Source organism: Heloderma suspectum, chromosome 1 (assembly GCF_057233095.1).
Source record: "Heloderma suspectum isolate Gila_16-S chromosome 1, 16-S_ref, whole genome shotgun sequence".
NCBI lineage: Eukaryota > Metazoa > Chordata > Lepidosauria > Squamata > Helodermatidae > Heloderma > Heloderma suspectum.
The window spans coordinates 255,883,198-255,955,286 of record NC_139458.1 but is presented as its reverse complement, the minus strand read 5'-3'; the positions used below and the strand labels follow the sequence as shown (position 1 = coordinate 255,955,286).

Genomic DNA, 72,089 nt, shown 5'->3' with positions numbered 1-72,089 from the left:
CTATTGTTAAAAGAGCTATGCCTCCCCTTCTATTCTTGTGTTGTGCTGTAGACTAGGTTTTTAAAGGCTAGGAACACAGGAAGCTGCTTTATGGTAGATTAGGCTATCTGTCCAACTCATGCAGCATTGTCTACTTGGGTCCTCCCAATGTTTTGGACAACAACTCCTAGTATTTCTGACCATTGGCCATGTTGGCTGAAGTTACTGGGAGCTGAAGTCCAAAGGATCAGGAGAGCACCAGGTTGTGGAAGGCTGGACTACTCTGATTGACACTTTGACAGTGGGGTGGTACTAGAGGCCTTTCATAGCACCTGCTACCTGATCTCTTTCTCTTTCTTTAAGCTAAAGATGTCAGGAATTGAACCTGGGACTTTCTGCATGCAAAGCAAGTGCTCTGGCATTGAACCATGATCCCTTCTTACTGTTGATCTGTGGAGGGCTAAGAGACAGATGGTCCTTCCTAACAGCAGTGGGCTGGATAGCCTTTTTGTCCCTTTCAGCTGATGAACGTACCTATAGATTTGGAATAAGAATATAAGAAGAGCCAAGCTGGATCAGACCAAGGGTCCATCTAGTCCAGCATTCTGTTCACACAGTGGCCAACCAGCTGTCAACCAGGAACTCACAAGCAGGGCATGAGCACAACAGCACCCTCCCACCCATGTTCCCCAGCAACTGGTGTACATAGGCTCACTGCCTCTCGTACTGGAGGTAGCACATAGCCATCAGGACTAGTAGCCATTGATAGCCTTCCCCTCCAGAAATGTGTCCAATCCTCTTTTAAAGCCATCCAAATTGGTGGCCATCACTACATCTTGTGGAAGTGAATTCCATAGTTTAACTATGCGCTGTGTGAAGAAGTACTTCCCTTTATCTCTCACAAATCTCCCACTAATCAGCTTCATGGGATGACCCCAGGTTCTAGTATTATGAGAGAGGGAGAAAAATGTCTCCTTGTCCACATTCTTCACACCATGCATAATTTTGTACACCTCTGTCATATCTCCCTTTCCTCGCCTTTTCTCCAAGTTAAAAACAATCCCAGCTGTTGTAACCTTCCTTCATAGGGGAGTTCCTCCAGCCCCTTGATCATTTTAGTTGCCCTTTTCTGCACTATTTCCAACTCTACAATATCTTTTTTTAGGTGTAGTGACGCAAATTGTACACAGTATTCCAAGTGTGGTTGCACCATAAATTTGTATAAGGGCAGTATGATATTGGCAGCTGTATTCTCAGTTCCTTTTCTAGTTATGCCTAGCATGGAATATTTCACATGATCAGATCACAGGATAACAATTTGAAGTTATTAATGCATATTAGTACCTCTACCTTGATTTAAGGGTCTTCACACACTCACAGCTTTGCTTGAGAAATGTGAATGTCCCTTTATCTTCCCTACCTTCTTGGTTCTGTATCACTGGCCATTTGACTTGGTCAAAAGCTGAGCCTTGATAGGAATCATAGTAACTCAAGTTGTCAATCAAAGCAAAGTGGAGCATCTCTCTGTTCTAGAATGACAGTCTTGATTTTTAATCTTGCTCTTGCAATCATGAATTCTTACAGGCAAAAGTGAGAGCAAATGAATTACCACTTTTGAGTACTGTGCACATGGAAAAGAAAAAGCCCTCAAATCTACCTAATTAATTTAATTTTAAGAATATTTCGATGGCAGTGCTGACCCCAAAAGAATCCTAGGTCAGGAAATCCCACTGAGTCCAATTGGAGCTACTTCCTGGTAAGTGTGTATAGGATTGCAGACTAAATCTCTCATCCACTTACCACTGTATGCTTACTGTTGTCCAAGCATTCAAAGGTAACAACCATTTGCATTTCCTGATCATTCCCTGTGGTCAACGAAGATACTTATCAATAACGAAGAAGAATACAGGGAGTTACTTAGGGTGCGTGTTTAGACAGAACAAAGTCCTACAATTCCCAGCATTCCCTAGTCAGCATGGCTAGGTGAGGAATGCTGGGAATTGTAGGACTTCCTTTTCAATTTTGTTTTCAAAAGCATCTTTGGCATACACTGGACAGATATAAATACAAGAGTTACCATAGCTTAATGGAAGATCATAAACAAAAGCTTAAATAGTGATAAGTCCTTTATAAATCCCCAGATATCCAAAGCAGGCTTGGAAAAGCATTTCAGCGATCCATTTAATGCTGTTTGCTCTCCCCAAATACACCATCCATTATGCTCTGTGCTGAGTACTATGAACCTATGGCCCTCAGTTTCTCTGTATAAAGACATACAGCTGCTAATTAATTCTTTGCCTGTTAAGAAAGTGCCTGTGAAGACTATATCACAACAGAAATATTTAAATATTTAAATGGTGGCTATCTACCTTGGCCAAACCGTTTGATCATATCAGTCAGACAGGGAATTTCCCCAAGGGCTGGAATACAAGCATAGTAATTCTGATTTTTAAGAAAGGGGATCAAAAAATGTCATCAAACTATGGACTCATCAGCCTTATTGACATCACAGCTAAATTATATGCCAGACATTTGTTCAATAAACTGGAAGACTGGGTCACTATAAATAATGTTCTGATTGAAGAACAACCTGGTTTCTGTGCTGGTCAGTCAACACTTGACCAATGTTTTGTATTAGACCATTTGATCAGTAAGGATGCTTTGCAATAGAGGCCAAAACAGTATGTGGCATTTGTTGATTTCCGTGCAGCCTTTCATTCAATTGATGGAAACCAGTTATGGGCGAAACTAGCACTTTGCGGCAAAATTATAAACATCAATCGGCACTTTTTGATTCTGTTACAACTTTTATATGAAAAGTGAGTTTTTCTCCTGCAGGACATATGTCTGTCTGATAATATCTCACTAACTCATGGTGTTAAATAAGGATGTGTCCCCCCTATTTCTTTTTAACCTGTTTGTTAATGAAATCACTTTAGATCTGAGAGGTGATCATTTCTTTCCAGTGAAATTATGTGAAAGGAAATTGTCCTTTCTTCTTCATGTTGACTGTATGGCACCCATTTCCTGCTCTCAGATTGGAGATTACTATCAGCATTGGCTGAGTATTCCTCCCCCCGCCCACCCCAAATCTATGGTCTATCAACCATGGGAAGGCCAATGCTACGGTTTGCAGCCAAAGGATCCTGAAACACAGGTTGAGAATTGATATCCATTTTATCGAGCAAGTCCCTTCTTATCAATATTTAGGTCTATGATTTACAGCATCTGATAGCTGGGCTGGCTACTACAGGTCCCTGAAATTAAAGACAGACAACAACTAAATGGAGTACTGAAGTTTTGGCATACAACAGGTGGCCATGAAGTACAGTCAATTTTACATCTACTAAAATCAAACTTCTACCATATTTCTCCAATGGAGTAGCAATACGGGCTTTGAGAATCCCTTTCAATATGGAATTCTTTCAAAATAAGTTGCCAAGAATGATCCTGGGTGTTCCCAGAAGTCCTTCTACACCACTCCTATGAGCAGAAACTGGCTCAATAGCAGTCAAATCTATTTTTGTCATCAGGATCTTTAATTATTGCCTTAGGGCACAATCCTATGCATGTTTAGACAGAGAAAAGGCCTACAACTCCCAGCATGCCCTAACCCAGCTTAGGATGCAACAAATGGTAACCACCATTTTAATAAAATATCTTACAATTCCATGTGGCAGAACATGTTTCACTGTCTTATTTTTTCTATGGCTGGAATACATTTTTTAGAACCTGCCCTCACAGGCATGCTCACTGGCTTGAATTGGCAAAAATCAATTTTCTGTTTACATCCCATAAAAGGGCAATCTATTTGGCCATGGTGAACTTTGCCCTTTCAATTTCTAAACTTTGAGATAATTTCTCACCCCTGTGTCAGGAGTCCCTAACACAGTACCCCCTGGGACCTCCAACGGTGCCCACAAAGTAGGGATGTACGAATCCCTTACCTGGCTCCGCGCAGGGGCATCTGCGGTGGGGGGGAGGTGCTCCGTCCTTCCCCCCGGAATCCTGCCCAGCCAGCTCCGCTCCGCAGCCAAGCTGCGGAGCCACCGGCCGGCTCCAGCCGTCCGCAGCTGGACATCCAGCTGCTGGGCAGCCCTGCAGGGACACAAATGGCGGCTGTCATAGCTGCTGCCATTTGTGTCCCTGTATTGAGCCATGATAGGCTACGTAAATACTTACGTAGCCTATTACGGCAGGGGGAAAAAAAACCCAGCGTACGCAAATGGCGGTAGCCGCCGCCATTTGCGTACGCCGGGGTTTCCCCCCCCTGCCGCGATAGGCTACGTAAATACTTATGTAGCCTATCACGGCCTCCACAGGGACACAAACGGCGTCCCTGCGTTAGCCGTGATAGGCTACGTAAGTATTTACATAGCCTATCACGGCTATGAAGACGAGGAAGCGAATGGTGGCCGCAGGACAGCCGCCATTCGCAAAGCAGTGCGGACGGGAGTAGGTAAGTGCTCCGTTTCGCACGCCTTTCATGGGGTGGGGGCGGCGGGGACTTCGTCCCGCACACCGTTCGTGGGTTGGGGGGGTGGGGGCTTCGTTCTGCGACAGATTTCAGGGGGCCGAATGCACTGGCATTCGGCCTCATTGAGATCCGTCGTGGAATTCTCTGACATCCCTACCACAAAGCCCTCCACTCCCTGCCCCCTTCAAAAAAGTTTTTAAAATAAAAACCCTGGGAAATGTTAGGGCAGTCTTCTTTCTCTCCCCTTCTAGCCTCTAGCCTCACTATTTCTCCCCCCCACCACCTCTTTAGCTCACTTCTAACTAGCCAGTCCCACAACAGCAGCCATAATGCGACTAACCACATCCTCAGTGGGAGCCATTTTGTGGTGGTGCCCACAGTAATTTCTCAAATTCCCAAATGTGCTCATCGGACCAAAAAAGCTGGGGACCCCTGCCCAATGTGGAATGATAAATAAGTTTTATTGATGATGAATTGTTGTTTTTAATGTTTAATGCATTTTAATGTAGGGCTGTGCAGGGACCCTTGATTTGACTCAGAAACTGCTGCATGGCTTCGGAGCTGGGCCTGATTTGGCTTGGGCTGATTTGGGGGCCCTCCGACCTGATTCGGCGCCAAAGTGGGATTCGGATGCTGAACCCTGCTTTCGGTCCCCCCCCCAATGTCCCTGCGCAACCCCCCAGCTCCTTACCTTGCCGCCACCACTTCCTCCGCTGCCTTCTGCACCTTCTCTGCCACCGCCTTTGCTGCTGCCACTACCATCATTGCTGCTGCCAGCTCCTGAGGCCTGAACACATGCTGACTCTTGTTGCAGGGAGCCACCATTTTTAAAATGGCAGCCACCTGGAAGTTCCTAGAAGTTGCCATTTTAAAAATGGCGACTCCCCGCAAGAAGAGTCGGCACGTGGTGGTGGAGATGGTGGTGACGGAGAAGGTGGTGGCGGCAGAGAAGGCAGTGGCAGCAATGACAGCAGTGGAGGCAGCAGCGATCGAGGTGGCGATGGAGGAGGTGGGTGGCTCAGGGAAGGACCTGGAGGTGCTGGTGTGGCTGGGCCAGGGGTGCCAAGGCTCCAAAGTGCATTGAGCGCTTTGGAGAGCCCCCGACCCACTCCAGGTCACTTTGTGCCTGCTCTGCTTCACCTCGGAAGGGGCTCAAAGTGACCCGAAGCAGCCTGCTTCGACTCAAGGTTCGGGCCTCGGGCCAAAGCAGTGCACAGCCCTATTTTAATGTATTTTATGCTATATCTTTTCACTTCCAGAGTTGCAACAATAACATTATATTCATTCCTTTGCATCCTTTTCTTTGTGGGAGTGTTGCAAGCAATACCTCTTCTTGCTGAGAAGATGGCTAGCAATCACAGTGAAATGATATACTTCAACTTCAAACTAGAGTTGTCTGCATTTTGTGAAATCCGTAGGGATGTCAGAGAATTCCACCACGGATCTCGGTGAGACCAAATGCCAGTGCATTCGGCCCCCCAAAATCCGTGGTGGAACGAAGCCCTCCAACCCCCCACCCCACGAAAGGCATGTGAAACGGAACACTTACCTGCTGCCGTCTGCGCTGACTTGCAAATGGCGGCCGCGTCTGCGGCCACCATTCGCTTCCTCATTATAGCCTTGATAGGCTACGTAAGTATTTACATAGCCTATCACGGCAAAAAAACAAAACAAAAACAGCAGACGCAAATGGCGGCGGCTACAGCGGCCACCATTTGCGTTCCCTTTTTTTTTTTGCCGTTTTAGCCTACGTAAATATTCACGTAGGCTATTATGGGGGGGGGAAGGGAACACGAATGGCGGCCACTACGCCATTTGCGTTCCTTTTTTCTTCATGCCATAACAGCCTACCTAAATATTTACGTAGGCTAAAATGGCGAAAAAAAGGGGACGCAAATAGCAGCCGCTGTAGCCGCTGCCATTTGCGTCCGCTGTTTTGTTTGGGGTTTTTTGCAGTGATATTTACGTAGCCTATCATGGCAAAATAAGGGACGCAAATGGTGGTGGCTATGGCAGCCGCCATTTGCGTCCCTGCAGGCTGCCCAGCGGCCGGATGTCTGGCTGCGGGCAGCCCCAGCTGGCAGCTCTGCGGAATCTCTGCAGAGCGGAGCTGGCCAGACAGAATTTCGGGGGGAGGGGCAGAGTGCCTCCCCCCACCGCGAATGTCACCCTTCGAAAATGTAAGTGACTTTTGTACATCCCTAGAAATCCATCCCACGGGTGTTTCGTGGATTATGCGGTGTTATTCGTTCCGGAATCCGTTCATAGACAGATCCAATTTCTTCTTGGTTTTGCAGAAAAATATTCAAATAATTCCGTAACAAGGTTCACAACAATTAACATAATTTATGTTAGTGCGTAACATTTCACAAATTGTCCCCCATTCCATTCTCACTTTTCCCCACGTATATTTACCAGTTTCAGCAGAAACTTGCATATTTTCCTACAAATAAATGTGTGTAAATTTCAGGAAAGTAAAAAAATATTTTTTTTTTGAGAAAATCCACAGACTCTGAGCAGTTGAGGGGGCCTGTCCACAGCAGATTCTGCAGGTTGGATTCTTAGAAATCCAAGCTCATTTTAGTCCATCTTGAATTTTTCCAGCATCGCTATTTCAAGAGCACCAATGGGCCATTTATTTTGTTGCCTGGCCCTACTGATGAATTCCTTGCCATGAAAATGCACTGCACCCTGCAAAAACAGTGCACATTTACTTAGAAGTAAATCCTACTATGCTCAACGAGAGTTACTCCCAGGTAAATGTATATAGGATTGTTACAGCCTTAGCCATTTTTCTCTCTGACAATTATTCTGTGCAGCGTAATTATCTTTGAAAGCAGATAATGATGTTGGCACAAGGCTAAGGTACTAAAAGGGTCAACATTTATTTCCTAGGAGACTCACTTTGAGTTCCTTTGTATGTTTTCTCTGCCTCCCTCTCCAAGATAAAGGCCAGCTGCCAATATTTACTTCTTGAGATACTTGCCCAGATTTTTATCTACTGTTCAAAAAAGTGGAATATTGACCATGGGTTGCATCTAAACTTAACCACACTTAGAATAGACCCACTGGAATCAATGGGACTTGTTAGTCTTGATTAGACTAAGCCCCATTGATTTTAGTGGGCATACTCTACATGTGATTAAACCTGGATACAATCCATTTTAAAGGCCTATTTAAATACCCAACATAATGAATGGAACAATACTGGTCTAACTGGGAAGTTTCAAAGTTGTAGTTAACTTTTTTCAGGAAACTATACCAAGGAAGTGTGTGTGTGTGTGTGTGTGTGTTTGTGTGTATAGATATAGGGTACAGACTACATGTGTGTGTGTGTGTAAGAGAGAGGGAGAAGGTCTGTTCATTTGTATGCAAATGGAGTAAATGAGAATGAAAATTACACATAATCCGAACATGCTAAATCAGATCCCAGTTGACTTAGAGCACTGGAAAATGGTCATATTTTTCAGAAAATGGACATCACTATTAAAAAATACTGCTAAGTTCCCTAAAGGTTCAGACTATTAGTTCTACATCTGAGAACGTATGTTGATCATATGAGGTTATAATAGCATTATGTACTGGTATAAGGACCAGTACATAATGCTACGCTCCCCCCGCTTCCAAGGGTGCCGTGCTTACCTACAGTGCCCTGTGTTTTTCAGGTGAAGTGTGAATGAGACAAATGCATGTTTGAAAGCACACATCTTAATCAAGGATTGGCAGCTATCTGTGAAATGTATATTCGGTCACAAATCGAGGTTTGCTGCCACATGTGTGAAAAGCTCCTTCATAATGGTTTATTTTGGTGGGCCTGGATTGATAGTCTTCTGAGACAAATCTCATTGGAAAGAACCAATTGTCTACATTTCCCAGGGAGCTGTCAGTCTTGGATCTCTGATTGGTGCACCTGTATGAAATGAAGTCAGATATAGTTACACAAATCCCTGAATTCACTGCTCAGGATATATATGGCTTCTTTTTCAAAATGGATTTCAATTTTAATTTCTAGATAGAATATTCTGGCTCTACTCTGGTTTTATTTTGTTTTGAATGTTTAAAGGTTCTATATTATGTTTTATTATGTATTTTAGGGTTTTAATTTTCGTGAAACACCCAGAGAGCTTTGGCTATTGGATGGTAGTGAAATGTAATAAACGAGTAAAGAAACTTGCACTGAAAGCCTGATTCGGCTGGAATAGCAGAGTATAAATTTGAAAAAGAAATAAATAAGAGCACAATAAGAGCACAATGTCTCACGTTCTTCTTGTTACATTCCTCTTGTATCCACACTTCTGGAGTTGCTGTGACAGTTGGGAGTGCTTACCATGAAATTAAAAGAAATGTATACAGGTCAACGTTTGATGGGATGAGACTATGAATCCCATCCATCAAGAAATCGTCTAGTGGATCAAGGTGAACGAATGTACAAATCAGAAAATGTAGCCACTGAAATCCATCATACTTTCAATTTCAACAGAGCAATATTTCATTTCTGAATTTTAAACAATGGAAAGCTGTTCTTATACTGCATAAAGGTGGTCTTGTTTCACAAATGGAGAAAAATATGTTGTAAGATATGGGGAAAATATACAAAACTGAAGTGGTGGTAAAATACTCACAAAAAAATTAATAATGGGGTGCCCTCAATGAATCCATTGTTGATATATAAAAACATTTCTAGGTTCAGAACATCTTAGGCAGGCAGGCTTAATATTTGCTGAGGTGGACAAGCTGTGTCTGGGCTATACCACTTCAGACTTCAGGCGAGGGCTCACATGACTGAACACTCCCATATCTAGATTACGGGTAGGCAGCCTGTGGCCCTAGGAACCTAGATTCTAGATAGATATTGGGCTTCTCCACATGGGGCTCTTATCCTGCAATGGAAATTTGTTACTCATGGAAGTTTGTGGGTCCTTTACATGATGTTGTCCAGCACCTCTCCAGTGCTTTCCAATATTTCTGTGGCTTTACTTGAAAAGGAGATAATGAGGTAATAAAAAGCAGTTTGAATTTGTCTGTGTAAAGGAGAAATGGCACTATAACAATAGTGCCATCTATTGGCTGTATAATGAAACATATAGAACTTGCAGATAAAGCCAGTCCCCTGGAAAAACAAACAAACAGGAAGTGTGTGTGAAGGAGCCCATCTTAATCCTGCAAAGAATCCGGAAGCAGAAGCCCTGGTAAAGCTGTAGGATAAAAAACCTGATGTGGAGAAGCCCATAGAGCTATAGCTATCTAGAACATTTAATCATGTGGGTCCTCATCTGCATTCTAAAATGGTACAGTACAGCCCAAACACAGGTTGTCAGTGAGAAAGAGGCCACAGTAAGGAGGGTGGGATGAAGTCGGGGGCAAGAAGTCAGATTTACCAGGTCACAGCAGTTGTTGTTTTGGAGTTGTTTAGGAGCAATATTGTTGTAGTGACCCCTCCAGTTCTAAGAATCCCCTTATATATATATAGTACTGTGCAAAAGTCTTAGGCCACCATTAGATTTGTTGTTTTAGCAATGATATAATGACCATATATAATTATTTCTCAGTCTCTTCATTAGAATACAACCAGAAAATATAGGAAATTTGTATGGAGTATTCAACAATAGAAAAAAAAATCAGAAAAAACAGCTTCCATAGGCTAAAGTGGCAAGTATTTAGTGTAACCTTCCCTTACACTAGAGTAATAGCAGGTGCCTGGCCAGGGATGGTCTTCGTGGAAGGGTAGCAGCCAAGAAACCACTTTTGCGGAAGGGGAACAGGGTGAAAAGGCTAAGATATGCTAAAGCTCACAAAGATTGGAATGAGGATCAGTGGAAGAGTATTATGGAGTGATGAATCCAAGTTTGAAATTTTGGGGTCCAATCATCGACAGTATGTGAGAAGAAGAGTTGGAGAGAGATGGACAAATGAGTGCTTGCAGCCTTCAGTGAAACATGGTGGAGGGTCTGTCCTGGTTTGGAGCTGCATTTCTGCCAGTGGTGTTGGCAATCTTGTCTGTATTGATGGGATCACGAATGCTGAAAAGTACAGACAGGTTTTAATTCATCATGCCATTCCCTCTAGAAAGCGCCTGATTGGGAATGGCTTCATTTTTCAGCATGATAACTATCCCACCACACTGCTAATGCAGTGAAATCATATTTAGTGAGGAAAACAGCTGATAAAACACTGACAGTCATGGACTGGCCTCCACAGAGTCCAGACCTGATTATTATAGAGGCAGTATGGGATCACCTGGACAGAGAAAGAAATAAAAGACAACCTACATCTAAAGAAGACCTCTGGGAAGTGCTGAAAGAAGCCTGGTATAATATACCCGAAGATTACTTCAGAAAACTTCAGGATAGTCTCCCCAAAAGAGTTCAAGATGTGCTTGGAGCCAAGGGAGGTCACACTAAATACTGACTTTTGCCTGTACATATTTCCTGTATTTTCTGTTTGTATCTTAATACAGAGACCGAAAAATAATTATGGATGGTCATTAAAGCTTTGCTAAAACAACAAAGCTGGTGGTGGCCTAAGACTTTTGCACAGTACTGTATGTGTGTGTGTATGTATGTATGTATGTTTGTATATGTGTGTGTGTGTGTGTGTGTGTATATATATATATATATATATATATATATATTTAAAAGCATTTTCCAAGGGACACTTCATTTGTAAGCCCCAACTTTGCTGAAAGAGGCATGCAACCTTTCTCTTTTCTGTTATGTTCATAGAACTGTATGCACATAGAATAAGTCCATCTATTTAAAAAACAAGACGTGTGTAGACCACAAATTAGTGCCCATTTTGTCTTCAAGCGAAAAATGAAAGCAAACCTAGAGCCTGGAAGTAGGGGACCAATAGCTAAAATAGTGTAGCAGATAACATATCAGAAAAGGGATGGGGAAATATCTATTAAAAGCATATAGGTGACTAGACATCCTCTTAGAAGTTACTCCTTTTCAAAGCTTATTTTGAGGCTCTCCTTTCAGTTTTACACTTTTCCACTTGATGCCAGGCAGTGCCTCTGAATATATGCCAGTTTCCTCTGAGTGAAAGTGATGTCATGTAATAGACTTAAGAAAGAAGTCAAGATACTCAGTTCAACAGAGGCTTAATAGAAACTGATCTATGGAACTAAGGAGGTCAGCCTTCTGCCTGTGTCAAGTCCAAACTTCTTGTTGTTGTTCAAAAGTATTCATCCCCCATTCTATGTAACAATACAAAGAATAGAAATGAAAGGGAAGAATGATAACTAAAATTAGAACAAAAAGTAGAACACTCATAACAAAAACAGAGATGTTACCCCTTTGGGACATAACTGATGGGATGAAAAGAGGCTTCTAATAATTAAATTAAAATACATCTCTAACAATCTTGGGACTGGAATTATTGAATTTTCAATCAGATACAGCAGAAAACAAGAAGATAACCTTCCCCAACCTGGTGCCCTCCAGATGTTATGGACTTCAACTCCCATTAACAACTGGCAGCATGGCCAATGGCCAGAAATGCTGGGAGTTGTGGTCTAAATCATCTGGAGAGCACCAGACTAGGGAAGGCTGAGATAGATGATAAAAATAAAACAAAAAGGTGGGGAGGGTGGGATACGGTGGGGGCAAGAAGTCAGATTCTGCTGGGCAAGAAGTCAAATTTACCAGGTCACAGCAGTTGCTGTTTGGGGCAATATTGTTGTAGTCAAAGAATTCCAGAACGGCATCCCATATGCCATTACATGTGTGCAAACTGTTCCTTTGCATAGATGTCACTTGCTTGTGAGGCACCAGTTCTATGTGTTATTTATTTCACACATTGATCTTTCTTCCATCATGGAACTCAAGGCAGCATATATGGGGCTTTCAGACAGTCTCCCATCCAGGCACTGACCAAACACAGACCGGCCTAGCTTCAGTAGGGTGTCTGCATCATGTGCCTCGAGGCCATGCCCTAGGACCTTTTACAGTGCAATCCTATGCCTGCCTACTCAGAAACAAGCCTAACTGAGTTCAATGGGACTTGCGCCCAGGTAAGTGTGTATAGGATTGCAGCCTTGGTAGTCCTGTTAGTAAGTCGTCAATGGTGGGTTGGAAAGCAGGATTGTTTTGTAGGTGCTGCAGATCAGTGATGACAAATGCAGTAGGAGTGAACAATACAATGGAGCTCTATTATTAAACAACAACAGTGCCCCTATCAAAAGATCATCAAGCCATTCCTAAGAAGAGTCAATACTGAAACTACAAGATAACAATGGCATACACCCTTGCAAAACACAGCAAATGAAACAACAGAAGTTAAGAAACTGGCATTGAAGTATCAGCAAAAAGCACAGCATGCTTGCCCCACTAGCATTAATAAGAAATAATATTTGAAAGAATAATCCCTAATATCAAAATTAATCTGTTTATTTTACCTACGCTATTTACTTGAGTCTTCTTTCCTTTTCTTTTGCACACAAGCTTCTGATGCGGAGACTACTAAATATTTCTGACATGTATTTATAGCTACAGAATATGTTGATGGACAAAAGCAATTTCATTTTCATCCCATTTTGTTTTTGTTCTCTTGAACTTTGAAAGCCTGAGCCTAGAGAATTTCTTCCCTATTGTTTGGATGAGGGAGTGCATCTGTCTTCACCCAGAACAAAGGGAAAATCAAGAGGAAATGTCCATTTTGAAAATTAACAATATCCTTTTGTGACCCAGTTAATCAGTGTCTGATTAAAGAGGATTCACAGGGTGGCTGAAATATGATTTCTGGAGAAATTTTAAGTCACTTCACTATTGGATCATTCAAGATAAAAACCCATGCAAGTAAGTTTAAAAGTCTTCCTTAAAATTCTGCTTTGTGTGTTTGTGTCTGCCTTGAACTCTTCTGCCCTTTAATTTGGTGTCCATCACTATAATCATCTTTCTTCTAACTATGAACTGGCTCCCCTTTTCCTCTTGAATCTTCTCTTTTCTCTCTCTCACTCATGCACGCACGCACGCACACTCACACATCATTCACTCTGGACATGATCCAGAGCAACTAAAGAAATTCCCTGGATGTTCTCTGGATGTCCAGATATTGACTTCAGATACTGGATTAAGTTCATATCCATGAGGCATGGTTGCTATGTCATATCTTTTGCATGGAGGCTCAGAACTATGCAACAGATATGCATCTTAGGTCACAAATGGATCCTCTGCTCTGCCTTTCTGTCTGCTTCCAGTAAGTAAAGCTTGCTTTACTTAAGGTGGGGGACATCAGGATGAGTCTCACTTGTGTCTTGAAGAGCCAGATCCATTTCAAGTCTGATCCTGGATGGACTGGACTCTGATCCAAAACAGATCAGGGTACAAATACCTGTAAACTAGGGTTTGACACCCATTTCAGAGTTTCCCACTATTGCTCTGTGAAAACACAGGATGCTTCCAGATGAGGTTTGTATTGTGCAATCACCTTGCCTCGTTCTTAGAATTTTACAGTGGGGTGGGCAGATTAATTGTATTATTTATTTATTTAAAAATTTGTATCCTGCCCTATATCATTAAGATCTCAGGGCAGCATACAGATAAAATCAATTTAAACAGTAGAAAACAATGAATAATTTAAACAGCTAAAAACATATTAAAACATTAAACAAGCTAATACCAATTAGAAAACCTAAAACAATAAGTTTAAACAGTGTGCAACTTTAGGGAATTCAATTAGCCCTCAAAGGCTTTGGAGAAAAGCCATGTTTTAACTTGGCACCAAAACAAAACCAACATCTGCACCAATCGGGCCTCCAAGGGGAGGGCATTCCACAACCGGCGTGCCACTGCAGAGAAGGCCCTCTCCCACATCCCACCATAGATGGTATCTTCTATTTGTAATCCTCCCATGTTTTCCACCCCTTCTTCCATCTGCTTTCCTTCCCCCCCACCCCCCAAAAAATCCATTAGAAGATTACCAGAAAAAGAAATCCATTAAGGAGTAAAAGGTGGAACAGCTGCACAATGCCTTTTGATTGCTAGTACCAGGAAGCTTCCACCTGGAAGCACCCATAACACTGAACCTATTTCTTAGCAGATTTAAGAACAACCCCCTTTGGAAGCTTAATCCCAGCTCGGAGAATGATACACTCTGTGGGTTGAGTCTTGTCTAGTGACTTTGCCTTTCTGATTTGATTGTCCCACCTCGGTGTCATGAACTGAATGACAGACTAAAATTAAAGGCATCTCGAAAGAGTCAACATTTCCTGATTGGCTCAGGTTTGCAGCAACATTTCCAGTTCCCTGGTAAAATACACATATTGACATAAAAGCTGTAAAAGAGGGGCCAAAATAGCAGGTGAGTATGGGACAGCAAAAGTCACTGGAAGCTCATTTAATTGGCCAGTTTGAGGGATGCCAGGCAGTGGTGCAGATAGGTAATTTTAGACCCTGGACTTAAGCGTCTTATGGGAGCCCACTTTTCAGATGGGAATGTGCATTATTTTACAGGCCTGTTGCATTTGGGGATCCCCCTGTTCATTCTGCTGAGTGAGGCCCAGGACGTCTGCCCCAATGTCCTGCCCAGGCAGCAGGACTGGCATCAAGAGTTGGCATAGTTGGGCCCCTGCTGAGAGCCCACATCCCAGCAGGGCCCCACTGACAAGAGCCCCCTGGAGTTGCTGCTCCCCTTCACCCATGTAACCTGCTTGCTTACCTGTCTCTCGCTGTCGCCTGGACAACAGCGATGGTGAGGAGGAGCAATAGATGCTCACTGGTTTTCTTCCTGTCAAGAAAGCAAATGGTAGCAATGATGAGAAAGAGGACAAAGAGCCATAGCAGGTGGTGAAAATGGCAGTGAGAAGGTAGAGTCACTGAGGAAGGGGGCCTGTTGAGGGTGTCTTGCCCAAGGGCCCTCCGAAAGCTGGAGCCGGCACTACCAGACAGCATTACTGTTGTCAGGCCCAGCTGGATGACACAATGACCAGAGGAATAATCTATTTGTGTGACAGGGGGAGGGGGGAAGAGAGAGTCGATGAAGTGGGAGGGTGCTTCCCAGCCCGCCCTCCCTACACAAAGCCCCTAATAGGTCCCTATCAGGTACCTGCCAAGGACCTTGCTCAACTTTCCAGAAGCTTCTGTGCAGCAAAGCAGGCCGATCTGAGATATAATTGCACGAATGTGTTTGCAATTGCTCAGGCTGTCATTACTGATCCAAGGCAGATTTTGAATGCAGAATTAATTTCTAGTGTAGTACTTATTGTCTTGTGAAGTGTCATTTAACTAGGGTAATGAGGCAGTGCAGGATGAGAGAATACCTCCATCGGATAGATGGCTTAAATTCATAATACACAATACAGAAAACATCTGTAATCCTGCTCTTTACTCTCTCTGATCCCACGACTACTGTAGTTTAAAACAATGGTTTCTGTAAGTTATGATACACAGAAAAGGTTATTCAGAATTATGCAGGTTCCATTCGTTTTATGAAATCTATCTAGTGCAGCATCATGTATATTTTCTTCAGAACATCTGTACATGAAAGTATTGTATAAATATCCATGCAGGTTTTGTTTTTTTAAATTAATATATGTTGAATAATAATCCCTCCCCTCCCTTGATTATGTACAGAGAAATATGTCCTTTTTTTACTCTGACATTTCTGCCCCCGCCCTTGCCAAATTAATGTAAACCTAGTAAACTTTAGACAAAATTGTAATGTTTTGGTATGTTTGCAGTGTTCCTTTTAGGTTGAGAAGGAATTGGGGCAGAAAATTCTGGCCCTCTCAAAGGAGGAAGAAATATTCCTGGATTTTGAAAACGAATCCAGAGCTTGTTGCCAGCTATAGTATTGTGCAAAGGCCGACTGAGGGTGAAATCCTCAGCTGGAAACTTGCTATTAATTCTGACATGGTTGGGATTTAACTCTGTATTTCTGCTCTTTCAGCTTGAAGCCTTGTTTTGGCCATGCACATTTATTCTGAAGTGATTTCAGCTGAATTCAATGGGACTTACTCCCAAGGAAGTGTGCATGGGATTGTAGTGCTACTGAGACGGCCACACTATGTTTTGGACTACGACTCTTATAATCCCTGACCATTGGCCGTGCTGGCTGGGGCTGATAGAAGTTGTAGTTCAAAACATCTGGAGGGGACCAAGTTGTCTACCCCTGAACTAGACATTTCCAGGGAAACAGAGGTGAGGTGGTCAGTCAACAGGCAATATCTTGGGTTTTTAAATGTGTGTTTGTTTCCTTGATGTGTCTCTCCTTGGGAGAGTCTAAAAAACACAGCTCTGATACATAAGAAGAGCCCTGCTGGTCCATTAGTCTAACATCCTGCTTCTGGGAAGCCACATCTGGGCATCTCCACACACACACACCCCACATTGCCTGGTCTCCATTGCACTTTGGAAGCTTCTTGCTTCCAGCGTACATATCACCATGGCTGGCTGTTCCCAACCATCACAAGATTCAAGGGAGCAAAGCTTATGAAACTTGGATTATCTCAGGTCTCACAAGATTCAGGAGTGTGAGATTTGATGAGTCCTATTTAAGACCTCATCCCATGTGGCTAGGCCTCAGTCAGCTGTGCCATGTAGCCTGCCGTCCCACCCTTATTTATAGTTTTAATAATAAAAAAACACACTATTACATTTATATCCTGCCTTTTTTCCTCAGTGAGGCCAAGGTACCATACATGATCCTCATCCTCTCCACCTTCTTCTCAGAACAACCCTGTGAGGTAGGTTAGGCTGAGCATCAGTGACTGGCCCAAAGTCACCCAGTGAGCTTCATGGACAAGTGGGAACTAGAACTCGGATCTCCTGAGTCGCAGTCCAACACTCTAACCACTATGCCACACTGGTTTAGGGATCAGGGTTACCTTAGGCATTAGCTGATTGTCCATGGTGGGGGCCAGGGAAGATTTTTTTTCATCCTGTCCAGATTGGCCAAGGATAGGCATGTTTTGTTTTTGTTTTTGTTTTGCCTTCCGTGGGTTATCACCTTAGGGGTATGTACATAAGATGGTGCAACTCATCACTGTCGCAACTTGGGCAGGTAGAAAAGAAAGTCCCATAGGAGGTGAATTTGGATGCATCTCCAGGTGGAGGCACAGGGATGGAGTGGGGACTCCTCCAGATTTTGGGCAACTGCAGGACCTTGGACTTACCATGCTTAGCCCCATGGTAATGTCAGTGGAAGCTGGTGGCTCCGATTTCAGGGGCCGTGGGAATCCATTCTGGGTTTCAGCCAGAACTCTAAAGGAGCTAGCCAAGGTGATGAACCCTATCCCAAAATAGGTTCAGCATCTTGCATAATGCCTTTAGAGTTCTGGCTGAGTCTGACAGAAACCCAGCATGAATTCACAGCCCCACTGAAATTGGAGCCACCAACCTCCAATTTAGGGCTTCACCATGGCAGAAGGCTTAGGCTGGAATGACCTCCAGCAGAGCCCAAAGCACCATGGACAGCCAGATCATGTCCTCAGGACTGAGAAACCTTGGCCTTCTGACACCCACTGCCGCCAGCAACACACATACTTACTCATTCAGTAATGTCAGCAAATTAGGGAACAATCCTATGCATGTTTAGACAGAAAATAGTCCTACAATTCCCAGCATGCAGGGAGTTGTGGGCTTTTTTTAATATCTAAACATGCATAGGATTGCACCCTTAATTATGTTGCAGCCTCATTTGCAAAGCTCCTGCAGCAGAGTAGAAGCCGGTTCACCCCACCCATATGTTTTTAGAGAACAGGTGCTAAAGAGGGAGATCAGAAAGGAATAATAATAGTAGTAGTAGTAGTAGTAGTAGTAGTGATGATGATGATGATGATGATGATAAATGAAATAAGAAAGGATTCTCAAAGGGACAGAACATTTCTGCAGGGGAGAGTAGCTTAGCTTTGCAGTATTGAGGGCTTTCCTTTTAAAGGGCTTTTAAAAACCAATTTTACTTCTGCAAGATCCACAGAGGGGGAATTATGTCTCACTATGCGGGAAGTCAAAGGTCCTGTTCAATAAGTCTCTGTGGCAACTCCCCTCAAAATGTACACACTACTATAATAAAAATTGCCCTTCTGGAATCAGGAGGTTATCCGGAGGTGTGGGCTGAGGTGTCACCAATATGTGAATGACACCCAGCTCTGCTTTTCCTTTTCATCAAATGCAGGTGAGGCAGTGGCTGTTCTGAAACAGTGGCTGGGCACAGTTTGAGGGCCAATAAACTGAGTCTCAACCCAGACAAGATGGAGGTACTGTTAGTGGGTGGTTCGTCGGCCTGGCTAGGTGATACGCATTCAACCTGTTCTGGAGAGGGTTGTACTCCCCTTAAAGGATCAAGTTTGTAGTTTGGGGTGCTCTTGGATCCAGCAGTGTCACTAGAGGTACAGGTGGACTCAGTGGCACAGATAGCCTAGCTACAGTTATCCATGCTCTGATAACCTCTCGTCTGGATTATTACAATGCATTATATGAGGGGCTGCCTTTGAAAATGGTCAGGAAACTTCAGTTGGTCCAAAACAGGGTAGCAAGATTGTTAATGAGGACTGGCCAAGGTGATCATATTATGCCAGTACTTTTCCATCTGCACTGGCTGCCAGCCCATGTCTGGGCCTGATTCAAAGTGCTGGTATTTACAGGAAATCTGAGATTTTTGCAGCTTCCATTTGAAGTGCCCTGAGAATTCAGTTTGCCAGTGATAGAAATGCAGTGGAAGAAATAAGTATGTGAATCGTGCTCAGCAAGAGGCAGGCAAGACATTTTTGAAAATATATTATCTCTACAAGCCCATGTGTTATTTTAACCGAAACTCATGTACAGATCTTTTCCATGATCAGCAGTTTGTGTTTATATTTCATATGCTGGCATTTTAATTTTATTTTAACAATAGACAGCAATGGCCAATAGATGGTGCTATTGTTATATTTAAGGGTTTCAATGAGTGATGGGATGTTGAATATTTGAAGGAGAAAATTGGCTTTAAAACCACATTTTAAATTCCAGTATGAGTACGCGGGGAAATTACAGCTAAGTTATTCAGTGCATTTGGGGCCACAGATGGACCTTTCTGGAGAGTTGGAGGCCAGTATTGTAGAGCTATCACTGCTCAAGACATACACTTTCCAGAGGGGTAGCCATGATATTCTGTTGCAGCAAAAACAACAAAGAGACTCATGGCACATTAACGACTAACACATTTATTATGGCCTAAGCTTTTGTGGACTAGGATCCACTTCATCAGATGTGTGAAGTTGGAGGGGCTGTTTCTAGACAAAGCATTTATCGTACACTCATGATTGGTCATCCACGGAAGTTTGCGGGTCCTATACATGATGTCTTCATCCTCCAGGGCACATTCCACTCTTTGCAACCTCTATAGCATTGTTTTTCATGTTGACAAAAGTCTGGCATTTTCCCTCCTCCCGCTATGAACCGTGGTAAATCTATGGTGTACTGAAGAAATGGTGCTTTATTGCAAATAATTCTACAGCACCATCTAGTGGCTTTATAATGAAACATATAGAACTTGCTGAGAAAGAAAAAAAAGTGGGGAAACCACATGCAAATGACCCGATCGCAATCCCACAAGGAATCCAGAAGCAGAAGCCCCAGTAAAGTTATGGCATTTTAGCCTGGTGTAGAAATGCTCTCAGTGAAGAACAAGGTTTTTTCCAGCATGCCCTCTTTATTCTCGAAGAGACCCTTTCCTGTCCCTCCATTGGAGTTACCACTTACCTGGCAAAGGTGAGTCCTCCAGGAGAGACTATGTAGGCATAATATCTACACTCTTTACTGGTACATATACACAATTTGTCTATGTGACCAGCACTGCTACAACTCATGCATGCACCTTTGGGGTGACTCTCATGGACATCTATTGTACAGTACCCATGAGGAGTAAAACAATCCCTGCAACATCCCACCCCAGCCCAGATCCATAGCTGATTTTAAATTTTTTCTTTCTTTTTATGTGGAAAGATGAACACTATACACATATCTATGGGTGTGTGTTTTTAAAGAGTGCAAGGCAACCTTTCCCACTCACCAGTGCCTTACCTGTCAAGAACTTTCTTTCTTTCTTTCTTTCTTTCTGATGAACTTGACTATCTCAGAATCTCTATTGCCTTGTATGGTACTAGGGCAGGGGTGGGCAACTTGTGGCCCTCCAGGTATTGTTGGGCTGCAACTTCCAGCTAGGGATGTCAGAGAAATCTGCAACGGATTCAAAGGAGTTCAGATATCTATGAATCCAACCCATGGACTCCACAGTGGACCAGCTTTTTATGAACAGTGAGATTCCACGGACCCATAGACCTGTTTTTTTACTTTCCAGAATGGTATGCAAATTTAGTCGTACAAAACTATGATTTTTTTTTAAAATGCTGACTGAAAATGTGCATTCTCCCCCATAGGCCAAAGTGTGAAAATGCACATTTGGGGGGGGTGCATTTTTGGAGGTGCACATTTGCGCAAGCACACTCTACGCTTCTCAAGCTGCTGAATCATAGCAGCGTCATAGCAGTGGTAAGGGGAAAGCACTTTTGGTGTCGCTTTTCTGACATGGTGGCCTGTACTCAGCTTGACAGTCTGCTGCACCAAGTCTCCTGAAAACAAAGAATGAGGCTTACAGAGGGGAGGACTTCAATTGCCTAACATTCTTTCACCACCAAATTAAACGTTTGGCCTCTATATGATGTCCAGAGACTTTGGGTCATGCCTGGACATCCCCTCCATTTAATCTATCAACTCCATGCCACCGATGTGCAGAAAAATCTCATTTCCAGACATCTCCTTGCCACAGCAATTTGATCGGCTATTTAACAGAGATCATAAGGTGAGCCCTGCTGGACCAGACCACACAGGTCAGTCCAGGCCTCCTGTTTCCAACAGCAGCCAGCCAGGGCATGATGAAGACAACAGTCCTTCCCATTGTTTGCTCCCACAGCAACTGGCATTCAGAAGATTAATGCTTCTAAAACGACAGATTCTAATTTAATCTAATCTACACTTATTTCTAGGCCACCTTTAAGGGTAGAACCCTCTCAAGGCAGTGTTCTGTTTAGCTCTGATTGCTAGTAGCTGCCAATAGAGTCACTGCGCATGAAATGGACCTTTAAAGCCATCTAGGCCAGTGGCCATCCACATTTTGTAGCCACGAATCCCATCCATTCATTGTGTTTTGTGTGAAGACCTTCTCTCTCTAGCTATGTTCACACATAATGCTAAGCCATGGTTTATTTTAGTCATGGTTCGTTGTTTTAGCCATGCAGACGAGCAAACAAACTGTGGATTGTTTTCCCAATTTCTTGTTTGTTTCTCTTCCACCCATTCTGGCATTCTTCAGAGCAGTTTCGTTTTCAGGGGGTGTTTGCTGGCTGCCTCTGTTTCAGGGCAGGCAGCACACAAACAAGCCAGGGATGAGCCATGGTTCTGGGTTCAGATACCACCACAAGCTATGGTTTAAACAAGTCAGACTGCATAAGCCATGGCTTCTATTTGTGGTTTATAGCTGGTTAACAAACCTTAGCTTGTTTGCAGGGATGGGTTCAGACAAGCCAGATTTCAACAAACCACAACATGGCTTAGTATTATATGTGAACCAACTAACCCCCTGCCCTCTTCATCTGTCCTGAACTGATTCCCAATCAATTCCCTCACATGACCCTGAGTTCCAGTATTAGGAGAGAAGGAGAAAAACACCTCTCTCTCGACTCTAGGAGAAGAGAATCCCCTGCCTGAGTTCAGTAGCATGGCCTTTTAAAGCAGAATCCCTCCCCGCCCCAAAGGCTTTTTCTTTAAAGATGCACCCTTCAGGTCCCCTCTAATAAAGCAATTCCTAAAGGAGTGGTCTGTTGCAGCAAAAACAACAAAGAGTCTTGTGGGCCCTTAAGGACTAACAGATTTATTACAGCATAAGCTTTCATGGACTGCAATTCACTTCATCAGATAAGAACATAAGAAGAGCCGTGCTGGATCAGACCAAGGGTCCATCTAGTCCAGCATGCTGTTCACACAGTGGCCAACCAGCTGCCACGGGAAACTCACAAGTAGGACATGAGTGCAACAGCACCCTCCCACCCATGTTCCCCAGCAACTGGTGTGCATGGGCATACTGCCTCTGACACTGGAGGTAGCACATAGCCATGAGGACTAGTAGCCATCAATAGCCTTTTCCTCCAGGAATTTACCCACCCCCCTTTTAAAGCCATCCAAACTGGTAGCCATCAGTACATCCTGTGGTAGTGAGTTCCATAGTTTAACTATGCGCTGTGTGAAGAAGTGCTTCCTTTTATCTGTCCTGAATCTCCAACCAATCAGCTTTACAGCTGATGCATGAAGTATTATGTTGAGTTACTAGCATATATACACACATAGTTGGGAGGGGGCAGGGGGGTTGCAGTTTGGTCAGAGGAAATGAAATACAGACAGGGATAATGTCCTTATTTACAGTAGACATTCACAAAACAGTTGTTGGGTGAAAACACAACCATCTTTGCCTTGGTGAGCTGTTCAACACATGTCATGTGATTTAAAACAAAACAAAAAACCATTGTCCCAAATCAATCCAACGGAGATTGAGTTGAACCTCTTGATGAATGGTAGTTAGCTATTTCACAATGAAATTTGTTTGTTGGAAATTCGTTTGCTCAACAATGGTAATTGTAATAGTCTTCCAGACATGGGTCCTATAAGAGTGTTGCCAGAGTTCTGCCATAGGTGGCAGGTTCTGCCAGAGGTTTTCATTTCTGTGTGTGTGTATAGCTCTATTGCATGGTCTGTTGTTGCTGGTGAGTAGGTTTGGGCCAGGGGCTTTCTGTAATTCAATTTGTTACTTTTTAAGGTGCCACAAGACTCTGTTGTTTCTAATACAGCAGTCTTTCTTCTCAAAATCAGAATGCAACACGTTTTTGAGAGAGGTTTTTGTATGAGAGAGAAAGAGAGAGAAACCCACACAGTGATGAAGATAGGTCACCGACTCCCTTGTGGGGAGAAATTTTTGGACTCCAATCTAGCAGGCCATAAATATAAAGCACAATGTAGCAATGTCAGATATCATCAGCCCTTCTGGCGCTCTCTGCAGTGTACTGCATGTGGTTTGGAAATGCTGTTTGCTGCTATAGCTAGGAGGATGATTCATCCTCCCGGCAGGGCTGTGACTTGCCTTTGCATGTTTCACAATACTGGCTGGCTTTGTAATGACTTAATTGCATACACTGCGCCTCCCAGAAGGTTTCTTTGCAAACTTGGAGAGAGCACAGCAGCAGAGGTAAACCTCCTGTTGGGACAATGGCGATTTGCATCCGCCAGCTCTTCCTTCTAGCTGCAGATTTGACATTTGCTTCTGTCATCTCCTGTGTCCTTTATGTGCTTGCCTGCCTTTGTATTGGGAGTCTCGTTGGTATCGTGGTCTTCCTCTCTTCCTTTGGGGTCATGAAGAACGTGAAGAGGAACATTGGCCAGAAGAGGAGCACACTCACAATCTTGGTTTTGAAGAGCGCTATTGGAGGGATGCTTCTGAGAAAACTAGACAAAGCAGGGTTTGGCGTGCTGGCAAGGTGCCGTTCCCCAGAGAGAAAATGTGCCCCTTTTCTGAAGAAGCAGTGTTCCTCAAACACCACAGTGGCACAATTCCCAGTGGCTGAGGGGAAATATCAGAAGGCCTTGCAGACTCGGATCAAGAACCAGCTATCTCTGAAAGGTATTTCCTATGGGAGCTTAAGCTGTTCATGGCTCAGGGCCTACTTATTTCCACTGGCTGGGTTCAGACAACACGCTAACCCACCCATGTTTGGAATGTCCCATGATGGATTGTGTCATGGGGGGCTGTTTTTCCTGCCCACAATCGGCAAGTTACCCACCCTCTGCAGACTGGGTACGGGGCCTTGGGTGGCTTACCATGTTGTCTGTCGGGCTCCCCATGGATAAATTTGGCCACCCCATGGATAAATTGCAGCAACCACAGAGACAGCCTCCCAGAGCACCTGGAAGTTCTGGCGATGCTCTAGCCTGCTCAGCTGAACTTTATGATCACAGTCATGTGGAGACAGCTGGAGTGGCTGGCACAACCATATTCCCACCATGGTGGCTGCTGGGATTCGCAGCCACAGCAGCAGCAGGAAAACAAGGGAACCACGTCCACGGGGCAAGGATGGGCAAGGGAACCACGCTGTGGTTCCACAGTCATGTGGGGGGAGCGTGTCGTGGATTTCCTATGCATCCCCACAGCACAGTTCCACTATCCACCCTCACCCCATGACTGTGTGAATGGGCCCACTGACTTTAATAGGGCTGCTTTGGGTGCAAATGGCAGCTCCAGTGAGCCTGGGCCTCTCCAGTCGTCATGGCCAGCCCTCCCATGAGACAGAGTGAATCCCTCACCTCAAGCAGTGGACCTGGAAGGGCAGCAGATTGCCCACCACCACTGGGAGGGCCAGCCCCCCCCCCCCCGAGTGAGGCATCGAGGGACAATGAGGATGTCAGGGACGCAGCAGCAGGAGAGAGAGAGGATGGCAACACATCCTCTTGCCTTAAGCAGTGAGGCATCTTGTGCTAGCCCTGCCAGTCCTTATCCTTCATTCTATTATAAATACATTATTATGCCCCCACCCCTGGTGTCCAGTTATGGTGGTAAAGAATGCTACTGTATATTTAAAATTGTATCCCATCCTGTATGACATATTACATATAAAAATATGTATCCTAGAGCATGGCCTGAGAGCATGATTTGAAGGCACATGACATAAAGCCGCCATCTTGCTGAAGCCAAGCAGGTCTGGGTCTGGTCACCTCCTCCGTTGGATGGAGGTGACCGTTTCTCCTCCAAGAAACCACTTGGGAACCACTTGGGAACCCCATGGCTGCCACCTTGAGTTTCATGATAGAAGAATGGTGGAATATAAATGTAAGAAATACAAACACATCCCTCCAAGTTACTCCACCTATTGCAAGGGTTCCTATGTGTCCTCTACATCTCAATGTAGATTCTCCTAAACAAAAGCACCACTAACACGTTTTTGTCCAACCTTGCCTTTAAAATCTGAAGGAATCTGGTTCCACAACTATGCCTAAACAGCTGGTTCCAGTGCCCAACTACTTTTGTAGTTAGAAAACATATCCTGCCCCCCTGGTCCCCCACCCCCACCCCACACAACTGGTAAGGTTTAATCAGAATATAGCCGCTACTGCCCTGTGGGAAGGATTCCAGGAGAGAGAAGGAGGTAGGCAAAGAAGACAGTGGGACCTGCTCCAGCTGGACATTCCCCTTACGCATACACACGGGGCCATCTGTCACCAACTGCACTGTGGGACAGATTCCAGGAGTGAGAAGGAGGCAGCTAAACACAGCACCAGGCACCTGCTTCTGTTCCAGCTGTACTGTCCCTCCCTCTCCACACAGGGCCATCTACTATCAACTGCCCTGTGGGAAGGATCCTGATGGTTTCTTATGTTTTGAAATGTTTGGGGGAGGGAGGGGGGTTGGTATGTGTGTGATTTTACTAATCTCTTTTGATGTAAGTTGCCTTGGAAGGATTTGTGTATCCTGAAAGGGGTAGGGTAGCCACTTATGTATCACCAAAAGAGAGGACAAAAGGGGACACTGATTTGCTTAAATAAATTGCACACGTTAATTGATGCATATAGATGCCAATTTAGAAATAAGTATTATAATTTAAACAGAAACACAGTTTGTCTCACTAGAGCATGGAGGAATGTGACCAGGTGACCTGTGTGCCTTGCTCACCTGCGGCCAGGTGCTGTTGATGGGCAACTTCAAGGCCCAGCTCTTCCTTCTGATGGTGCTTTATCTTTAAACCAGACTTGGCCTGGAAGTGGACAACCCTTCAAACAGAGGGCATCTTCAAAATAGAGGACAGTCCTCTGGCAGCCCATCAAATAGAAGGCTGTCCTCTGTAAAAGAGGATACTTGGCCACTCTAGAAAGGTAGGATATAAATAATTGTAATAAGTACTAACTGACTAACTAACTAACTAACCAAGCAAGCAGACAATCCCATGCCCTAGGAAGCAATCATCTCCAATATTTATTTTAATCTCTACAACCCATACTAGGCTACAGCTCCGTGATGCAGTGCCCACACACAGGCTGTTTCAGGTCACGCATGGGCTTCATTCCAGCAGCTATAAGCAGCACATGGTGCCCAATATGTGTGTGGGACTCTTAAGTGAGCAGTCTTGATGTGCTTATTAATTTGATGTATTTATTTATTTACGACATTTCTGTACCCCTCAAGAGTTGAAGATCTCTGAGCAGTTCACAGAACGAAACTTAAAAATGCGAAAACACAATAAAGCTAAAAAGTTTAAAACAACAGAATAAAACCCAAGCCAAAACAAAACAGAAAAGAAAGTAAAAGCCAGCAGCAGTCCAAAAATCTAAAAACGCACTAACAACTTTTAAAAGTGAAGGATTAAAAAGCCTGGGAGAATAAAAAGTTCTTCAGCTAGTGCTGAAAAGACCACAATGTAGGCACCAGGCAAGCCTCTCTAAGGAGGGCATTCAACAACCAGGATGCCAGCACTAAAAAGGGCCTCTCCTTAGTAGCCACCCGCCTGACCTCATTTGGTAGAAGCACCCGGGAAAGGGATCTCTGAAGATGATCTTAGGGTCCAGGCAGATATATATTGTATGATTGTGAAAAGGTGTGATTTAGGTTAGACTGGAGTGCACAGTACAATGTCGACATGGTTTGATAATTTAAGCATTAACTTTTGAGCACTTCTGAACCCATAGTAGCCTACAGTCTGCTTACATTTACATAAGCCTGGGATGCTAACTGCATATCTCATACAAAGCTGAGTGGTTGTTGCTTTAAAAAACTGGTGCTGTCCAAAACTTTCCTCCCACATTTTTTTCGACCATTCTCATTCAATTTGATAGAAAACTGCTTTCAAAAAGAAAAGGAGAAATTTCAGAGAAATTCTCATGGGCCAGGTTTGGGGTTCTTGGGCTTACCTTACTTATGAGGTGGCTGAGGAGTGTGCATGAGTGTCCTGTCTGTCATTGTACAGTAATCTCTCTGGCAGCCTGTAGCCTCCTTGGCTTCCCGCACTTCAGTTAAAGCCATCATGAGGAAGACATCATGAGGCAATTCCTCCCATGGGGTTTTCTCATTTCAGAAAGTGCAGGTGGCCTGGGAGGGTGCAGAGCAATGGAAAGATGTGCAATAGAGAGAGAAAACACACATCACCCTCGGCCACCTCACAGTGATGAGGTAAGTGATTGGTGGTATCACAAATACCACCAAAAGAAATTCATAATTCTGCCTCAGAAAAGTGGAAGACTCAACATGGTTGATGCTGTTGCCACCTACAGAAGCAGTGCAATAAACCAAAAACTGTTAGGAAAAAATGAAAGAACCTGTGCAACAACCCCTGCCAATAGTGAGCCCTGCCTGGGAGAAACTGTTGGAGAATTTCTCCTCCCCTAGGAGAAATTCAGTGAAATTGTTCCCCCAATTTCTCTGCCCACAAATAGGCCGGAGAATTTTGAGAGGCCATTTGTGCACAGCTCTATAAACGCACACACGCACACACATGCACACAACACACACCTTCCATTGAAAGAAATGGTTGTGTGTATCCACCTTTAATCCCATTTACTTCAGTGGAGTTCAGCTGGTCTGGTGATTGCATGTTTTGTCAGCTTAAGAAGGAACAGAAATCTGTCTGTGTACAGTGTAATTGCAACATGGATCGTTGCCTTCCCACTTGTGTCTAACTACCTGAAACCTGGTCCTGGTTGTTGTTGTTGCTGTTGTTGTTTAATCATACCGTGTCTCCTGATTCTGGGGCAGGATACGATTTTTTTGAATGAGTCCTTTTGAATCTTTCCCTCTTTTTTCTTTAATGAGATCAGAAATGGCATCCCCTTAGGTTCCAGACTCCTGTAGGAACTGGGCCAGGGCCTGCTAAGAGCAGAAGATGTCAGCCTCATGTACCATTTACTGTTTTTTTGACACAAATGTTCAATGAGTCTGGGGAAATGGAGATCAGAATCACACTGTGGTGCACAGCATATTTGCTATGTAAGCTTAACTTATCATACAGAAATAGATTTTCCTCTTGAGGATGAGAATTCCCGATACCTAAGCAATTTTGCAGACTGGCTAAAAAGATGAAACAGCATATTTATAGTGTTACGTATGTTTGCATTTCAAAACATGGTGGTTCATTGAATACATCTTCACCAAACTTTGCATTGTGTGTGTGTATGCTGGGGGGGGGGGGCGGTGTAGGCATTCAATTTCAGCGAATACAAACAAATCTGGGGGAAGGTTCTGCATTTCCCCCAAAGTGGGCATCTATTTTCCAAATGGATGTTCACCCCAAATCATGTTGTGTGGATTCAGCTCTACTGAATAAACAGATTTTAAAACCCTCCCGAAAATCTTCTCTCCAGAGCAGGGAAGCAAGATTACTGGTTGCACAACAAAATCTGCTGAAGGCCTCCCCCATGAAGGCTCCTCCTCCCTCAACTGTCGCCAGCAGCAGCCATTACTGTACTGAGGGAGATGAGAGGGCAAAGCAGGACCATTCCCCCAGTCCTGCTGAAAGACTTAATTTTTCCCCTGTTCCCTCCCTGTTCCGTTTTCCTTGTGTGTCATGTCTTTTAGATTGTAAGGCAGGCAAGGACTGTCTTCTTTTATTGGTTATTTGTGAGCTGCTCTAGGAGCCTTTTTTGGCTGAGGAGTGGGATAAAAATACTCAAAGAATGCAATCCTAGGCATGTTTAGACAGAAAAAAGCCCTACAATGCCCAGCATTTCCTAGCCAGCCATTGCTAGGAATGCTGGAAACTGTGGGGCTTTTTTCTGTCTAAACAGAAAAAACAGGGATTGTGCCCTGTATAAATACATAAACCTGCACAGGAAGGCCCTTTATACCAGCTCAGGCTGTTAGTCCATCTAACCCAGTGCTGCCTGCCGTGACTGGCAGCTGCTGTCCTCTTCGGCAGAGGCCTTTCCCTATCACTTATTATCAGATCCTTTTAAATGGAGATGTCAAGGATGGAACCTGGGACCTTCTACATGAGACTCATGTGGTCTGCCACTGATGTGTAGTTTTGCTGGGTGGTCAGTGTTTGAAGGGCCCACCTTAGAGCAAATGTTTTGATTAGATGGCCCTTCCAGTCCCATGCTCTACTATTGCCCCTCCCCTTCTTCTTAGATTGATCAACAGGGGTGTGTGTGTGGGGGGGTGATAGCTAGCAGTCAGGTGGTCCTGACTCAGTGGAGGCTGGTAGGTCCTATTTCGGTGGGGCTGTGAATACGCTCTGAGTTTCAGTCAGAACTCTAAAGGAGCTATCCAAGGTGTTCGACCCTATCCCCCAAATGGGTTCCACACCTTGGGTAGCTGCTTTAGAGGTCTGACTGAAACCCAGAATGGATTCACAGCCCCACTGAAATCAGAGCCACCAGTCTCCACTGCCACTGACTACTGGGCTGGATGATGCCTTTGGGGCTATATGCTGTCTTTTCAGCTTTATGATCTATGGATTTGAGAGGCAGCAGCAGTCTTCAGCCAGAGATTTTCCCCATCATTTGCTACCTGGTCCTAGCTGGTGATGTCAGGGATTGAACCTGGGACCTTCAGTATGCAAAGCAGGTGAGCTGAGCTGTGAGTTCCTCCTCTGCTCCTTTTTTCTGACAAGGCATTTGTGCCTCAAATGTTATGTTTTTATTTTAGAAGAGTGCCACATTTTACATGACAGTCATTTTTTGTGTTTGTACAGAAACAAAGGGACAGTCCTCCCTAACCTGGAACCCTCCAGATGTTTTCAACTATAGCTCCCATCATTTTTAACCAGTGGCCATGCTGGCTGGGGCTGATGGGAGTTGTAGCCCAAAACATCTGGAGGGTGCCAGGTTGGGGAAGGCTAATGTAACAGGTGATAGCTTTTCAGAGAGCTGAGGGTGGTATTGCAAAGCTATACACTTCGCAAATATACCATGTTGTTGTTCAGTCGTTAAGTCGTGTCCGACTCTTCGTGACCCCATGGACCATAGCACGCCAGGCCTTCCTGTCCTGCGCTCTCTCCCGGAGCGTGCTCAAGTCCATATTCATTGCATCGGTGATGCTATCTAGCCATCTCATCCTCTGCCGTCCCCTTCTCCTTTTGCCTTGGATCTTTCCCAGCATCGGGGTCTTTTCCAGGGAGTTTTCTCTTCGCATTACGTGGCCAAAATATTTGAGCTTCAGCTTCAGTATCTGTCCTTCCAATGAGCACTCAGGGTTGATTTCCTTTAGGATGGACTGATTTGACCTCCTTGCAGTCCAGGGGACTCATAAGAGTCTTCTCCAGCACCACAGTTCGAAAGCATCAATGCTTTGGCGCTCAGCCTTCCTTATAGTCCAACTCTGACAGTCATACGTTACTACTGGGAAAACCATACCTTTGATTATACGGACCTTTGTCACCAAGGTGATGTCTCTCTGCTTCTCACTATGCTGTCCAGGTTTGCCATAGCTTTCCTCCCAAGGAAACCGTCTGCGGTGATCTTGGAGCCCAAGAAAGTAAAATCTGTCACTGCTTCCATTTCTTCCCTTCTATATGCCAGGAAGTGATGGGGCCAGATGCCATGATCTTAGTTTTTTTAATGTTCAGTTTCAAACCAGCTTTTACACGCTCTCACCCTCAACAAGAGGCTCTTTAGATGCTCTTCACTTTCTGCCATTAGGGTGGTATCGTCAGCGTATCTGAGGTTGTTGATAATTCTCCCGGCAATCTTAATTCCGACCTGTGATTTATCCACCCCAGCATTTCTCATGATGTACTCTGCATATAAGTTAAATAAGCAGGGCAACAATATGCAGCCTTGTCGTACTCCTTTCCCAAATTTTGAACCAATCGGTTGTTCCATGTCTGGTTCTTACTGTTGCTTCTTGACCCTCGTACAGGTTTCTCAGGAGACAGGTAAGGTGGTCTGGTACTCCCATCTCTTTCAGAATTTGCCAGGGTTTGTTGTAATCCACACAATCAAAGGCTTTAGCATAGTCAGTGAAGCAGGAATAGACGTTTTTCTGGAATTCTCTTGCTTTCTCCATGATCCAGCGAATGTTGGCGATTTGATCTCTAGTTCCTCTGCCTCTTCGAAACCCAGCTTGTACTTCCGGTAGTTCTCGGTTCACAAACTGCTGAAGCCTAGCTTGTAGGATTTTGAGCATAACCTTGCTGGCATGTGAAATGAGCGCAATTGTGCGGTAGTTTGAACACCCTTTGGCATTGCCTTTCTTTGGAACTGGAATGTAAACTGACCTTATCCAGTCTTGTTGTGGCCACTGTTGAGTGTTCCAAATTTGTTGGCATATCGAGCGCAGCACTTTAACAGCATCATCTTTTAGGATTTTAAATAGCTCAGCTGGAATACTGTCATCTCCGCTAGCTTTGTTGTTAGGAATGCTTCCTAAGGCCCACTTGACTTCACTCTCGAGGATGTCCGGCTCAAGTTCAGTGACCGCACTATCATGGCTATCAGGGACATTCAGATCTTTCCTGTATAGTTCTTCTGTGTATTCTTGCCACCTCTTCTTAATCTCATCTGCTTCTGTTAGGTCCCTGCCTTCTTTGTCCTTTATCATGCCCGTCTTTGCACAAAACGTTCCCTTGAGATCTCCGATTTTCTTGAAAAGATCTCTAGTCTTTCCCATTCTGTTGTTTTCCTCGATTTCTTTGCATTGTTCATTTAAGAAGGCCTTCTTGTCTCTCCTTGCTATTCTCTAGAACTCTGCATTCAGTTGGATATATCTTCCCCTTTCTCCCTTGCTTTTCGCTTCCCTTCTTTCCTCAGCTACTTGTAAAGCCTCCTCAGACAGCCACTTGGCTTTCTTGCATTTCTTTTTCTTTGGGATGGATTTTAGTTGCTGCCTCCTGAACAATGTTACAGACTTCCGTCCATAGTTCCTCAGGCACTCTATCAGGTCTAATCCCTGAAATCTATTCATCACCTCCAGTGTATATTCATAAGGGATATGATTTAGGTCATACCTGAATGGTTTAGTGGTTTTCCCTACGTTCTTCAATTTAAGCAGAAATTTTGCAGCAAAAAGCTCATGATCTGAGCCACAGTCAGCTCCAGGTCTTGTTTTGACTGACTGTATGGAGCTTCTCCATCTTTGGCTGCAAAGGACATAATCAATCTGATTTTGATATTGACCATCTGGTGATGTCCATGTGTAGAGTCGCCTCTTGTGCTGTTGGAAAAGAATGTTTGCTATGATCAGCCTGTTCTCTTGGCAAAACTCTATTAGCCTTTGTCCTGCTTCATTTTGTACACCAAGGCCATGCTTGCCTGTTATCCCGGTGATTTCTTGACTTCCTACTTTAGCATTCCAATCCCCTATGATGAAAAGGACATCTTTTTTGGGTGTTAGTTCTAGAAGGTGTTGTAGGTCTTCATAGAACCGATCAACCTCAGCTTCTTCGGCCTCAGTAGTTGGGGCATAGACTTGAACTACTGTGATGTTGAATGGTTTGCCTTGGATTCGTACTGAGATCATTCTATCGTTTTTGAGATTGTACCACAGTACTGCTTTTCCCATCCTTTTGTTGAGTATGAGTGCTACTCCATTTCTTCTAAGGGATTCTTACCCACAGTAGTAGATATGATGGTCACCTGAATTAAATTTGCCCATGCTTGTCCATTTTAGTTCGCTGATTCCCAAGATGTCGATGTTCAATCTTGCCATCTCATGTTTGACCACCTCCAGCTTACCTTGATTCATTGATCTGACATAATTACATTCCAGGTTCCTAAACAATATTGTTCTTTACAGCATCGGATTTTCTTTTCACCACCAGACACATCCACAGCTGAGTGTCCTTGGCCCAGCCGCTTCACTCTTTCTGGCGCTACTTGGAAATACCCTCTGCTCTTCCCCAGTAGTATATTGGACACCTTCCGACCTGAGGGGCTCATCTTTCGGTGTCATATCTTTTAGCCTTGTGATACGTTCCATGGGGTTTTCTTGGCAAGAATACTGGAGTGGGTTGCCATTTCCTTCTCCAGTGGACCACATTTTGTCAGAACTCTTGGGTGGCCCTGCATGGCATAGCTTATGGCTTCACTGAGTTACGCAAGCCCCTCCGCCACAACAAGGCAGTGATCCATGAAGGGTATACCATGACCTCTGCTCAAACTGGTTTTGCAGGTTTCCCCAGTAATATGTCCAGGGCTGCTTGCAACAGACGTGAATATATTATGGAGTGACCTAGAATTGAAACCAATTTGCTTCCAAAACTTCTCGTTGAGATTCTCCTTGGCAAACTTTATGTAAATATGCCCCAGGTGATCTCCAAGTTCCCAATATTCTCTGAACATCTGATCTATGATGACAATCAGTTATATTTTATTTCAGTATTTGAAACCTTGACAGTCAATATTTGACAGTGTTTGGTAGTTCATATGCAATGGCATTTAGTATTTGATAGGGATGGGTGAACAAGTGATATTCGAGATAGGCAGGATTCTCTGAGCATCATCTTGCTGCTAGTCTCCTGCCTGATTCTCGGTTGCGTTTCTGATCGCTGCTTACTCTGCGTGAATGGGAAACTTGTGCAAACTGAGCAGCGATCAAACAGGAGATTCACACAAGTTTCCCCTAATCTGCACATATTTCCTAATTTGCGCAACTTTTCTCCATAGACTATTGATTTAGGGTTGATTTGGCCCATGGAGGAAATTTGTGCAAATTAGGAAATTTCCACAAATTGAACAGGGAATCAAGATGAACATGAGCACATGTTTGAGAATTCATGTATATTTATGGTGGACATGTGCTTGTGCTCATGTTCAGAGCTTTGAACGGGGCATACCCTCATGTTTTACAAGCAAGAATGAAATTCTTGGACATCCCTAATATGTGATAATTAGTTTTTGACAGTTGATGGCTTATGAGTTGACATTTGAAGCTCACCACAATCAAAACAAGCAAGGGATGCCAACAACTCCAAAGCATTTGCCTTTTGAGCTAAAAATCCACATTCAAAATACAATTTTGATTTTTTGTTTTAATTCAAAATTTCTAATTTGGAATGTGACTGGAAAATCTGGTGAATGTCACTGAGTTCAGTGGCACAGATGGTAATAACTTCCACCAGCTCTATGTTCAGCCACCTTCTAAAAATTTCATTTTTCTTTTCTTTCTTTTATGCCACTTTAATATGTATGTAAGATAAGCTTTTCTCAACAATCTCCCCCCCCCCCAATACACTTTCCCCCCCTTTGCTTGAAGAAGGCTCTTTTCTGCTTGAGCTTTTTCAGCATGACGCTTTCACCACGGGCATTAACATTTATTTCCTATGCATTGACCCAATTACATAGCAAATCAAAGCCTTAATTCAGGAAGAAAGGAACTTCTTCTCACTGATATTCTCTGATCATTTGGTTGACATTTGCGAACGGGAAATCACAGTTTGCTTGCAAAAGCCTGAATGAATATATTTGACATCAAGTAATGAAATCCTAAAGTCTGTGATCAAGTTGAAAAACTAAAAGAGAGAGAGAGAGAGAGAGAGAGAGATTTCAGAAGAACTTCACCTAAAACTGATATGCTTTTTTTTTTTTTAGTTGTATTCATCTTTTAGGTGCCACAAATGTTTTTATTTTTGCAATAACAGACTAAGATGGCTCCTCTTCTAGGAAGCTGCCTTATACTAGGTCAGATCATTGGGCCATCTACCCCCATAGTGTCTACTGTGACTGACAGCACCTCTGCAGGGTTTCAGGCAAAGGTATTTCCCATTACCTGCTACCTAGTTCTTCTTCTTCTTTTAATGGACATGCAGGGGATTGAACATGGGACTTTCTTAGAGTGACCAAGTGTCCTACTTTACAGAGGTTCTCTATTTGAAGGGCTGTCAGAGAGGACAGTCCTCTGTTTGAACGTGTCCTCTATCTGAAGGGATGTACAGATTGTGTAAAATCTGTTCCGTGTTTCCCAGATTGTCAGATGCCTTTCGTTCAGCTGTCCACCCATCAATGGAATCAGATTTTTGTTTCCAAATTTGTGCAAATTTGCATTTGTGCAAATTTTAATTTTGCAATTTTGCACAGGCAAAAATACACAAATTTGCTGAAATTTGCTGAAATTTGCATTTTCATGCTTTAGCCTATGGGGGAAATGTGCATTTTTGGCTGTTTTTTATATTTTAAATATTTTTCTATGCAAAATTCAGGAAAGTTAGAAAATCAGTCCACAGTTCGGTGGGATCCTCCCAAGAGGGGAAAAGCTGGTCTGCTGCGGGATCCACAGATGAGATTCATGAAAATCTGAGCTCATTTGGTTCTGTTGCGGATTTCTCCAACCCCCTTAATTTGAAGGCCTGTCCAGTCAAGTCTGTCTTTAAGCCAGACTTATCTTTAAAGAACCATGAGAAGGGAGAGCAGTGTGGGCCTTGACCTGCCCATCCACGGTTAGGTCTTGGGCAACGGACTAAGTAGGCACACTGCTCACCAGGCAAGAATGTGCTCCACCACTGATGGACGGCCCTTTCTCACAGTCTCTTGCTGAGAGATGGCGACGATGAGAAGTTCAATATCAGAGTTGAGAAGGAGGAGCACTGGGAACAGCAGGTCCAGGTTGGGTTTTAGCCTTTGGGTCTCCTCAGCAGAGAGAGGCTGGATCCAGTGTAGGACATGGCTCCTGCATTTTCAATGGGTAGGTAAATGCCAATGCTCTTGCCACAGCAATAGAAAACGACAAGGCACATGAGTCCTGCCCCTGGCACATTTCGTAGGTAAATATCTGTTTACCCTAGTGCCAACAATGGCACAAGCAACCTACCCAGTACTAGGGTCCCCAGCTCAATTTCTCCCCTTCATATGCTGTTGGTAGTTTCGGGAGGGAAGGGCAATCTAGTATTTGAACATTGCCCTTTCTTCTAAGGCCAGCATCAGAAGTCAGCATCATATGGCACCTTCTGAGGCCTATGCCCTCCTAAGGGGTCTACTGCCAATCCCTAGAGCCTCCTGGCCCCATTTCTCCTCCTCCTTGCTGTGACTGCCTGTTCACCTACTCTGCCTTAGTGAAGGAGCAGTGAGGAGAGCAAAGAGAAGGCGCAGTACCCTCTGTATATCTTGCCCCCGCCCCCCTTCTCTCTCTGGGAGGAAGTGAGCTCCAAAGGAGAGGCAAATAAACTGACAGTGGTAATCCTGGTGAGGAGGAGATGGGTGGATTCAGCAAGGGGAAGCAAGTAGACTGGCTACTTATGAATCGCTAAAAAGGAGGAAATGCAAAAAAAAAAGAAAGGGCCTCAACTTGCATAAAATTTACATACGCTAATTTGGATGTATCAGTGCAAATGTAGACCTAATTATTGTAATTTAAGTAGAAATACAGTACACCTCATCATAGTGTGGAAGACTGTGGCCAGGTGGCCTCGTGCCTTGCTCAGACTTTGCTCATTCTGCTGCCCAGGAGGTGCTGCTGATAGACACTGTCAAGGCCCAGCTCTTCCTTCTGATGGTTCTTTAGCTTTAAACCAGACTTGGCCTGGACAGCCCTTCAAACAGAGGACACCTTCCAAACAGCAACCCTTCAAACAGAGGACTGTTCTCTATAAAAGAGGACACATAGCCACCTTCAAAACCTGGAACCAGCACTGCTTTCTCCACCACAAGTCACTGTCCCTCTCTCTTGCTCTTCCTGGCATATATATATATATATATATACATACACATACATACATACATATATATATATATATATATATATATATATATATATATGCATGCTCTCCTTTCTCTCGGTCCCCTGAATACACCCACTCAGAATGAAGGTGTCCTTTCATAGTTCCTTGCATAGTTGCTGCTTCATGGTACCCTCACCTCAAGCCCTCCCTGGCTCAACACGCTCTTTCTCGGTCCCCATTCTGTCCCACAGCTCGATATAAGCAGAGCAGAGGAAACTTGCAATGGCTCCCTTCCAACAGGTGTGGAGAATTGTTCTCTGCCTGTGAAATCTGGGAGGAGGCCTGTAGCTGTTGTCACACCCACCTCATCATCCTAATAGAAGCTGGGAAGGACTTAGAGCCTAATAACAGAGATGTTACTGCTTTGTCTCTTTACACTCCGAGACATTTACAAATGCTAGCCAGAGAGCGTGGATTCTTAATTGCAGCCTGATGCTCCAACCTGGCACTTAATTATAGATCTCTCCCCCAGAACCTGTTTTTAAAATGCAGTGCTGAGAGGAAGAAAATGTGAAGTGGCATACTAGTGCTGGTACCTCCTGAAAAAGACCCTTTGAGCAACTTTGTAGACACCACTACCGCTATAGAAACCTGATAATTTCACTTCTCCTCAAAGGGAACAATCTTTACCCTACATTTATCTCTCACAGAAGATGAGGTGAACCAGTTTAAGTGCTTCATTTCAGGCAAGGTTTGCAAATGTGAAGCCCTGGGTACTTTTTTAGAAGCTGGCAAGAGGGCTTGGAAACTGGTGGGTTGTTTTTTTTTAATGTATTATTAAAATGTGTTTCCATGTGTTACATGATACATATAACAATTTCCACAGGGGTAGCCATGTTAGTCTGCAGAATCATTAAACTTGGAAGGGGTTAAGCCTTCTTTCCTACCATCCATCAATCCTCTCCTACGACTGTTCCCCCATTCCCGTGTTCATATCTCAGCAACTGTGGTTGGAGCATGTGTGTGTGTGTGTGTGTGTGTGTGTGAGAGAGAGAGAGAGAGAGTGGAAGGGGCGGCGTGTGTTTGCTGAGGTAATGCACCATTCCACCGTGAGGGGTACAGAGCAAGAGGCCCTAGACAAAATGGAGCCATTGCTATCAGCTCAGATTCAGAGATACCTTGCATGATCCCACATAGTTCCACAGGGTCCTCAGGAGTAATTTGGGGGGAGGGACTCAGGGGGCTGTAGTTAGGGAGGGGAGCCAGGAAATCCCATTATGCAAGCAGAGTTTCACTCACTTATCTCAGTATCTATAAGAATTGCCATGCAGGAGTAGACAATTTCCCACAACAGTCCCATGGATAAATCATGGATTTATTTTTTTTTAAGTGTCTCCACTATACTGCGTTGGGTATCTAAAGTACAGTATGAACCAGGGATGCAGAACCTCTTTTGACCCAAGGACTGAATTTCATTTTAGGTAAGCTTTTGGAGGCCACATTCCAGTGGAGGACAGGGCTGAAAGAAAAGGGGGGCAGGGCCAAAATAAAATAAAATAAAAACAACAACTCAGCATATTTTGGCTTAGTTCTTCCTGCCAGTAACTAAGCCTTAGGAGAGGCATGTCAACCTTTTAGAATGGGATAAAAAAGCTGCTGAAAAGCTAGGAAACCACCAAGTGTTTTGTGGTTGGGGGAAAGCGGGCAGGGCCAGGGAAAGGGGTCATGGCCTTCTGGGAGTCCCTGGAGGGCCGGATTGGGACCCCAAGAGAGCCAGATTTGTCCCCTGAGCCTGTGGTTCTGCGCGCCTGGTAAAAAATGTCCAATAAAATGTAGATTTTATTTTCAGTTTTAGCTAGTTAAACTATTCTTCGTTAACAAACAAGAAATGTTGACCATAGGCTTGCTTCACAAGCTTTTTTTCTGCTCTCGAATGGCTCAGTGTAATACCTTTAGTGGAAGAAGTCTTTAAAACTGTTTACTAAACAGTCTGACGAAACCATGCAAAGCTTCTGCTCCGTTTGCTGTACACTGGGGTTGTAAATGAACGCTTAAGGCTACAATCCCATGAAGGCTTCCCTAGGAGTAAGCCCCAACAAACACTGTGGGACTTTTTGCTGAGTAAACATGCATAGTTATGGCCTGCAAGTTAAACATCGTTGGTTGTTTTTTACCCTGAGCCATAATTGGACAGATTCAGTTAAACAGAATCATAATGAATAAGCACCCAAAAGACAAACACAATAAATAATGAAAAGCAAACACGGCTAATCCTGCGCAACTGTGGTGCCTCCTTCATAGGCATGCATGAATGCACACAGTGATGTATAAGCATGTAATTCACTACTGTGGCTTTGGAGAGGCACTTTCATCTAAGGCAGGGGTGGGCAGAAAATGAGATCTCCAGGTCTTTTGGACTAACTCCCAGCATTCCTGAGTATTGCCCACACTGATAGGGGCTTCTGGGAGTTGGAAGTCCCAAACTTCTGGAGATCTTCCTTCAGCCCACCCCTATTCCACAACCTGGCACCCTCCGGAAGTGTTGCAGTGCAGCTCCCATAATTCCTAGCCAGGTTGGGGAAGGCTGATTTCAGGGTTGAGATGTTTCCACTTCATTTCATTGTACTGTTGCTCCTTGTGGCATGGACATTACTCTTCATGTGTTCAGCAAGGCATAGCTGGTTTCAGCAAGCCAAACCACAGGATGTGGAACTTCACACAGGGTTAGGATCATAGAATACTGGGGTTGGAAGGGGCTTATAAGACCATCGAGTCCAACCCCCTGCTCAATGCAGGAATGTAAGTCAAAGCATCCCTGACAGATGGCTGTCCAGCTTCATCTTGAATGCCTCCAGTGTGGGAGAGCTCATTACCTCCCTAGATAATTGGTTCCACTGTCGTATTGCTCTGACAGTCTGGAAGTTTTTCCTGATGTTCAGCCGGAATCTGGCTTCCTGTAACTTGAGCCCATTATTCCGTGTCCTGCTTTCTGGGATGATCGAGAAGAGATCCTGGCCTTCCTCTCTGTGACAACCTTTCCAGTACTTGAAGAGCACTATCATATCTCCCCTCAGTCTTCTCTTCTCAAGGCGAAACATGCCCAGTTCTTTCAGTCTCTCCTCATAGGGCTGTGTTTCCAGTCCCCTGATCATCTTCGTTGCCCTCCTCCGAACCCTCTTCAGTTTGTCTGCATCCTTCTTAAAGTGTGGTGCCCAGAACTGGACACAGTACTCAAGATGAGGCCTAAACAGTGCTGAGTAGAGGGGAACTAGTACTTCACATGATTTGGAAGCTATACTTCTATTAAGGCAGCCCAAAATAGCATTTGCCTTTTTTGCAGCCACATCCCATTGTTGGCTCATATTCAGCTTGTGATCTACAACAATTCCAAGCTCCTTCTTGCTTGTAGTGTTGTTGAGCCAAGTATCCCCCATCTTGTCACTGTGCATTTGGTGTCTTTTTCCTAGGTGCAGAACTTGGCATTTATCCCTATTAAATTTCATTCTGTTGTTTTCTGCCCAGCGCTCCAACCTATCAAGATCACTTTGAATTCTGTTTCTGTCTTCCAAAGTATTCGCTATCCCGCCCAATTTTGTGTCATCTGCAAATATAATAAGCATTCCCTGCACCTCCTCATCCAAGTCACTAATAAAAATGTTGAGGAGCACTGGGCCCAGGACTGAGCCCTGCGGTATCCCACTCGTTGCCTCTTCCCAGTTGGAGATGATCCCATTGAGAAGCACTCTTTGAGTCCGATTCTGTAGCCAACTGTGGATCCACCTGATCGTTGTATACATTTGTGTACATTTGCACTGTGGGCATGTGTTTAGCTGTGATACAGTCAGCACTGCATGGAAGAAGGCTATGTGGGCAAACAGGGAAGGGAGGTTTGGAGGAATGAAGCAGGGATAGAACTGGAGAGGGTATGAGCTGTTGCAGCTTAGCCTAGAGTGGCCACATGTCCTATTTTACGGAGAACAGTCCCCTATTCAAAGGGCTGTCAGAGGATAGTCCTCTGTTTGATGAGCTGACCAGTCCAAGTCTGGCTTAAAGATAAAGACCCATAAGAAAGAAAAGCAAGCAGTGGCCTTGAAGTTGCCCATCCACAGTGCGCATCTGGCCAGCAGACTGAACATTAGGCACACAGGTCACCTGGTCACTGTCTTCCCCACTATGATGAGATGCATTGTATTGTATTTCTATTATTGTACTGAGTGTATACATATGAAGTAACATATGCAGATTTTATGCAAATCTGTTTTCTGTTCTGTCCTCTTTTTGGTGAAGCATTTCCACTTTGGGTACAATATGTAAGTGGCCACCCTTTGCCCAGTAACCAAAACCTTTGCTGGGATTGCAACTGGTGGGGAGTTGTTAGATGTTGGAGCCAGCTGACCCTTCTCTGCTTGGCCTGGGAAGCTTCCCTGAGATCGCTGTATCAGGATGATAAAACCCTGATAAAGAACCATCCCCTGGGACTAGGGGTGTACGAAACCCTGCTTACCTGGCTCTGCCAGGTTCCGCTGGGGGGGGAGGCGCTCCGTCCCTCCCCCTGGAATCCTCGACGGGGGGGAGGCGATCTGGTCCTCCCCCCCGGAATCCTCGAAAGCCGGCTGTGCTCCGTGGCGGCTCTGCGGAGCAGCCGGCCAGGGCCGTCCGCGGCTGGATTTCCGGCCACGGAGGGCTCTGGGTAAGGGGGAAAAAAACGCGTACACAAATGGCGGCTACGGCCGCCGCCATTTGCATTCCTTATTTTTCTTCATCTTAGTCTACGTAAATATTTACGTAGACTAAGACGACGAAAAATAAGACTGCAAATGGCAGCGGCGGCGGCCAGTCGGAAGACCAGCCGCCGCAGCCACCGCCGCCACAGCCGCTGTCGCCGCCCGGAACATCCACCCCAGGTGAGTCTCGTCCCGGGAGGGATCCGCAGGGTGGCGGGGGGGTGGCAGGCCGTTCCGCCACAGATTTCGGGGGGCCGAATGCACTGGCATTCGGCCTCACCGAGATCTGTGGCAGAATTCTCTGCCATCCCTACCTGGGACGCCTTTTGATGGCTTCTCTTATGATGCATATGGACGTAGATGAATTGAGTGGTGGGACTGCCATGGAAGCACAGAATCCCCTCTTCCAGGATCAAGCTCAGGAATACTGATTCTGCCTGTTTGTAGAAGAAGCTGGCTGTACACAGCACTGATTGGCCAGTGCCTCTGACAACCACAAACTCCTCTTCCCCTCCCCACTGACCAGTGAATGTATAAAAGTAGTGTGTACATGTGCGTGTTTTCTTTAACTAAGGCAATAAAATGCTGCAGTCCAAAGATTAAAAACGCACACAGCCCACCTGAAGAACATGTGGGAAAGGGGAGCAGCGAGCCCCAGGCAGATCACGGCACCAGCATTTTGTTCATTAGTATATATGTCCATCAAATGCAGCGTGAACATGGGAGGAAGCCGGGCTTATTCCCCAGGAGTAAAACTGTGGCAAACCCTATCTTAAGGTACATCTCTATGCACCCTTGGCCATACTAAGCCCATGACCAGTTTCTGTCACTTCCCCCTATCCAGCTCCTCTCCTTTCCAGTGACTCTCCTGCGGGCATTCTATTCCTCCTGCCATTAACTGTTAGCTTTGCTAACCAGTGAGGGAGAGGGAGGCATGTGTGTACACAGAAGGTGAGGGCTTGGGTTGCACAAATACAGACATACCTGGAGCCGGAATGCTGCTCCCTGTAATAACCTCTGTGTCAGAGATACACCTGTAGTGCTCGTATTTCAAATTGCTGGGAAAATAACCAGTACTCAGCACTAACACTACTAAAGTACAATGTTGGAAGGGGCATCATTTTAGATATCATGTGGCAATGTATTTTGTATCTCTCCCCCTCCCCTGCCCTTCTCCAAGACACAGGTGTATGATGGGTGTGAGTGTGTGTGTGTGAGAGAGAGAGAGACAGACAGACAGACAGACAGACAGACAGACACAGAGCACAAGAGAGAGCTGGTATTTAAATGTAAAATGTGGAATGATGCTACCATACATGACAAGTTTCATTATGATATCCCAGCGCTCATGGGAGATATCGCACTACAGTTCATTTTATATCTTCCTGGCCCTCTTGAAAACAGGTGCAGAGATAGAGGGTGGGTTTGAACATGAAATATAGATTTTTGTCCAAAATGTGCATGCCAGTTTCTATTCCGATATGTCAGCTGGTAGTTGCACTAACATAGAATTGTGTCCTGAACATATTATGTGCCAATGTGCATTCTGATATCTCTGTGGTCAAAGGAGTTATCCCATTGCCAAGAAAGAAATTTGCAAACAAATAGAATGCCAAAAACTGGCAGGTAAAACCAAAAGGTTTACTTTTTCTTGGCCAATAAGTTCCATTTCCAAGGAACATTTTAAGTATATGCCCATAAACAAGTGCTGTTATTTCTGTGGAAAATTGAAAAGTCACATAATATTTAAAATTTGGCAGGAATGTCTGGACTAATGATGAAGCCTTCAGAGGAGACAGAATCACGAAAAGAATATGAAAGAAAAGCACGTCCTAAAAAGAAGAATGGTTCCTTGACACCTGGTAGGAGGCATTTGAAAGCTAATATTCAGTCTTCTATTTGACAACACATGGTGGAGCAGACAGGCCTCATTTGTGCTGATATTTTCTTCCTTTAAACAGAGGCAACCAGGGATGTACAGATTTTGTGAAATCCGTTCCATCTGTGTTTCGTGGATTGTCAGGCATCTTTTGTTCTGTCATCCACTTACTGACAGAATTGGATTTTTTTTAGAGATGTATAAGAATTTTGTTGCTGTTTGCAAATGCGCACGTGTGCTAATGCACACTTGCGCAAGTGTGCAATAGCGCTAATGTGCATTAGCCCAAGTGTGTACTTGCAGAAATCCCCACCAAAAGTATTAAATGGTTTGCGGAATCCACACACCTCAGAAAAAGGCAGTCCACTGCAGAATTTGCAGGTCATAGAAATCCAAAATGGATTTGCATCTGTTGCGGATTTCTCCAGCATGCCTAGTTGCAACCCACAGATAATGGGACTTACTTCTTAGGGGGAAAACCTGAGTCCAATGGAAGTTACTTCCAAGTCAGTGTGCATTAGGATTGCAGCTGCCTTCCACAACCAATGTTTTAATCTTTTGGGAAATACTTTGCTGTTCAGTCATTAAGTCGTGTCCGACTCTTCGTGAAATCTTCTGGTGGAATCAGTTGCCTTCAGTTTAGTATCTCTTGTGTTGTTGCTGTTATATTCTCTCTCTCTCCCCCCCCCCGTCACTCTCTCACTCATCTATCCCACCCCACCCCCTGAACCAATTCCACATTATGGCCCCAGACCTGGGACTGTTCTACACAAAGGTTTTTTGTTTTTTTACTGGCTTTATAATGCCTGGCTCACTGGGGAATCACACAACACACGCTCCAAACTGTCCTCACACTATTTCTACCTCACTATTCTGTTGTTTTCAAAACTACCTTTATGATGGTTTTTCTAGTGCTTGCCATTTCCATGCAGTTTCTGTGCAATTCCTCTCCCCCTACTGGTGCCAATTCTAGCCTATCTCCTCTCTGGGCTAGGGCTGGTGTTGGCAGGGAGAGAGGCAGGGTTGTGTGAAGGCGGCAGGGAGGGTGGGTTGCACTGTGGTGCTGCCCTCCCTCCCTGTTGCCGCTGCCACTGCTGCTACCACCACACAGCCCTCCCTCTCTCACTGCTAGTGCCAACTCCAGGCTGGACAGCCCTCGCTCTCCAGGCAGGGGCTGGCACTGGCAGTGAGAGAGGGAGGGAGCACGGCAGGCCAGCTGGCCCGACTTGCTGCAGACTGAGTCTGGCCAGCTGGCAGAAGATGGAACAGAGTTTGGGGGGGGCGAGCTGATGAAGGCTTGTTGAACTCCATGCTGCAACCGGATTTCTCCAACATCCCCATTCTTGCCTGCCCAGTCCCTGACCCTTGCATGACAGAGGAGAGAACAAGGAATGAAAGGTGGTGAAGGACAGAGACATGGGGGGAACAGCAGCAGCAAGGGGCTATTTTGCTGGGTGTTGCTGTGCAAGAACGAGTAAGAAGGGTGTGGGCATTGTGGGTGCGTGGGGGGCCCTTCTGGCATGCCGAAGGCATGAGCAAGGGAGGAGGAGGAGGCAGAAGTCGCTCAAGAGCACCCCCCTCCACCCATATCCTCTTCTTCCTCCTCCGTTGTTGTTCTGCGGCTACTTTTGACTGCACACGTACGGTGGAGCGGAGCTCTGAGTGGTTATTTTTAAACCTCTGTTACTGTGCACCATCAAAGGTGCACATGATGTCGGCTGAGTAAGAAAAAAAAGAAACTCTCCCCACTTCTCCCACAAACGCATTTCTGTGTGACATTCGGCCACACGACCTTACAAACGCAATGGATACCGCACTGTCTTCATTAGCATCTGCCACCACAGCAGTGCATCTGTTTTGCAGAAACACCAGCACAGCAATGCCTGATGCACAGAAGGAGTTCCTCTCCTGGAGACTTCTGTCCTCTACACAGTAGCCATAATGTAATGAGTGGCTGGTATAGATATCACTTGGTCTGATGGCTGCCCTCAACTGCTTCCTAAATATATTCACCCTAGCCATTCTTTGGGCCAGCATCCTCTAACCTTGTTCCTCCAGATGTTTTGGACCACAACTCCCAGGATTCCTGACCATTGGCCATGCTGGCTGGGGCTGACGGAAGTTGAAGTCCTAAACATCTGGAGGGCACCAGGTTGGGGAAGGCTGCCTCAGGCCAACCTAGCTATTTCTTTATTCCACCACCATGCCCACACCCCAAAGATGCTTCCCTTCCGCAAACACATTACCACTTCAGGAGTCAGACTGTGAGCGGAGCAGCATCAAGAGGGAGCTACACAAGCCACTGGATGTTCTGGGGATGTCTGCGGGGGATATTCACAGCCTATCATAAGCACTGAGTTCAACAGGACTTACTTCTAAGTAAGCATGCATAGGGTTGCAGACATAGTCTTTTAAATTTAGGATACTGGAATAAATTGAATAGGTGACATCTGATAAACTCCCAAAGTCAGGGAGGTCTCAGTGGTTTGGAATTTTGGAGTGGGCAACTGGCTGAATTGTTTATCAGAATGGCCAGAGTTTGAATTCAGGGACAATGCCCAGAAATACCTGGGCACGTTGCAAATGCTTTTAACGAGGTTGCAGTACTTACCGCTTGATTCTGTGCATGCTTACTCAGACACAAGTCTCACCGAGTTCAGTGGAACTTACTCCCAGTGCATGTAGGATTGGAGTCTTGGTGTTGTCTATGGTAAAGCAAATGTTTGACTCAGTATTTCACTGTCAGCATTGATAGGTGACATGAGTGCGTGATTCACAATTGTGTGCAATTCATGATTGGCATGGCAGTCTATCATTAGGAATGCATAAGTGCTCCAGGGATAGGCAGGTACCCATTTTCTCACTACACCTCCCCCCTCACACACACACACACAGTGTAGTCTGACTGCATAGCACTCCCTGGTCAGCCATGTGGACTGGCAGGAATTAGTATGGATTGAGGCACTTCATAGATCTAGAGCTGTCTTCCCCAACCTGGTGACCTCATGTGTTTTGAACTTCAACTCCCATCAGCCCCAGACAGCATGGCCAATGGTCAGGAACCCTGGGAGTTGTCATTCAAAACATCTAGAGAGCACCAGACTGGGGAAGGCTGGTCCAGACTGTGGAGAATGGAAGCCCTGAAACAGACCTTCCAGTCCCCATAATTAGAGAAATATTTAGTATCCTTACAACCAGTTTACAGTTGCCAGTGAATGCTTTCTCTCTATCCCCGCCCCCTCTCCCTGAGATCATTTTGCAGCTGCATGGAAAGAAAAACATTTATGGGAACCAGAGGGAGGGGAATTACACAGGAGCTGCCATCACATGACTTCTGTAATTAGAGCTGGAAAGTTTTCACCTTAGCTTTTTGCATCAGTGCCAGAAGCAGGAGGAAGAAGGAAGTGGAACAATTTCACTTGGGAGTAAAAAGGAAGTGGAACAATTTTGTTTCAAATTAAGCCAGACTTGACTTGATGTCCATTGACAAGAAATGGGAGGGGTTTGGGGCCTGCCTGAAACGAAGAGGGATGGTGTTGCACCTCACTGTCCCATCCCATTTTGAACACTAGTTCACATGAACATTTCTCCACTTGGTCCCATACTTGAGTATATGACGAGGTGGGAAATGGGCGTCCGCCATATGCAATCACTTTGTCCTGGGACAAAATGCAATCCTCCAATACCTTGCTGAAGCCTCCAGGCAATGTATTGATCCTTAGCCCTGTTTGGGTGCTCTGGAACCAATTCCCTAGGGAGGTGGTGGGCTCTCCCACACTGGAGGCGTTCAAGACGAGGCTGGACAGCCATCTGTCGGGGGTGCTCTGACTTGGATTCCTGCACTGAGCAGGGGGTTGGATTCGATGGCCTTGTAGGCCCCTTCCAACCCTACTATTCTATGATTCTATGTTCCATTTGATTAGAATCATGTGAGGGAGAACAAGGATGAATGCGCTAGCTCCACCCCCCTCCATCACGGTCCTCTTCGCCATTCCTGTTGCCCTCCAGAGCAGGGATGTTTGCAGCAGGGAGGCGCCCTGCACAGTTTAGAGCCCTGGAGGACGAAAGGGATGGTGAGGGAGTGGGCAGTGCTAGCAGGCTTCCCTCCCCTCGCTACACTTCATGTGATTCTGATTGTATGGGGGACTAGAACACCCAAATCCAGTTCTAGTGATCGCATATATTCCTTTGCTCTCATAAGAAGAGCCATGCTGGATCAGACCAAGGGTCCATCTAATCTAGCATTCTGTTCACACAGTGGCCAACCAGCTGCCTATAACCCCCCCCCCCACAAGTGCAATAGCACCTTCCCACTCATGTTCCCCAGCAATTGGTATACACAGCACGCTGCCTCTGATACTGGAGGCAGCATATAGCCATCAGGGCTAGTAGCCATTGATAGCCTTCTCCTCCATGAATTTGTCCAATCCCTCTATAAAACCACCCAAATTGGTGGCCATCACTACCTCTTGTGAAAGAGTATTCTATAGTTTAACTATGCACTGTGTGAAGAAGTGCTTCTATCTCTCCTGAATCTCCCACCAAACAGCTTCATGGGATGACCCGGGTTCTAGTATTTTGAGAGAGGGAGAAAGAGTGTTAAGATGCATCCAGAGGGCGGTGCTTGACCTGCACAAATGGAACCTTTTATGCCCTCCCCACTCCCAGCTCCAACCCTAAATTTTAATTTCATCTGCTAAATTAGTTCAGCATAGACCAAACCTGACTACTTGATGAACATTCCACATGCTTTCCCGCCACCCCTTCCTCAACAGACTGGGTCGAGTCTATGCATTCATAGGGGAAATACATCAATATTTGCTCCAGGACAGTGAGCAATAAGGCTTAAATAAAGGGGAATGTGACAAAGAGTGTTGGTCTGGGCACAACCTTAGAGCAACCCTGTTTTTTAAAAATTTTTGCAGCTTTCCTTATTGCCCTGCTGTTGGCTCCAGTGAACGTTATGTGCCCATGTCTGAAGAAGTTGCTCACCGCCCAACTGAAATCCCAGGACTGACAGGTGAGGAACGCTGAACATGTACCTCCCCTCACACACTCATCCTAGCGGAGTTCATCAATCTAAAGGAAAAAGTGGAACCTGCAACAAAATGTTGCAGTATGGACTACTCCTGTTCACTCTTCCAGTCAACCTGCCACTTCAGGATATTCTGCTCTATTCCCCCTCCCACCCAGTTTCCTCTATTCCACTCCCTCCTACCCAGTCAGCCCATTGTTTGTTTTTTTAGTTTCCCCCACCTCAGGTTTTGTTACTTTAAAAAAAAATCTTCTGCAAACCATGGGCTTCCCCCAAGCCTGCTGATCATTCCTGCTTGAGCTTTTTTCTGAACACTCACCAAGGGCTCCTTCACACTGAGCTTTTGTCCTGCGATTGAGATTGCTCTTTCAAGGACGTTCGTAGGCTCTTTACATGATGCTGTGACCCCCCAGGGTATCTCCTGCACTAAATGCCCTTTGTTCAGTTTTTAAATAGATCGCAGATAATGAGCTATCAAATTACCCCGTTGTGTTCCACTTGAGTTCCCTCTGTGAAAAGAGGAAAAGTGGGAAGAAGAGGAGCGAGATCAATGAAAGTTAATGGAAGACTCAGTTACGGGAAGAAGGGTGGGGGAAGGAAGCAGGTGAAAAAGGGAGTCATGTGATCCTGCATTTAAAACGGAAGCACAAAGCCCTATTTTAAATGCAGGATTTTAGGCTGGTGTAGAGATGCCCCAAGAAAGCTCATCAATAACAAGCCAGTTCTGAACTGAGCAGAGCGTGCCCACCATTATTTCAAAGTTCCATTAAACATGTTTTTTAGCAAGAGAACGGGTCAAAATAGAGACTTATCTTTTTTACAACAGATGTGAACCATTTTGTGTGCTTGTTAGATTTTCAGCATGATCCTATGCAAGTCTAATCAGAAGTAAGCTCCACAGAGTTAAACGGGACTTACTCCCAGGTAAGTGTGTACAGGATTGCAGCCTTAACTGAATTGCTTTTGCTGTGATGCACCAAAAATGGCTGGGTAATGAGACACTAATTGTAAGTGGACATTAATGTCTCTTTTGTAATGTGCAACTGACTAAGTTCTTTTCTAACTGGGCTTGTGAATGTGTTCACCAATAGGTAGGGATGGGAGGATCACTTACCCCGTTCCGCTTGGGGGGGGTCCATGGGGGGGGGAGGCAATTCGTTCCTCCCCCCCGGAATCCATCCAGGCTGGCTCTACTCCGCCTTGATCCTGCTGGCAGAAGTCGATACGGCCGGAAGCCATTGCTGTGCCATATCGCTGTAAGTCAGGCTCCAGACGTAAATGGCATAATGGGCGCCATTTGTGGCTGTAAAGCTGGTAGATTAGCCTAAATGCAGCCATAAATGGCTGCATTTAGGCTAATCTACCAGTTTTATGGCCGCAAATGGCGTCTGCTATGCCATTTGCGTCCCTGTTTTTAGATGTGATTGTTGTTGTTGTTCAGTCGTTAAGTCATGTCCGACTCTTCGTGACCCATGGACCATAGCACGCCAGGCCTTCCTGCCTTCCACTCTCTCCCGGAGTGTGCTCGAGTCCATATTCATTGCATCGGTGATGCTATCTAGCCATCTCATCCTCTGCCGTCCCCTTCTCCTTTTGCCTTCAATCTTTCCCAGCATCAGGGTCTTTTCCAGAAAGTTTTCTCTTCACATTAGGTGGCCAAAATATTTGAGCTTCAGCTTCAGTCTCTGTCCTTCCAGTGAGCACTCAGGGTTGATTTCCTTTAGGATTGACTGATTTGACCTCCTTGCAGTCCAGGGGACTCGTAAGAGTCTTCTCCAGCACCACAGTTCGAAAGCATCAATGCTTCGGCGCTCAGCCTTCCTTATAGTCCAGCTCTCACAGGCATACGTTGCTACTGGGAAAACCATAGCTTTGATTATACGGACCTTTGTCGCCAAGGTGATGTCTCTGCTTCTTACTATGCTATCTAGGTTTGCCATAGCTTTCCTGCCAAGGAGCAAGCATCTTTTAATTTCATGGCTACAGTCACCATCTGCGGTGATCTTGGAGCCCAAGAAAGTAAAATCTGTCACTGCTTCCATTTCTTCCCCTTCTATATGCCAGGAAGTGATGGGGCCAGATGCCATGATCTTAGTTTTTTTAATGTTGAGTTTCAAACCAGCTTTTGCACTCTCCACTTTCACCCTCAACAAGAGGCTCTTTAGATCCGCTTTCTTCCATTAGGTTGGTATCGTCTGCATATCTGAGGTTGTTGATAATTCTCCCAGCAATCTTAATTCCGACCTCTGTTTCATCCAGCCCGGCATTTCTCATGATGTACTCTGTATATAAATTAAATAAGCAGGGTGACAATATACAGCCTTGTCGTACTCCTTTCCCAATTTTGAACCAATCGGTTGTTCCATGTCCGGTTCCTACTGTTGCTTCGTGACCCTCGTTAGGTAAGGTGGTCTGGTACTCCCATCTCTTTAAGAATTTGCCACAGTTTGTTGTGATCCACACAATCAAAGGCTTTAGTGTAGTAAATGAAGCAGAAATAGATGTTTTTCTGGAATTCTCTTGCTTTCTCTATGATCCAGCGAATGTTGGCGATTTGATCTCTAGTTCCTCTGCCTCTTCGAAACCCAGCTTGTACTTCCGGTAGTTCTGGGTTCACATACTGCTGAAGCCTAGCTTGTAGGATTTTGAGCATCACCTTGCTGGCATGTGAAATGAGTGCAATTGTACGGTAGTTTGAACACTCTTTGGCATTGCCCTTCTTTGAAACTGGAATATAAACTGACCTTATCCAGTCTTGTGGCCACTGTTGAGTGTTCCAAATTTGTTGGCATATTGAGTGCAGAACTTTAACAGCATCATCTTTTAGGATTTTAAATAGCTCAGCTGGAATACTGTCATCTCTACTAGCTTTGTTGTTAGTAATGCTTCCTAAGGCCCATTTGACTTCACTCTCTAGGATGTCCAGCTCAAGTTCAGTGCCCACACTATCATGGCTATCAGGGACATTCAGATGTTTCCTGTATAGTTCTTCTGTGTATGCTTTCCACCTCTTCTTAATCTCATCTGCTTCTGTTAGGTCCCTGCCTTCTTTGTCCTTTATCATGCCCGTCTTTGCACAAAACGTTCCCTTGAGATCTCCAGTTTTCTTGAAGAGATCTCTAGTCTTCCCATTCTGTTGTTTCCCTCGATTTCTTTGCATTGTTCATTTAAGAAGGCCTTTTTGTCTCTCCTTGCTATTCTCTGGAACTCTGCATTCAGTTGGATATATCTTCCCCTTTCTCCCTTGCTTTTCGCTTCCCTTCTTTCCTCAGCTACTTGTAAAGTCTCATCAGACAGCCACTTTGCTTTCTTGCATATTTGCATAGCTTATCGTGTTCCACCACAGGCTTGGAATTCTTGGAATCCGGCTTCATTGGGGTCCGTAGCGGATTTCTCTCCCATCCCTACCAATAGGCTGAATGTGACGTAGAACCAATCTGAACTGAGCAGCAATGGCAACTGGAGTGGATTTCACATGAACAAGTACCAGTCTCCTGCTCTCCTCTTCACTTATACAGAAGTAACATTAATAATTTGGTATGGGAAGGTTAAAAATATCACAGCCAGAAATAAATGTTGGCATAAGCAATGTGGGGAAAAGGATGAGTTGTTTCCCATTTTGCAAGAATGAAAGCACCATAAATTGCAATAAATTACAGGCTCAGGCCTGTGACAAAACTTTACGAGTTAGATGTGGATGGGGAGATGATTCCCTGATTGCATTGAGAGCCTGTAATGCAATTTTAAAATCTAGTTTGTGCGAAGAGATGTCAACATTTTACCTGCAGGGATAAATGATCTAAGATGAAAGAAAGCAATGAAGACAATGCTGGTGGAAGTTGATGAAAATTAAGGTTTCGACACATGGAGCTTTAGATGAGGTAAATGCTGGCCTTTTAGCTCTGATGCTATAATTCAGAATTGTCTCGCTGTGTTTTCCTTCTGGCAATGACTCAAATCAACACACCAGAGCATTCATCTTCCTTGAAGGAAGGCCACTGATACTTAAGTCCTTCCTGCCTCTGGAGCAAAAGAACATCCTTACTGACTACAGAACACAACTGAGGACATCCAGGGTACAAGTGATGCTAATGATAATGGACATTTCCCCTTGCACATTACCTCATTATGGGGTCAGGTGGATGAGGAACATTGTTGGAGATGTCTCATGGACACGGACAGACAGAGAGAGCAAACGAGAGAACTAAAAAACAACCCCATGTCTTAACAGCAAGCTCCCATGGTACTTTTCAGGGGGAAACAGCTCTATTAGTGGTGCATTGAATCCAGTCAATTGAATACCATTCCTGGCCAGTTCCATAAGGACATAAGACATTTTCTAAACAATTGTGTATGTGCAGCATGGTTTTGTTTTTCTAAAACCATTCCTCATCTCTCCCTCCAAACTGTTTGGCTTCCAGAGGGAAGATCCTCTGTGGAGTATTGTTTTAGCAATGCTTTGTAGTATTTAGGATTTTTTCCCCCAATAGTAAGTCTGACTGTGTCTAATGGGGCTTACTCCTTGGTAAGTATGTTTAGGATTGCAGCCTTGGACTTCTGATTTGTCACCCTGCTTCTCCCATGAACGCCCTAGGAAAACAACTCTCTGGGCGTTATCCCCATAGCAATACAAGGATATTAACACTGACCAACCTGGTAGGAATGTTATCCTCATAAAGGCTTGCCTGGCACCTACTTTGTTTTTTCCAGTGGCAGGTGAAGACCATTTCCAATGGCAGGTGAAGATCATTGCACTTTTATTGCTGCTGGTTTTACTTGCTGGAGTGTTTTTACCCTTTGGCGCTGGTTTGATCTTGGTTTTATTGTGCACTGTTTTTATATAACTTGGGTATGGATGACAATGGAACCAATTACCTAGTGGGCTCTCCCACACTGGAGGCATTCAATACGAGGCTGGACAGCTATCTGTCTAGGATGCTTTGACTTGGATTCCTGCATTGAGCAGAGGTGTGGACTAGATGTCTTATAGGCCCCTTCCAACCCTGCTATTCTATGATTTTGACAGATAGATAAATAAATAAATAAATAAATAAATAAATAGAAGCTGTTGTAATATTTACAACAAGATAACATATGTGAAATCCTTTAATCAATTGAGCCCCAAAATATATAAGGCTCACCAAGGTTGTGTGGAGGGAAGACATGATGTATGTGATTGCCTTATATGCATGTATTAGTTGCAAAACAACAACAACAAGATAAGCTGAGTTTGATTTTTATTAATGTTATAATAAATGTTAATGCTACTGAACCCTTGTGGAATATATAAATGTGTACACTCACACGCACACACACAGAGGGAGGGAGGGGGAGAGAGAGAGACTGACTGACTGACTGACTATGTGTAGCCAGGGCACAGATGTGGCAAAAACAAGCCTGTTACCATATGTGATTTCCACCCGTATATTAATTTCTTCACTGGAGGTGAGGTGGCCACATATGCCTCACCAAAAAAGAGGTCACAGATTTGCATCAAATGTGCATATGTTAATATACATATAGATTCAGATTTAAAATTATCACTATCATTTACATAGAAATACAACACATCTCATCTTAGTGGGGAAGATTGTGAGCTGTCTGCCTGATCAATCTGTGACTGATGAGAAACCTCAAGTCCCCCCTTTGCTCTCCCTTGCGAGAGTGATAAGAACCTTTCCTCCCACCCTTTACAAAAATAACCACTCTATTTCCTGAAAATATAAAATTAGTGTGTAATATATGGTAGGGGTTGAGTGATCATTCAAAGTGGATCACCCTGGATAAAACCAAGGCTAAACCACTGGCTAACCCTGGATAAAACCAATGCTAAAAGCTATACTGAAACCAGAGTTCAAACACGGTCCAACTAAAGGTCTAACTAAGGGTTCTTTCCTGAACTATGATCATAGGCCCCTAGCACGCATTGGTGAGCAGGACATATTTATACTTTGTGTAGAAATTACTTCATAGCTAATATTTTCTACTGTCCCCTAAATTAGGGCTCAGTCTCAATTATTTCATTGTTATTACACATTCTTTACAAATTTAGAATATACATAAAAGGCGCACACATACACCTTTCAGGCTAGAGAAGTTCGATTTTGAATTATACCTTTGGGAAAGTAACTCCTTACTCAAGATTTTCCAATTCAACTTAAGTCTATAAGTTTTCCAGACATCTGTGTATCAAGCTTTTTGATGTGTACCTTACACAATAGTTTTTGCTCATTAACTGATAAGCGAAAATTTTAAGTATACTTTTGGCCTGGAATAATACATTCTCACACCTGTTCATTACTCAAATAACATTTAGCCCAAGTGATAGGGCTTTAAATCAGCATTTTCTCTTTGGATACCATCCAGGTCCACTTGACCATTATTTTTATGCCAGTTACCCAGAATTCATTGCAAACCTGCTTGTGCCTCTGTGTTGTCTTCTCTTAATACAATTCTTCTTCCTTATTGACATTTTCAAATTCTTAATTATTCATCATTAATATTTAGCATTTGCATTTCATAAGACATCTTATATTGTTTTAAGAGAGGTGGGTTAGCATTTTTTCAATAGTCTTCCCAGCAAATCCAATAAAACAAAATCAGCTATTTACTAAAATCCAGGACAATATGACTGGGATAAGGACCAGAACATTAAGAAGAGCCCTGTTGGATCAGACCGAGGTCTATCCAATGGCTAAAGTCTAGCCTTACTAGACTTTGGTAAGAATCTGCTAAGAATCACATTTTGGCCCTGCCCACAGATGGAATGCAGGCAGCCCCCAAGACCTTTCCCATTTTGGAATTCAGCACTTGCACTGAAAAAGGTTCCCCACATCTGCTCTAGCCAACCACTCTGTGTTCTTACATTGGCCAAACACATGTTTTTGTGAAGCGCACGAGCAAGGTGTGAAGGCAACATTCCTCTACATGTTGCTTGTCCCCAGCACCAGCATTTAGAGGTATACAGCTCTGGACCCTGTAGGCTTCATTTAGTTATACTTTGGTAAGTCTATTTTCCTCCATGGATTGTGGTGGGATTATTTAGTAATGATGCCTCCTGTTAAAAAGGCAATTAGCAAAGAAAAAACAGAAAGCAGAACATAAGGAGGGTTTACCAATCCCACATGCAGACAAGGCTAAAAAAGGAGACCAGACCCTTCTTGAGTGAAGAAAAGGTAAAGCATCTTACTCACACAATATTCTTGCAGGTACAGTGTAGAACCTCAAAAAGGAGTTTGTTCAATCCCTTTTGTGTTCCATTACGCCAGCAGGAGAGAGTGCAAACACACGTGCTCCCAGCAATGGTGGAAATTGGGGCAGCGAGAGGACAGGAGCACAGGAAACCACACTGTAGGCCATAGAGTAGCGCCGTGCTGAAAATTCCTCCCACATTTTTTTGACCATTCTCATTCAATTTGATAGAAGAGAAACTGCTGTCGAAAAGAAATTCAATACTGAAACAAAATTCAGAGTAATTCTCAAGGGTGGGTTTCTTGGGCTTACCTTATTTAGGAGGTGGCCAAGGAGCGAGCACAAGTGTCCTGTTCTTCTCTCTGGCTGCCTACAATCTTCTCTCTGGCTGCCTACCTGTGGCCTCCTCAGCTCTCTACACTTCAAAATGAAGCCCAGGGGAAGGCATCACGAGCTGTTTCCTCCCATAGGGCTTTTTCAGATCAGGAAATGCAAATGCAGGCAGCCTGGGAGGCTAGCTGTGATTAGGTAAGCTCAAAAACACCACCAAAAGAAATTCAACATATAGACTGTCCTGAGAATGAGGTAGAACAATGGAAGCCCCCTTCATGGGGGAAGATAAATTTCTGGAAATTGGATGACATATTTTGGCAAAACAGTAACTCCACCTCATCCCTGGAGCCTGACAGAACACTGTCTCCCTACACACACCTGCATTGTGGTGGATGCAAAATGGGGGCCAGCCTGCCAACACAGCCAATGCTGTTGCAGCACAAAAAGCCCCGAAACCCTTAGGAAAAAAGAAAGAAGCTGTGCTACAAGCCTTGCCAATGGGAGCCCTATCTGGGAGAAACGCTTGAGAATTTCTCCTTTCCCTGAAGAAATTCGGTGAAAATATCTGCCAAATGTCTCCACCCACAAATAAAGTGGAGAATTTTGAGAGGCCATCTGTGCACAGCTCTACTATAGAGATCCTAAGGCTAGCTGTGGCCAAACTTCCCATGAACTAACTGCAACACTGCCCCCTTCCAGTAACTTGCAGACAAAGTTGCATTGTCCAGTCCTTTATCACCTCATCTTGTGGCACCAACATGCGCGAGTATGTAGTTTTGGCAGGGGCAGCACTTTTTGTCTTTTCTGAGTCTGCTCCCTTTCACTTCCATTGGGTGAGCCTGAGGCCTAGTGTTACTAGATTAGCAGCACTCAGGCACTGCTAGAACCAAGAATCAGACACATAAGAAACAGGAAGCAGCAGATTCAGCACAGGATATGGCCCAGTGTCTTGCTCTGGCTGGGTCAGACTCGGTGTTAGGGCCAACTAAGGGGGCAAATCCAGTGGCAAGTCAGTGAACAGGCAAAAGGTCAAACACACAGATACCAGTTCGGCAAGAGAGTAGCCCAAGGCAGGAGTAGTCAGGAAACAGGCAGTGGTGACAGGCACAGTATTACCAGGATGAGTTCCAAACGAAACTTCTGAGAAGCAGCCAAGATCCAAATATGGGTGAGCAGTCAAAGACACACAGTCCAAGAAGCAGAGTTACGCAGGAGTCCAAGGGACAGAAGCATGGCAGTTCACTCACAGAGCAAGGACAGAGAAACTAGGGCTCAGAACACTGGAGCTGGCAATAAAATAAGGTTTCCAGCAGCTCCGAAGCTCTAAATGAAAGCTTATATAGCCAGAACATCTAGATGGTCACCCAGGGCTCAGCTGAAATTCATCACAGACCCTCTGGAAAAAATGTTCTATTCATGAGGAGGGCCTTGATCACGAAGAGGCCTTTACTCTTGAAGAGCCCTCCTTTACCAAACACTCCTTCTCATAGAAGCTCCACTGGCCTGCCTCTTGAGATGACAATGTACTTGAGGGCTAGGTGGATGCTCAGCCTCTGTCTCAGAGGCAGAGTTCTCCACCTCTTGCAGGAATGGACCTGTGGCCATCTCCCCCATGGGCTCAAGTTCCTCCAGGTCTCCTAACCTGGGTTGTTCCTCAACATTGTCCATCTTTGGGAGTTCTAGCTCCTCCTCTGAGGAGGAGTCCTCCCGTGAGGGCATGACACCAGACAGGATACATAAATGCAGCTTCAGAATCAGGGGAGGAAAATAGGGACAGAGGAATAATGAAAAACAGCAACAAGAGAGAGAGAATAGAGAGGCTCAGAGAGGATGATAAACCCTCCTCGCCATACATTGCAAATATAGTAGGATGCCCAAAGAACCTAGCCAGGTCACAGATGTGGCAAAACAAGCCTGTCACCATATGTACTTTCTACCCATATATTAATTTCTTCAGTGGCCACTTACACATCACCAAAAAAGAAGACACAGATTTGCATTAAATGTGCATATGTTAATATATATGTATAGATTCAAATTTAGAAATTATCACTATTATATGTACTTAAAAAGAAAAAGCAAGCAAACAAAACAAAAAACAAGGGTTTTCCACTAAAGCTTTTGTTGTAATTCTGCAAGCCTTGGGGTTCCCCCAAATATGCCGATACCTCACTCTTGTTCCTCAGTGGCCCCAATTTGGCTACAATCCTGTTGGCACTCACCAACTCCGTTTGCTATTAATTGGACTGATTGCAACATGGGGAACCACCTCTGGCCAAGGCATTGAAAAAATCAACAGATAAATAGCTCACTCTCCATTCTGTGATTGATAGTGCATCATTGTCCTATCATGCAGATCCAATCCAACTTGGATGTAGCTGTTATAGCAGAGCCTGAGTCAGAGATTCCCAGTTTGGAGTTCTGTCACTCCATGGGGTTGAGAATGAAATGAAAAAGGCAGGGCTTTTTCAGTGGTAGCTCCAAGTTGTGGAACAGTCTCCCAGAGAAGGCTTGCTGAAGCAGTCCTTTAGAAGGGGCTGCAAGATCTGCTGATTCAGGAGGGGGATTGGAAGCTGAGGTCGAATTACTTGTGCTCCTGCTTTAGTATGCTTTACTATGAAATGTATTCCTATTGTTTTGGAACTGCTTATTTAATGAGCTGCTTCAAGTGTAGGATGAGGTGGTATACAAATGTTTCAGGGAAAGACAGACAGACAGAGAACAGAGTACCAAGAAAGCAGGTGCTTTGTTGTGTCAGCACTTAGCTGTTCATTGTGTTTTTCATTATTTAGCAACCATGCTTTTTGGATGGCTGTCAAACATACTTTTGCATTCTCTGGAAGAAGCCAATTTCAAACCTCAGATGATCTGTCTAGATGATGAAGAAAAACCCTCAGATTTTATTTTTAGCACTTCAGAGCACGTGACTCCAATCCCAGGTAAACGAATGGAGTAGGATAGCCTTGCTTCAGGAGGGCAACCTGTTTCTTGCTTTAGAAAAAGCTTGTGGGATGTGTGTTACAGTGCTGGAAAGAATGGCATGATAAAGTTTACAAAATAATGTATAAGCAACAAAGAGTCTTGTGGCACTTTAAAGACTAACCTTTTTTTCTGGCATAAGCTTTCATGGACTATAGTCTACTTCATCAGAAGCATGGAGTATTATGGAGAGTTTCAGGTGTTTTATACAGTACATATTGCTGGGACGGTTGGGGAGGAGGGTGGAATTGTACACAGTGAAGTTAGAAGGAAATTCAGGGCATGAAGTAGTGATGGTGACAATGGCATTTCTAACACTGGTCATTTGCAGTGCAGTTACTGCTGAAAACAAACATCCTGGCACTAGGTAAGCCAATTAACACACGCGTGATAAAAATCCATTATCCTGATTCAAGCCTCTGGCATCAGAATTAAACCTGCTGATGAATTCTAATTTATCACATTGCCATTTCTGATGTCAGATTTGTGTCCATTTATTAGAATGGGTGTGTGAGGTGGTTTAGAATGGGTGTGTGAGGTGGTGGTGGGGTGGTGGTGGTGGAGAGATGTGATTTCCTCCCTCTCATAGTACTAGAACCTGGGGGCCATCCAACAAAACAGTGCGGCTGGAGATTCAGAACAAACAAAAGGAAGGACTTCTTCATGGAATAAATGCATGGAATTCACTGCCATGGCATGTGATGTTAATGGCCACTAGTTTGGAGGGCTTTAGAATGGGATTAGACACATTCCAGGAGGAGACATCCATCAGTGGGTACTATTAATCAGGCTCCATACAACTTCCAGGTTCTGAGGCAGTAACAGTTGCCAGGGAGCAACAGTAGGAGAGAGGGCTATTGCCTTCATGTCTTGCTTGTGGGATTCCCAGAGAAATCGGCATGGCCTGCTGTGAGAAACAGGATGCTGGCTGGAATGGATGGACCTTTGGTCTGATCTAGCAAAGTACTTCTTATGTTATTTTCATATATTCATTATCCTAGAAAGGAACTATACAAACCACTTGGACAACTAGTCACCTGTATATGTCCTGTCCTAATTCAGCTTATAGTTCTCAAGGGAGGGCAGTCCAAAGCAGTGGCATGTCTTGGAAGGGCAGGAGCACATCTGATGGAGCAGCATCACATCAAGCTATGATCAGAATTACAATAAGCTAGGGATGGCAGAGAATTCCACCATGGATCTCGGTGAGGCCGAATGCCAGTGCATTCAGCCCCCCGAAATCCGTGGCGGAATGGCCTGCCACCCACCCACCCCCCGTGGATCCTCCCCTGGGACGAGACTTACCTGGGGCGGATGTTCCGGATGGCAGCGGCTCTGGTGGCAGCGGCGGCTGGTCTTCTGACTGGCCGCCGCCATTTGCAGTCTGGTCTTTTTTTCTTTTTTTTTTTGCATAGACGTGATAGGCTACGTAAAGACTTACGTAGCCTATCACGTCTGGGTTAAAAAAAAAACGCATACACAAATGGTGGCAGCTGTGGCAGCCGCCATTTGCATTCCTTATTTTTCGCCGTCTTAGTCTACGTAAATATTTAGGTAGGCTAAAACGTCAAATCAAAAGGGAACGCAAATAGCGCCCACTACGCTATTTGCGTTCCCCTTTATTTTCGCCATAATAGTCTACGTAAATATTTACATAGACTAAGATGGCGAAAAATAAGGAACGCAAATGGTGGCCGCCGTAGCCGCCGCCATTTGCGTATGCGTTGTTTTTGTTTTTTTTAAACCCAGACGTGATAAGCTACGTAAGTCTTTACATAGCCTATCATGGTTGAATACAGGGATGCAAACGGCGGCGGCTACAGCAGCCGCCATTTGCGTCTCTGCTACCCAGCGGCTGGATGTCCGGCTGCTGGCGGAGCCGGCCGGCGGCTCTGCGGAATCCCCACGGAGCGGAGCCGGCCGGGCAGGACTCCAGGGGGAGGGACGGAGCGCCTCCCCCCCATCAAGGATTCCAGGGGGAGGGACGGAGCGCATCCCCCCCTACCGTGAAGCAGATCCGCAAAATGGTAAGTAATTTTCATACATCCCTACAATAGGCCAGACCTATCAGAACCTTGGACAGATCTGTGCTGGTTGGAACTCACCCAAGGAGAGCTGTTGTTTCAGCAAGTTCAGAGGCCTTCTGAGGCTTTATGAAGGCTGACTGATCTGGCCCTGCTGTTAGCCACATCCCCTCTGAAAGCTGCCTGTCTCTTAAAGGGCCATTGCCAGATTCTGGTTCCTCTGGGTGAGGTGAACTGCATCAGGGATATGTCCTCTGAGGAGTCTAGTACAGCCACATCCTCTGGCTTTGAAGGTCCCGGAGTAACAGATGATGGCTTGCTGGATGATGCCTCCACCATCACTGAGTCCTTCTCTGAGCCAGAGTAGGGACTGGGGCCAGAGAACATGGCAGTATTGTCCTGTCAAATGATGAGAAGAATCTCCTGCTTCTCTGGATTTTCTGATCAAGTGCAGTAAAATTGTCCACACCATTTGAGTCAACCCAAATTTGGAGAGTTCCTTTTGGAATTAAACTCTAACTAAACCTTTGACCTTTTGGCTGAAACTGACCAGTGCACACACAAAAAAAGATTTATCCCAAAAGCAAACTAAACTGTCCCAAAAGCGTGCATGCACACACATACACACACACAAGATAATATCCCAAAGCAAACCAAATACAAAAATGGAGGGCAGTTTTGTTCCTTCACACAATCGTGGTCCTATTTTCATCTATGTTATGTTGGAGCATATGGCCTATGCAGGATTAGGCTACCTGCTGCCCTCCAGATCTTTTAACTACAACTCCCATAATTCCTAACCATTAGCCTGGGACTGATGGGAGTTATTGTCCAAAATATATGAAGGGCAGAAAGTTGGGGAAGGCTGGATAACATAATTATGCCTCCTTGCCTTGATGAATCACACAAAGAAGGCCATTTTGTCTCTACCACTTTGGGAAGGGGAAAAGAACAGGGATTCACCCATACTGTCAGGGCTGCCTCTGAGCACATAGAGTGGCAGAGCAGTTCAGATTCTGAGGAAGAGCTGCTAAATGTGGAGGAGGAACTTTCCCAGGCTTCAAAGGCACAGCTGGATGGAGAGGGTCCCCTTCTCACATCCCTGTGATAGATAAAGATCAGGAGGAAGCAGGGGCAGGAGAACCTGAGCCAGATGCACACACAAGCAGGAGATGGCAGGGGCAGAGCTTAGATGGTCTGTGCGATTGGCTCAGCGTCAACATCTGCGTCTAGAGGTGTCACGGGAGAGAGGGAGATCTTCCCCTCCTACCCCTAAGTTAGGATAGTTTGCTGCATTTCCCAAATGGTGGTCAACTTTCATAGCTTCCCTTTGAACTCTTTGAAGGCTTTTCCTTTGTAGTCTGGGAGTCACTAGCAATTTGCATCTGTATACCTCATTGGAGTAAATGGATTAGAGCCGTGGAAATAAAAGCCTCTTGTCTGTGTTTTGATTTGGCTTTTGGAGTTCTCAGCAGGGCAAAAAGGGAATCCTGACACATACATACCATTTATGTAATCCAATGGAGAAGGATGTTTGCATATACACACCTTGGTGGGTTCCTTTATTCTTAGTGGCAAAACATGCAAGGGAAGAGGGCCACCTTGGCAGATGGATGAGATACAGAAATGATGTTTGCCTAGTGGTACAGTGATGCACACTTGACACGGACATGAACTTGGCCACAACACACATCCAACTCCATTTTGTTCAATCTGCTCTGAAGTTCTGGAAACACAAGTCACCATTACGATATTCTTCAACAGTAATCACAAGAAGATGATGATTTATATTTTTTAAATTTCACTGTATAAGGTGCCATCTTGTGGACAAACTATGGCATGTTCCTTTAAAAATGGATAACTCCCAGAGGGGTTGTTCATTTGTGTTGTAACAAAAAGGCAAACATATTTATTGAGACACAAGCCTTCATAGACCAGAGTCCAGTGGAGGCTGGTGGCTCCTATTTCAGTGGGGCAGTCAATCCATTCTGGGTTTCAGGCAGAACTAGACAGAACTCTAAAGGAGCTATCCAAGGTGTTGAACCCTATCCTCAAAATAGGTTCAGCACCTTGGATAGTCCCATTAGAGTTCTGGCTGGTTCTGATTGAAACCCAGAATGGATTCACAGGCCCACTGAAATTGGAACCACCAGCCTCCACTGCCAGAGTCCACTCCATCAGATGCATGAAATGTTATTTTCAGTTGGCAGATGTAGGGTCTCTCTCTCTCTCTCTCTTTGTGCCTGAGAGAGAGAGAGAGAGAGAGAGGAAGGAAGGAAGGAAGGAAGGAAGGAAGGAAGGAAGGAAGGAGCAACATGCAAACTTATGCCACAATACATCTGTTACTCTTCAAGGTACCACAAGACACTTTGTTCTTTAAAATGGATGACATTGCCAAAAATCTGTTGCTCAAGAGGAGATGCTGAGTACAGTAACTGAAGCTGATCTAAAGAATTGTTTTTAAACCCAAAAGGTGGCAGCATGTTAAAAAAAGAAAAAGGCAAAAGGCAAATGAATCAGATGGAAATGGTTATTTATAGAATCATGATTTTCTTATTTATAGAATTGTCATTTAAGAAAATAAGAGGTGTGATTGGTTATTTTATTTTTAATTTTTCTTACACAGATTGTATTTGTTTGGTAAAGTCTTCCATTTTTTTTATGCAGAAGATATAAATACTTGGTGTAAGGTGATCTGTATTTTTTTGTTCATGTGAGATCATCATTCTTGTACCTGCTTTAGCAAGTACAAGAATGGGTAAGAATCTTACTTGGTTCATTTTTTGATAAGAATTTACCCAAATCTGCAAAGTTCTTCATAAATGGGACAAAAAGAACTTGAGATTTAAACAATTCAAATTTGAGAGAAAGTGAAACTGATGAGATTCATCCATTGAGGCCCAGGGCTTTGAGTGCTTATCTCTTCAAAGTCTGGGTTTAAATCCCTGCATATTCAGTCTTGAATATTGTAGTACTGAATTTTATTTTTTATTTATTAAATTTATTAATCACCTATCTGGCTGGTCACCCAGCCACTCTGGGTGATGTATAACTATAAAACAGTTAAAACAATAAAATTCGACATTAAAAACTTCATATTTCTAAAAATACCCTAACCCACCTCAAATGCCTGCCTGAACAACCATGTTTTTAATGTATGGCGGAAGCTCATTAAAGGTTGAATCCTCTTTTTTTCTAACAGATACCTCACCTTTAACAGCTCTATGGCAGGCAGGTTCGACATTGTCCTTTCCATGTTGGAAATAGCTGTGCCTATGGAATTTGGCCTGTGGAGATAGGATAAGAACTTACCAAAATTCACAAATTTCTTCATAAATGGGATGGAAAACCTAAGATGAAAAAAAGAATTGAATATGGGAGAAACCAAAACCAACAGATTCATCCATCCATCCCTGCTGCTTTCTAAATAAACAAATTGGTTGTTTGTTATTTTTTTAAAAAGGAATGGAATAGTGCCTTCATTTATATAAAGTTTACTGGTATGTGCTGTATTGTTAGCATATGTTTTTCCTTCGCTTAGCAAAGACATTTATTGTATTTATTTACAACATTTCTAAACTATGCTATATCTAAAACGATTCCTGAGCAGCGAGCAGTAAAGAAAAAAAGAATCGAAATACAAAAGACTCAGAAATATTTAAAATCAAGTGATACAATAAAACCGTGGCTGCTCATTCAGGGAAAAGTTTGTTTAAATAAAAATGCCCTTAACAGACGCTGAAAACAAAGCAATGCTAGCAACCACCTGACATCAGTTGGTAGGGGATTCTGCAGAGAGGGAGCCAATACAGAGAGGGTTCCACTCCGAGTGGACTCTAAATAGACTGCAGGTCCATGGAGAACCACCAGGACTACCTTATCTGATGACCTCAATGACTGGGTAGGCTGGTAAGGGAGAAGGCGCTCTCTCAAATACCCTGGTCCCAAGCTATTTAGGGCTTTATGCACAAATAACAAAACCAACCATCTCCTTGCTATTTGCGTCTAGCTCTTCAGGTTTGAAGGGTGTCAGTTCCCATAAGGAAAGTCCACATAACTGGCTCCACCCATATGGTTGCATCACTCAAATGCAGTCCCTGGCCATGTGGGGTCTGCTCAGAGGAAAGTAGTGCCTTTCCATGTGGCTTTCAGGCGCATCTAAAAGGCATCTTGTAATTCTTACATGTCTAATGACATTGACAGTTGAAAGTAGGCTATTCGGATATCAGGGGTCAGGGCCGGCCCTGCCATTCAGCAGAGGGAAGCAACCTGTTCTGAGGATGGGGTGAGGTGGGGTGGGGAGATGAAGGCAGGAACTGGTGTTTGAATGGTGTAGCAAGGCTTTTTACGCTGTTGGTCCTAGCGGGGTTCGAGGGAGGGATTTGGGCTCCATCTCAGGAAGCAAAATGTTGTAGGCTGACACTGTGGGGGCTCCATTTTGGTTTCTCAGCAGTTCACTTTATATACAAAGAAATTAAGTTACTAGAGCATGGTAACTTTCAAGATACCAGTTCCAGAAGCATAGGCTGAGAGCCACTGATGTGATGCATGCAGACAAGATGGACAAGGGAAGGAAATGCCCAATAGATACAGGGGTACAGGAAGGCTGTTTGGATAAGGTTGGAATACAAATGTGATAGATAAAACGAAGCAACACAAGTCAAATGCTCCATAAGTAGGGCTGCTGAATGCATTTTTTCCTGATGGATGTTCAGTGTTTTCAGCAGGGATGTAATATGCAGGAATTCAACCGCTATAGCCTTTTGGAGCAAGTAGGTTGTTGTAGCAGTAAGGAAAGTTGCTTTGGTGGGATCTCTGCCTATAATACAGCTATTAAAAGCCCATCATCTATGTCACAGGAGAAAAAAGGCAGCAGCAAATCCTTTTCATAAGAGGCGGGAATCCAAATGCTCCCAAATGTTTGTGGGAAGGTCTTACCTGGCCGAGTGCACTGCTGCAATGGAAGCCCCATCTGCACTCCAGGGCATCACCTGGGGATTGTGGCTGGATGCCCCAAATGGATGCCCACTCATGAGAATCCATCAGCTGCATTTATGGCCAGACTGGAGCAGCACATATTCCCTGGATGCTCTCTCCTGGACTGCAGAGCTACATGCTTGAAGGTGTGAAGTGAACTTTGGCAAGTATCTCCAAAGAGCTCAAAAAGAGGGAAGGGAAACAGCCAGGGTGTAGACAGGGACAACCCAAGCTATTTTATTGCCTGAAGTGGAGAACAAAATGGCGCCCCTCCCATTCGTTGATCAAAAGCAGACAGGACCAGCAGTTGAATCTTTCTTCAACCCTAGCAATGGGGCAGCATCTTCCACCACGTCTGAAGGTGGCAGGTGAGCTTCAGAGGGGCAGGGCAGGCTGGGGGACACAGTGCTCCTCCAGCATCATGCTGCTGCCTCAGGTGACTGCCTTACTCTGCATAATGGTAGGGCCAGCCCAGAGTGCAACGCAGTGTTGAGCAGCTGTTCTCAAACCAGGGTCCCTGGCTGCTGTTGGACTACTGTTCCCATCATCCCCAGTCAGCATGGACAATGCTCAGGGATTTATAGTCCAGCAGCATTTGGGGACCCCCAGGTTGGGAAAGGCTGGATACCAATGCCAGATTAGGAGTGGGGAGCCAGGATTCAAATCCCCACTCAGCCATGAAGCTCACTGGTGATCTTGGACAAGTCCCTACCTTTCAACTGAATCTACTTCACAAGGCTGTTGTGGGGGTGAAGATGAACCATGTACATCAGCTCGAGCTGTTTGGAAGAAAGGCAGCATATAAATGTAATGTAATTTTGAAAACAGAAAAGGTCTTTCTGGGGACAGTGTGGCACCATGCCAGAAAAGCATCAAGAGCATAAGCTATGAGTTGAGTTGAACAAACCCCAAACGTACAAACAGATGAACTGTGTGGAGCAAAACAAATTTGCCTTCCAGTTCCAGCCCAGTTAGCACCCTGTCTGGCCTTAGGGAAAAATCCCTTTGCAGGCGTGCAAAGAAGCAAACCATATTCAAATAACAAGCAAGCATTTGGATTGCTTTCCTGTTTTGATTTCTGCAATGTTCATGGTTTTACTCATATGTAAGTGAAGGTTATTATTACCGAAGAAGGCTGTCATGGGGTGGAGGTTTCAGCACTCACATTTTCCAATAAAAAGCCTAATCATGCTAAGCCAAATATTAATCTAGTTATAGCAAGAAACCTTCCCAGAGAACTGCTGTGCTACTGCACAGATGCATTATGAAATCACAGTAGGATTCAATTACTCTTTCTATAAAGGTTTATCGCCTGCTACAGGTTCTATTTACATTTATGCTGGTTGGATCAGTGTTGGCTTTTAAAGGAGTTACTCCTCCTGTGCCAAGGCCTTTTTTTGAAGGCAGGGCTGGTGTCAAGGGTAGGCATAGTTGGGCATGTGCCGAGGGCCCGCACCCCAGCAGGGGCCCACAAGAGACCCCTGGGATTGCTCCTCCTCTTCACCATTGCAACCTGCTTGTTCACCTGCCTCTCGTGCTGGCCCAGGCAACAGTGGTGGTGAGAGGAAGGGGCAGTAGATGCCACTGCCTACTTGCTCACTGGTAGGGATGTAGCAGATGCCACTGGTAGTAGATGCCACTGGTAGTAGATGCCACTGCCTGCCTCTCACTGGTAGAAATGTAGTGGATGCCACTAGTAGGAGATGCCACTGCCCACTTGCTCACTGGTAGGGATGTACAGACTGTGTAGAATCTGTTCCGTCTGTGTTTCTCGGATTGTCAGGCACCTTTCATTTAGGGATGTACGAAAGTCACTTACCTTTTCGCAGGGGTGCTTCGCGGTGGGGGGGAGGTGCTTCGCTTCTCCCCCCGAAGTTCAGGCGAGGGGGGGGGAGGCTTCCCACCTCGCCCAGCCGAAATTCAGGCCAGGGAGAAGCGCCCCGTCTCCCCGGCCGCGAAACAAAGTGTCAAAAAAAAACCAAAAACCCTGTGATAGGCTACGTAACAATTAACGTAGCCTATCACGGCTAGATTTCCAAAGTCAGCCGTGATAGGCTACGTAAATCGTTACGTAGGCTATCACGGGTGACTTTGAAAAAAAAAAGCACGTACGCAAATGTACGCCGTAGTCTATGTAAATCTTTACGTAGACTACCGGGACCAAATAAGGAACGTAAATGGCGGCGCCCATAGGGCGCTGCCATTTGCGTACGCGTTTTTTTTTTTCAAAGTCACCCATGATAGGCTACGTAACGATATACGTAGCCTATCACAGCTGACTTTGGAAATCTAGCCGTGATAGGCTTCGTTAATCGTTACATAGCCTATCACGGGGTTTGTTTGTTTTTTTACACTTTGTAATGGCGGCGGCGGCAGCCGGTCGGAAGACCGGCTGCTGCCCCCGCCCCTGACGAAAAGCCAACGAACCGCCGCCGGGACCCGCCGCCGGGAGGGACATTCGCCAAAGGTAAGTCCCATCCCGGGGGGGGTGGCGGAGAATTTCACCGCCTATTTCAGGGGCTGAATGCGTTGGCACTTGTCCCCCCAAAGATTCGGGGAGAAATTCTCTGCCATCCCTACTTTCGTTCCATTGTCTGCCCATCCACGGAATTGGGGGTTTTTTTGTTTACGAATTTACACAAATGTGCATTTGCACAACTTTGCATGTGAGAAAATGTGCAAATTCCCCTAAAATGCACATTTTTGGACTTTAGCCTATGGGAGAAATGAGCATTTTTGGCCAGGTTTTTAAAATTTTGTGTAGTTTTCTACAACAAAATTTGCGCAAAATTTGGGGAAATTAGAAAACCAGTCCACAGAATCTGCCTGACAGGGGAAAAATCAGTCTGGTGTGGAATCCGCAGGTCAGATTCATGAAAACCAAAATTCATTTGCTTCCAGCGAGGATTTCTCTGACATCCCTACTCACTGGCTCTCTGCCTGTCAAGCAAGCAAGTGGTATCAATCAGGAGGAGGAGGAGGAAGAGGAGGAGGAAGAGGAGGAGAAAGAATAGCAGCTGGTGACAATGGCAATGAAAAGGAAGGCTAACTCAGGAAGGGGGTCCATTGAGAGTATCTTGCTCAAGGGCCCTCAAAAACTTGGATCCAGCACTGCTGAGGGCATGTGTACGTGTGCGTGTGTGTGTGTGTGGGGGGTAATTTGGGGGATGAGATCTTCTCACACAGCACATCTGACACTCACTGTCCAATGGTACCAGGAGGTTAACCCCCAATAATGTAAAGCCCTTCTCACTGGCGCAGTTGATGGAGACAGCTACATGACCCAGCAGGGCTATGGAAAGGTGGAGATGGCATAGCTGACTTTGTTTCCTACACTGAAGATACATAATATAGGAGGGTTTCCAGACATAGGGTGATCAGATGAGTAGGGCTCGTGTGTGTGTGTGTGTGTGTGTGTAATACAGAAGGGAGGATTTAAGCAAATGCAGCTTCTTAACCCTGAATGACAATTCCCTTCCTACTTACTATCTAACTGGTAACCCTATGGCATGGAATGAGGAAATGTACAGCAAGGCCTCCTCTGAGAAATATGGCCAATAAAATTATGTTTACTTGTATGGGATTATTTCTTCATGTTGTTACTGACTCTTCTGCTCTGCTGAGGAGTGCAACAAAGTATTGCTTTCAGAGGGCAGAAATATATATTCTGAATTATCAGCTTTTCTTGCAATGTTCTTCACTGCTGTTATTTCCCGATCTGCTACTTCAGCACCCATTTGCCACCCTCATAATTAAGACTGGGTCTTCTTTTTATTGGGAATAATCACATGGATGATCCCAAGTAATCAGGGATCACATAGTGAATATCAGGGATCACATAGTAAATGGGGTGACATCGTGATGCTATGTAGCCAATTGAATTTGGCTTCATTGTCACTGTCATTATGGCTGCCCATCAAGAAATATTATGTGGGTGGCTTATAGACAAAGCATGGTGTAATATGAAAAATATAATACACAATAATTAAAGCAGACAACACAAATACAATATAAAACTTTCCTTCTGGCAGAGATAGAATAAAAATTAGCACCTCAGATTAAGAGGCCAATGGTGAGAATGCAAGGTTTATTTAAAACACAAATTTGTTTAACAAGCCTAAGTGACTAAAAAGGGGTTTCAGGGTGCCACCACCAAGAAGGCCCTCTGAACTGGCTCCATTATACCATCACTAAGAGCAAACTAAATCTATTCAGAGTGAGTCCAATGCTCGCAGAATTGGTGGACAAGTTGAATCTTTTTGCAGCAAAAATTTCAGCAACCCCCTTTTTGCTACTGCAGAAAATGTTTACAAAAAGCACACACAAACAGCCGAGTCTTGGTGCTAATTCCTTTGCAATACTTAACCTCCTTCATCTTCACAACATTCTTATTAGGGAGACTGGTGCTCTTCACATGGGATCTGAAGCTAAAAGACTATGATTTGGCCGATGCTACATGGTGAGTTCACCATTATAGCTGAGCGGGAATTTGAGTCCCAATAGGGATGGCAGAGAATTCCGCCACGGATCTCGGTGAGGCCAAATGCCAGTGCATTCAGCCCCTCAAACTCTGTGGCGGAATGGCCTGCCACTCCCCCGCCCCCCCACGGATCCCCCCTGGGACGAGACTTACCTGGGGCAGATCTTTCGGGCAGCAGCAGCTCCAGTGGTGGCTCCGGCGGCTGGTCTTCCGACCGGCTGCCGCCACCACCATTTCCAGTCTTGTAAAAAAAAAAGACACGATAGGCTATGTAAAGATTTACGTAGCCTATCATGGCTAGGTTTTAAAAAAAACATGTCGTGATAGGCTACGTAAATCTTTACGTAGCCTATCATGGCTGGGTGGGTTTAAAAAAACCAAAAACCGCGTACGCAAATGGCAGCGGCTACGGCCGCCGCCATTTGCGTTCCTTATTTTTCTCCGTCTGAATCTACGTTAGTATTTACGTAGACTATGACGGTGAAAATAAAGGGGAACGCAAATAGCGTAGCGGGCGCTATTTGCGTCCTTTTTTGATTCACCGTTTTAGCCTACGTAAATCTTTATGCAGGCTAAAACAGCGAATCAAAAAGGGACGCAAATAGCGCCCGCTACGCTATTTGCATTCCCCTTTATCATAGTTCTACATAAATATTTACATAGATTCAGATGGCCAAAAATAAGGAACACAAATGGAGGCGGCCATAGCCGCCGCCATTTGCGTACGCAGTTGGCGTGGTTTTTTCCCCAGAGCCCTCCGCGGCCAGAAATCCGGCTGCGGACGGCTCTGGGCTGGGCTGGGCCTGGCCGGCTGCTCCGCAGAGCTGCTGCAGACCACAGCCAGCCATCGAGGATTCCGGGGGGGAGGAACGGATCGCCTCCCCCCCCGTCGAGGATTCCGGGGGGAGGAACGGAACACCTCCCCCCGCCACCATCAACATAATCCGCGAAAGGTAAGTCCCTTTCGTACATCCCTAGTCCCAAGTTCAAGGACATTAGTCAGTCCACTAATGGACTGCAGCAATTTACCCACAAAGCATTCTGTGAAAGTCAGTCAGTGTTTGGATGCCATGGTGGTAATGTTAAATGAAAGGTAATGGCAAGTCCTTCTCTGGTTATTTATTTATGTATTTATTTATGTAATTTGTGACCCACCTTTCTAGCAAAAATGGCATTCAAGATGGCTTACAATCACTGATAAAAAGAGCAATAATCAAATACATTAGAACACAATTAAAACAATTAAAAACAGAGTAACAACAGCATCCATCTCAACAGTTCCACTTATACACACCAAAGGCCATCTTGAATAAAGCAGCCTTTGCCTGCTGGCAGAAGATCAGCGGAGAGGGAATGAATCTAGCCTCCCTCAGCAGAGAGTTCCAGAGCCAGGGAGCAGCCACCAAGAAGGCCCTCTT

The 72,089-nt window shown here is 44.7% G+C and overlaps 1 protein-coding gene across 3 annotated transcripts; it reads left to right on the top strand.

Moving 5' to 3' along the window:
• Positions 1-23,662: 23,662 nt before the first annotated feature.
• On the top strand, positions 23,663-64,949 carry LOC146358980 (uncharacterized). 3 transcript variants are annotated; one of them, XR_014787158.1, is made up of 5 exons: positions 23,663-24,100; positions 43,534-43,635; positions 48,578-48,672; positions 59,004-59,150; positions 64,417-64,949. XR_014787158.1 is itself a non-coding variant. In XM_084830472.1 (4 exons), the coding sequence occupies exons 1-3, from the start codon at positions 23,689-23,691 to the stop codon at positions 48,667-48,669; spliced, it is 606 nt and encodes a 201-aa protein (XP_084686598.1). In that variant the 5' UTR covers positions 23,663-23,688; the 3' UTR covers positions 48,670-48,672; positions 52,476-53,957. The 3 variants fall into 3 exon arrangements, 2 of the variants coding, with proteins under 2 accessions (XP_084686598.1, XP_084686613.1); XM_084830472.1 differs by lacking the exons at positions 59,004-59,150; positions 64,417-64,949 and adding an exon at positions 52,476-53,957; XM_084830487.1 differs by lacking the exons at positions 59,004-59,150; positions 64,417-64,949 and adding an exon at positions 49,541-49,611.
• Positions 64,950-72,089: the final 7,140 nt, after the last annotated feature.

Bases quoted from the DNA above. Each gene is read 5' to 3' on its own strand.
- LOC146358980 (XM_084830472.1), top strand. From the start codon at position 23,689: ATGGCGATTTGCATCCGCCAGCTCTTCCTTCTAGCTGCAGATTTGACA. The intron at 24,101-43,533 runs GTATTTCCTATG...AAAATTTGGCAG, and splicing joins GAACCAGCTATCTCTGAAAG to GAATGTCTGGACTAATGATG. The intron at 43,636-48,577 runs GTAGGAGGCATT...AAATTTTTGCAG, and splicing joins GAATGGTTCCTTGACACCTG to CTTTCCTTATTGCCCTGCTG.